This window comes from Silene latifolia, chromosome Y, assembly GCF_048544455.1.
Source record: "Silene latifolia isolate original U9 population chromosome Y, ASM4854445v1, whole genome shotgun sequence".
Taxonomy (NCBI): Eukaryota; Viridiplantae; Streptophyta; class Magnoliopsida; order Caryophyllales; family Caryophyllaceae; genus Silene; species Silene latifolia.
The window spans coordinates 415364331-415436419 of NC_133538.1; the positions used below are offsets into that span (position 1 = coordinate 415364331).

General features: G+C 39.4%; 1 protein-coding gene across 1 annotated transcript; it reads left to right on the forward strand.

The window, feature by feature from the left end:
* Positions 1–24914: 24914 nt before the first annotated feature.
* Positions 24915–42909, forward strand: LOC141632394 (uncharacterized). Its single transcript, XM_074444945.1, has 8 exons — positions 24915–25134; positions 25291–25731; positions 25938–26864; positions 26921–27994; positions 35171–35418; positions 42190–42468; positions 42523–42611; positions 42723–42909. The coding sequence occupies exons 1-8, from the start codon at positions 24915–24917 to the stop codon at positions 42907–42909; spliced, it is 3465 nt and encodes a 1154-aa protein (XP_074301046.1).
* The last annotated feature ends 29180 nt before the right edge of the window (positions 42910–72089 follow it).

Below are 72089 nucleotides of genomic sequence, written 5' to 3' on the forward strand. Positions count from 1 at the left end.
AAGGATTGGCAGCTGACCCCTGGTTGTTGTTAGCCACCGGTTTTTAATAAGAATTACCGCCATTGCAGTTGAACCCATCGTTGTTGTTACTCTGCCCTCCTTGATTATTTCATGACCCAGCTGGTCGGTTGTTAGCATAGCTTTATGTCGGACCCTACGAAAAGTTCCCCTGTGATGGCCTCTAGAAACCTCTCACCCCGGCACTAGTGCACTCATGCCTCTTGTGGCCCACACCACCATAGTTGAAACACGAGATTCCCCAACAATTGTTACTACCTCGACCACGTCCATAAAAAGATCCACCACTAAAACCCGATCCCGAGGAATAAGCCCTTGCCTGGTTGTGATTACCCCTCTTGTAACTAGACTGACCACTACCCTCACTCTCAGCCTTAAACTTTTTCGGACCCCTCTCTTCGTTTTCCATAGCCATCTCGATAAATCTCTCATCTCGTCTTGCACTCTCAGAAACTTCCTTAACATCAGTAAGGACCCCAACCGGTAGCTTCTCCATGATCTGATAGGTTAACCCCTTCTCAAACCGAAGTGCTAAATTCTCCTGACTCAACCCTATATCCTCAGCATATCTCGATTTCTCATTGAACTTATGATAATACTCCGCCACTGTCATATCTGAGGTCATCTTAAAACAATCGAACTCCTCTCGCATATTACTGCGAACATGCTCCGGAATGAACTCTTTTCCCACAGCTCTTTTGAACTCGGTCCATGGAATAACAGACTTACCCTACTTTAGATAAAGTTCTAGGGCACTCTCTCTCACTTTGTCCCAACACTCCCCTGCTGCATCTCTCAGGTAGAACGCAGCTTGTTCTACCTAAAACTCTTCGGGATAATAAACCACCCCAAGGATATTCTCCATCTCATAGTGCCAATTTTCGAGCAAAATTGGCGCAGCTGTACCCATAAAATTCGTTGGGTTGAAGCGGGATATCGTAGTGCTCATCTTGGCAAAGTCTATCCCGGCATCCTTATCTTGTCCAAACCTCTTAAGAGCTTCAGTAAGCGCATCCTTATGCTCAAGAACCTTGACAATCTCATCAACACTCATCTCCTGAGCCCTAGCATACATGGCTAACCTCTTTGGCGGCATATATTTGAGCTATAAGAGGAGAGATAAACATAAGCACATAGCCTACGACTCAAAGCAAATATGACCCGCACAGAACCTACTCGATCAAGTAGAGGTCACTCGATCGAGTTACCCACTTACTCGATCGAGTACCCCAACTCCAAAACCTGAACATAACTGACATATAACACAGTCGATCGAGTCACATACGTACTTGATCGAGTAGCCAACACTCAATCGTGTACTCCCCTTACTCGATCGAATTGCAAAAAACAGTAGCTACTGCCCAACGTATGCACATACCCATTCGATCGAGCTCAGCCCACTCGATCGAGTCCACCCTACTCGATCGAGTTACCCACACTCGATCAAGTCATGCTGACGATTCTAACTACCCGCATGCCTTTAACTTTATAACTTTTCATAAAAATAAAACATACATATACAACAACTCCTATTCACATGTTACTAATATCACCAACAACATTAGTATCCACTTTAAGCACATAATCATGCTCAAACCACCAATCACATTATCATGTAACAATTACTTCTTATCCTTTCCTCCACATCCTCCATTCAACCATATATCCATCAAACATATTCATATGAATAATAGTAAACACATAACGATCCCCATGACACCCCATAGTGACCGGTTCAAAGTTTTAGAGCGAGTTCGCGACTTTAGGACGTCTCCCAAGTAGGGATGTCAATGGATCGGGTTCGGGTCGGATGGAGCCTCATCCGTCATCCATCCGTCTTTTTAAAATCTCATCCAACCCGTCCGTCATCCGTGAAACCTATCATCCGTCATCCATCCCTCCATCATCCATGGATGAAACGGGTGGATCGGGTGATAAATGGATGGTGTGTATTTATAGGTTTCAAGTTACAAAAAGTGATGATTTTTTGTTCTATACAAAAAAATGTTAGATAATTATTTTAGTTTAACTTTCTAATGGCACAAAATATATATTTTGAGAGTAGAAAAATTTGAATATTTGAATATTTGAATATTTTGAATCTTAATAATGTATTATATGTTAAAAAAATTAAATAAAAATAATTAAATCGGGTGATGGATGGATGGCGGGTGAAATTTCTTCATCCAACCCATCCGTCATCCGTCATCCATTCCATCCGTCATCCATCCATCATCCATTTAAGTCGGGTTTTCACCCGTCTTTTAAAATCGGATAGATCGGTTTTTGATCGGGTGCGGGTGAAGTTGACATCCCTACTCCCAAGTCTTTGCAATAGCTCCTAACAAGTCCTACCCGGGTTCATTTTAATTTGACTCTCTAAGTTCATTAGATTCATTAGTTACAGGTTCCAAAATCGTCGCTCTGATACCACTTTGTAACACCCTCATAAACCAAGGTGTCTTAGCAATACCACCTAATGTATGAGAACGCTACCATCTCGGTTGTTCGAGGCAAAGTATATCAAATATACCATCAAAGAACGTACTTTAAATAAATAAGTTTAAAGTGATTACATGCAATCCAAAACTGAAATATACAAAACAACTGTTCCAAACCGAATTCCAACTAAATAAATAAAAATGTCTCAACACAACAGCGGAAGACTACTAGCTGACTCGTGGTAAGTCATCCCCAGCTAACCCTCGTGGATCCAAGTCATACCTGCTCAATAACTACTCACCATCCCGAATGGATCACCACAGTTTTTAAAACAATTAAACGGGGTCAATTACTGCATACACAATATAAGATAATACAACAACAAGTACACAATCACAATCCTCCAACACCATCACATCACCAATCATCTGGCTAGCCTGAAGGTCTAGCCCTGCCAGATTACCAGTCGCAACCAGTAATCCACACCGCTAGTGGGGGACCGCAGCCTTTCCCACCTAAGTCCCGCTCATCTCCATCGAGCAAACAACCCATGTTACTTAATGTTCACATCCCCCTTGTGACGGGAACCATAAGGGGCGAATCAAGGGCGTGAAGCCACTCCCGAAAGTGACTTCACTCAGCCGAGGGTGCACCTCGCTAACCACAAGCAATCAACAATAACCAATTACAATATCAACAATACCAAAATCAATTACGATATAATCACATGCCAACAACCAACAACCATCTTAACATCATGCATACGATAACTGAGTAGGGAAACCTTACCTGGAATGCAAAAATCAAAATAAGCAGTGGATCAAAAGAGTTCCTCTATGAAATCACCTCCTATCAACATATAATCATACAATTACAAACCATCATCAAGAATACTCCCAAACACCTCCAAATCACCCAATTAGGGTTTAACCAAAACTAACGAATTAACATAAAAACTGTAAGCCTTACTCAATTGAGTACCCAACAACTCATAAATCTGAGGTATTACAGGGAGTAAATGTAAAAATTGGGAATTTAAAACAGGAAAACGAGCATAATATGCACATGAGTAGCATATGAGTAAAGAGAAGATATATGATAAAGAAAAACGTGTGAGCTTGTGTGTGCCTGGTGAGAAAGGTGAGAATTATATAGGCATAATCAGAGTGATGATGACAGTAAGAACCTCGATAGAGTACTTAAGAATCGATGATGAGACTTGAGGGGACTTGAGGAAAGGAGAGAGTATGGCAAACTTCGGGGACGAAGTTTATTTTAAGAGGGGAAGACTGTAATACCCCGTATTTTATTACCTTGGTCAAAGGTTACTCAACAATAAATTGGTAAAAATATTTTATGAAATTATATTATATTTCTACGAGTTATGTTATAAGACGGAATAATAATAATAATAATAATAATAATAATAATAATAATAATAATAATAATAATAATAATAATAATAATAATAATAATAATAATAATGATCATGATAATAATACATAATACGTATACATGGATATATATACCCTCACCTTCCACCTACCATTATATATAATCCACCTCACCTTATCCACTCATCTTATCAATTCACAATCTCACAAAATCCACCACACAAACATAGGAAGAGAGAAAACGAGGAAAAGAAGAAAATTTTTTCCCTCCGTCTCGAGATTGTAAGGTGAGACCATCTTATACTAGCTTATATATTAATTAATTTATAATGTTGACCCACCCTAGACCCGTCATTGACCACTTCATGACCACCGTTGACCGCCTAAAATAAGGTTTTACCGAGATTTATACAATGTTTATTGTTGTTGTTTTTATACCGTCTTAAAGCTGTGATTTCACCCTTGTTTCATGACCGACTTGGGCTGACCTTAAGTCGTTGTTATTGTTGGGAAATGTGTCCTCAACAATAGTGCGATCATATGATTTAAATATCATTATTAAATCTCATTTTAAAGAATACAATTGGGAAATAATATTGTTATTCTTGTCAAATCGGTCAACATATATCGGTAATGATTGGGTGACTAGAGTTTGACATTACTCGTCATTTGGTGGTGATCGATTGATCCCCTTAGGTCATACCTATAGGGAAATACTCTTAATTGATTATTTAATTAATCGTATACCGATACGAGTTAATTAAATTGCTTAAAATTGACGGATGATTTTGTGAGTATAATTTACGTATCAAATTGAAATGTAATTAAATGAGATACGGTCTGAGTAATCGAATTGTATCATTACTCGGATGAAATTATTGTTTAAAGAAACAATTAAATTTGAATGAATTATTATAAATACGATTTATAAATTGGTGAAATATTTTGGTACAAGTAATTACGAATTACTAGTCGATTTTGTAAATGACATATTTTATGAGTATGTTGATTTTTAATATGATAAAAATACATTGCATAGTAACATGTCATGTAACATGTTACATGTGACAAATTTGACAAATGACAAAATAAAATGGATTCTCCATTTTATACTTAAAACCGAAATATGGGTGAGTGTTTAGTAAATATTGTGTTATTTATTTTTAAATAAAAACACAATCATGACACTAGGTAGTAGGCTTGCATGCCTAGTCTCTTGTGAAGAGCAAAAACAAAAGGCATTGGGCATACTACCCAATGCCCCTTTTTCGGCCACCAACAAGAAAAGAGAGGAAAGCTCTTCTCTTTTACATCATTCATTCCTCCCATCTTATTTTTCCTAGTGTAAGAAAATCCTTGAAAACTCTCTACAATTTATGATAATTCTAGAGAAATAAACTCACAAATATTACCACCTCTTGACCGAAATTTCAAGAGTGAAAATACAATTTATATTGTCTCAATTTTATTGTAAAACCATTATTATTACTAGATCTAAATAGTATTGGTTTATTAAGATGTATTCCTTGGGTATATGCTTTTGGGAGGGATTCTACACTTGAATCCTTGTTCTTCCATTTGGAAAGCTCAACAACAAAAGAAAAGGAGATTTCTTTTGTGCCCATTTGAACCGAAATTTCAATGTAAGGATATGATTTCTTCTCTTTTATTATATTGTTTGCATGCATAAAATCCATGTTTAATTTTATGACAAATTAATTTTGACATATAAGAGTATGTTAGTATGTATATGAATCTACATTTCCTTCAATTGGTATCAGAGCCACGGTTGTTTGCATGCAAATTGGTTAAAAGTTTTTCCGAGTTATAAGAATAACAAATAAAACTTGTAAAATTTGTGTTATTATGATATATCACGAAATTATTACATGCATGTTAATATTTCTGGTCCTAAAGTTTTTTGGGATATTTTGGTTATTTTTCGGATTTTTATTGTTCATAATTTACAATAATGGCATTTAAATGTGATTTTATGAGTAAAAATGTCATTTTTGGTCTAAAATTAGCTATACTTCGAATTTTGACTTGGTTTTTGGATATGTTGTCACATATATTATTTTGAGATAACCTGTAAAGTTTCATAATTTTTGGACTTGTTATGCTCGAAAAATGAATTTTTCATTATTAAATTCGGATTTAAGTGAAAAATAGGTTAATATGAGTTAAATTTCGAATCTGGTCATAGAAAATTTATATGTTGTCACATGCAATTTTACAAGATGTGTGTAGAATAATTGGCTATAAAGAAGTCTTTTTGCATGAATTATGGATTTTTGAAGAAAAATAGCATAAATAGTGACATTATTAGTAGAAAATTAATAAAACATAATCTATGACTTAGGAAAAACGTCTAATGTTGCATTTTATTATCTTTTTCAGATCTAAAATTGAAAAGTTAGTGAAAATAATTTTTCCATGTTTTTATGATTATTTTATTAAAAATCGATAAACCGCAACATTGTTTTTCCGGAAAATTTTCGAAATTTTTAACCTAAGATTTTGAACATTATGAGTGTCATGGAATTTTTCCAGAATGTTCATGAGTTTAAATTTCAAATTTTGAATTTATTTGAAATTTTGTGATTTATTTGAAGTTTAATAGCTTATTTTTGTAATTTTTGTCCATTTATGAACAATTTTATAAGATATGGGTTAATTATGGTCAAATTATTAGTGAAGACTAAATTTTGAGTCCTAAGAGGTTAGGGTAATTAACTTATGCATAAATATGAGTTTATGTATTTTTGTGATTATAAAATGTTGAAATCACGCAAATCCGTAAAAACCGAGTAATATACGATATTGGCTAATTAAAAGGCGATTTAGCATAAAAATTGAGCATGTTCATACATATTATAATGCTGCATTTTTCTTTATGATTGTCATAATTTTAATTTATGTAATTTTGAATTATGTAATTTTACTTAGTATGGCCTTAGATTTAATTGGTATTTCCCGAAATGTATGGGAATATCGATTCGGTTGTAATTTTATTGTGATCTCGTATCACCGTTTTGTAATTTAATAGATTTATTTTATTTTAGTTACAAATGTATAATAGGAAATTATGTAATTTATTATGTAATTTTATTCATTCCGGAGTTCCCAAAGACGGATTTCTTCAAGAATGGCGATACATAAAGACGGTGTTACCTCGAGATGCGTGCCACAACCGAAGTTCAAGGGACCAATGGAGTTGGTTTCCGAATATGTAATAGTTAAAGAGTTTTTCTATTTTAGGAAAGGCCATACTAGGATTTATTTATCTTTATGCTTGCATTTTATTTTATGTCACATTCATCGCTAAATCGCCATAACTAAACATGCATTGTCTTTTATCGAGTTTATCGACCGTGTCAATTAGAATTATCGTAGTTCACCGCTTTAGTTCACTTAAAACGTGATAGATAATAAATTGACATGACCTCTCGCTAAAACAATCAATTGAGACATAGCCTTACCAAATAGTAGAAACCATGAAAACCTATTTCGCGAGGGAGTGCGCTCGGCCCCACCGGGTACAAACCTTGTTACGTAGGGGAAGTGGGTGATGAATGTTAATCCACCGAATTCATGTTGATAAGGGATGTATCGGCCACACCGTGCCCAAGTTAACGTGGGTTTGGATCATGGACACATTTATTCGAAATTTGGATTGAACTCAACAAAAGTATTTGATAAGGGATGTATCGGCCCCACCGTGCCCTTGTCGATGTGTTTTGGGCTAAAGATAATTGTTAATGTAATATTATCGACCAAGAGTTCTAAAAGTAGAATCGATTAAAGAGTTAATCCACCGAGTTATATTGATAAGGGATGTATCGGCCCCACCGTGCCCAAGTTAATATGAATTTGGATCTTGGAATCATTTATCATAGTTGGGTAGAGGTCACTATGTAAATGCTATACTTGTTTTTCCAAGTATTAATAAAACGATAAATGTTAAGTTTTCCTCTATTCCGTTATTATTGTTCTATTTCTTTACCACAATTTATATACGATATCATTTTGATTTTTGATTCAAATCTCCTTAAAACATCGTAACTAAAGACAAATATGAATTTGCTTCTAAAACCTCAAATGAACCATTGATAAGGATCTCTTGTAAAGAGTATAGATTAAAGTTATTCATTATCAAACAAGTTTTTGATTCATGACTAACACTTCTACTTACAATGGATTATTTTTCATGTACTTAAATGAATTAAGTACCTTGAAGCGATAAATTGTTTTGGTAATTAGTTTTGTCAAGAATTCATAATTGACCAAAATAACGCAACCACTTCAATGAAAATTTTAAGACTAAAACGAACAAATGAAGAGTAATCTTCATGAATTCAATTTTGCTTCTCAAAGCAAAGACTCATTGAAATGAGTGGGAGCATTCTCTTAAACCGTTAAGATGAGGACGAGGTTAAAGAAGTAAAATTAGAATGGAATTGATACAAGGTTATGTTAAAGGTAAAGTTGTTGAGAATGACGATACTAAACCTATCAATCCCGACCGATAAAGTTTCCATTGTCTTAAATGTTGGACACGAGAAAGGAAACTACCCCAAATTATTGAAGAATCAACAAGTTAGTTGTGGGACATCTAATGGGACCTTCTTCTTTAAATGTTTATTTGATTAAACATAAATTTTTGCTAGTCCTACTTAAATCAATATTAGAAACCGGTGGTGGTTTTCATCATTATGTTTGATACATGGGATGATAAGAATATGACGACTAGCGACAATAATGTCGAGAGATAGAGTAATTGTGTACTCAATCTAGTTTTTGTGACTATTAAGTGCATAAACTCTAAATAAGAATATAAACTTGTTAAGATACAAAAGAGGTTTTCACTTTTGTGACCCTATACACCACGATTTGATGTATGGCTAGCCCATCATCAAGGTGAGTATATTCTAAACCAAACTAGAACGATATATCATGAAGATGATGCAAGACTCAAATTGGTAACACAAGATTAAACCTTAAAATTTTGGAATGATGAACGCAAAGAATTATCGAGTACTCTTGAAACCATTAGATTGTTAATGGTATGTGCGTATCTTGTATTCAAAGCAAGATGTCTCGTGCCTTTAGGTTGAAAAGGAGATCGAGATTGTAAATCATTGATCCAAAATAGGTTGATCATTTTCTTTTACCAACGATTTAAGTTGACACTAATATGTTCACTTAATAAGGTAAATAGAGAAATCTTTGAAGAGGTTCAAGAGTTCAAGAAATCACGATTTAGTCGTGATGGGATTATCAAAGTGAAGACTTTGATATAAGCCAATGGAAATGTGATCTAATATCACAAGTTAATCTCTCTTAGCACGCATTATGAAATAATGTGTGATTGGATAAGAAATCAAACGCTATTCGATATGGTTTGAACTTCAATCAAGTTACTTTGAGTTACTTGATCCTTTTGGGGATTTTATCATTTTGTCTAAAATTATTTTTCCACTAAATCGAATCATATGGGATATGAAATGGTAAGGGTACCATGGTTGTAAGTTTTTCACAAGAAACAAATGCTCATTTTTCCCTTGCAATTATCACGAGCACGACGGGTTTGCGGCTCATGAAGTTGTCTTTCTAAAATACAAGTTTATTTTTAGAAGACCGAGTGGGAGAAATTATTCAAGAGCCACAAAGAATGCCACAGAGAGAATGTTATGTCGCAAGAAACTGGTCTTTCTTGGCTACATGAGACGTTTTGTGTAAAATATTGTTTCTTTAAAACCTAGGAGGTTAAATTCGTCACTTGTTAAAAATGATGAATTCATGCTACTTTTAAGAAAGTAAAAAGCTTATAACTTACAAAAGAAATTGGTTGATTCAAGTTGATTACTTCTAGAAAGTAATGAACATATGACTTACATAAGAGTGTTTAAGTCACAACTCAATACAAGGCCTAGAGCCGTGAAAATCCGAAACGAAAGGGCTTGATTAGTGACAAAGGGTTTTGCACTAATAAAGAGATATTTCAAAGCAAGATTGGTTGCAAAGGGTTTTGCACTAGTTGAAATGCTTAAGTATATTTGGATCTTCTTAAGGATTGTGTTTCATTATGAGGTTATGAAATACGTAGCAAGTAAATCTAAAACCCGCTTCTTCAATAGAAGGAATGTATTCAATACATATCATGAGTTTAGTAGATTCTTGCAATCCTAAGATAATGTGAAACTTAAGAGAGGGCCTTAAGTAGGACATCAATGAGTTAGAATCAACATTTTGATCATGTGATAAAACATTTCTCGATAAGTCAAGAAGTTGTGTTTATACATGAAGTTTAGTGGGAGTTACGAAAATTTTAATTAGTCCGATATGTGGATGACATATTGATCATTGAGAATGATTTAAGACTTTTGGAGTATTATAATACATCTGGAATATCCGGATTTATGAAGATAAATCCACATGATATTAGCGTCGGTAAGAAGTCTTATGTTGATAAGATTCATGACTAGTTCAATTAATTGAACATATTTGATTGATTCCATTTGCTTCATTCTGGGATCAATTAAATGAGTTATGATGTATAACACTTCATATACTTTGAGTATGATGAATTGTTTTCAAAATCGAATTTAAGTAATCTTTACCAAGTAAGTCATAAAGATTACCCTTAAGTGCTTGTAGAAGCATTAAGGAAGTAAAGCAAAGTGTTTATGATGCAATATTGTGTAAGGGTGTTACACAAGTGACAATTGACAATTGAGATTGCGCATGGTTTCCGACAAAACCAAAATCAAAATACATTAGGATGGTTAAGATACCATTGTGGCAATGTTAATTAAGAAGTAGATTTTCTAGAATCGTTCTTGGCAATAAAGAACAATGAGTGATGTTTATAACGGAAATTGAGTACACTTGTGATCATGAGATGTGCAAGAAGGATGAGTCCCGCACACTTTGTGAAAACAAAGGTGGGAGCTATTCTAAGGCTAGAGGGCCTATGTCTTGATTGGATCTCGACACGTACTCGAAAAGTTTTGTAATGCAAATGTATAAGTTACAAAAGGAAAACGAGTATGTAGTGAGGTTGAGTAAGGTACAAGAAATTGATAAAACCTACTAACCAAAGCCTCCTTAAAGGCTAAACATGATGAGTCATGTTATTTCAATTGAATTGAAATGAACAACTACGTACAAGATCAAATTAGATTATAGAACATGAAATGGTAATCAGGCATTCACTATTCATGTGTGATAATCGCATTTGTCGTTCGAGTTTTATTTTAAAACTCTTTTATTATACTTTGTTACATCCAAACGGGTTGTGGAGACAATTGAACCCCGTTAAAGTGAACACGGATTAACATTGTATTCGCCCATAGTCACTTGTATGAGGTGACGTCTCGAAGTGACTAGAGTGTGATGCGATTGATGGCAAGTTCAAGTGCCATAGAGTCATGTGAGATGACTAGTCGATCACATAGGCAGACTGTTAGGAACGTTTTGTCGGGCCTTATGACCGCTTATAGAGTTATGGCAAATTTATATAGCCTGGTCGTGGCGAGAGCTGCTATAGTATTCTAATGAGTCGATTCTTTTGACTAAAGACTATTCACCTAAGATGGCACAGTTTCAGATTAACTTTGATTTGTGTTACTACGACCTTCGTAAATGGGGTCAAATGGGTATATTTTGGGTTATGATGGCTGTGGCTAGTCAAAGGGAATGAGTGCGATAGGAATTGTCCATCCCCTTGTCAGGGTTAAAACAATATCTCAGGGCCACTCGAGGAGTAATGAACTGGAAATGCGTGGCCACGCTCGGAAGGTATCTATGATAGATAAATCCGGTCAATCAGTTATTCTCCAGATCGAGGAAACCACTCTCGATATGATCACTTGCAAGTACGACCTGAAAGACACCTTGCATTGAGTGGGAGATAGTAATAGGACAAGAGAATTGGTGACGCACACTTGTCGAGGACAAGTGGGAGATTGTTGGGAAATGTGTCCTCAACAATAGTGCGATCATATGATTTAAATATCATTATTAAATCTCATTTTAAAGAATACAATTGGGAAGTAATATTGTTACTGTCAACTGGTCAACATATATCGGTAATGATTGGCTGACTAGAGTTTGACATTACTGTCGTGCGACGGTGGTGATCAGTTGATCCCCTTAGGTCATACCTATAGGGAAATACTCTTAATTGATTATTTAATTAATCGTATACCGATACGAGTTAATTAAATTTCTTAAAATTGACGGATGATTTTGTGAGTATAATTTACGTATCAAATTGAAATGTAATTAAATGAGATACGGTTTGAGTAATCGAATTGTATCATTACTCGGATGAAATTATTGTTTAAAGAAACAATTAAATTTGAATGAATTATTATAAATACGATTTATAAATTGGTGAAATATTTTGGTACAAGTAATTACGAATTACTAGTCGATTTTGTAAATGACATATTTTATGAGTATGTTGATTTTTAATATGATAAAAATACATTGCATAGTAACATGTCATGTAACATGTTACATGTGACAAATGACAAAATAAAATGGATTCTCCATTTTATACTTAAAACCGAAATATGGGTGAGTGTTTAGTAAATATTGTGTTATTTATTTTTAAATAAAAACACAATGATGACACTAGGTAGTAGGCTTGCATGCCTAGTCTCTTGTGAAGAGCAAAAACAAAAGGCATTGGGCATACTACCCAATGCCCCTTTTTCGGCCACCAACAAGAAAAGAGAGGAAAGCTCTTCTCTTTTACATCATTCATTCCTCCCATCTTATTTTTCCTAGTGTAAGAAAATCCTTGAAAACTTTCTACAATTTATGATAATTCTAGAGAAATAAACTCACAAATATTACCACCTCTTGACCGAAATTTCAAGAGTGAAAATACAATTTATATTGTATCAATTTTATTGTAAAACCATTATTATTACTAGATCTAAATAGTATTGGTTTATTAAGATGTATTCCTTGGGTATATGCTTTTGGGAGGGATTCTACACTTGAATCCTTGTTCTTCCATTTGGAAAGCTCAAGAACAAAAGAAAAGGAGATTTCTTTTGTGCCCATTTGAACCGAAATTTCAATGTAAGGATATGATTTCTTCTCTTTTATTATATTGTTTGCATGCATAAAATCCATGTTTAATTTTATGACAAATTAATTTTGACATATAAGAGTATGTTAGTATGTATATGAATCTACATTTCCTTCAGTTATCTTGGGTAGAGAGGAGATTCCCTTAGTGGTCGTGGGTGTTGGATTAGGTGGCAGTAAGTGGTAGTTTTAGGTCGATTTTGGAGGGGGTGGGAGTTGTGTCATTATTGTTGTTGGTTGTGTGTGGTGGTCGTGTTTTGGGTTATGGTTGGTGTCAAGGCTGGCGTCTGGGTCCACCGTGGTCAGGGGAGGCCATGGTGGTGGCTGTTTTGGTGGGTTCTAGTGTGTGTATGTCGGGTTGTGATGTTGTTATCGGGCTGTTTTTTGTTGTCGTTGTAGCTAATGTTTTTGGGGATTGTGTCGGGGTTGTTGTGACTGCTAACCACCGTCGTCAGGTGTGGGGTGAAGGTGGTCCATAGTGGTGGTAGTTGATGGTGGTTAGTTGTCGTTAAAGGGCTGTTTTGGGGGCTGTCTAACACGGGTCAAACTGTGTGTCCGTGGGTGTGTTGGGTAGTTTTTAAGACGGGTTTTAATTATTGTATAATGGGTACGAGTCAGGATTGGAAATTAATTATATTAAGTTATATAATCGTAATTTAATTAAATTACTTAGTAATTAGATTAATTAGTAATTATGTGTAATTGTCTTTTATTTAGGTGGCGGTTTTTGTAGAAGAATATTGTTGGATTGGATTGCTTACGGAGTATGCTAAAATATAGGATTATAATAAGAGGTGAGGTGAGATCATTCATTCTTATTTCGGTTACAATAAGAGGTGAGGTGAGATCATTTTTCTACCCTAATTTTTCTAACCTAAACCTGGCTCTGATACCACTTGTGGGATTTATCTGTATGCATCCCTTTAACTTTAAGGATTATAACGAAATTTATAATGATGAAAACTAGTCATAAAATAAATTGCATAAACAAAATCGTAAAGGATTAAGAAATAACCTTCTCCTATCAGTTGCACCCAAGACGATATGAGATATGCCCTTGCTTCTTGCTAGAGTCGATCCCTAAATTTTCTGTAAAATTGCTTAGGGTTTTTCGTTTTTGTGTTTTTAGATGAGAGGCAAGAATGAGTTAGAAAATTAGGTTAGAAAAATTCTCCCCTTCACTCCCTTTAAACCGTGTATAAGGAGTGATGAGGGTCGATTTTTCTTTTTTTATTTTTCCGGCTCATATGAACCGAAATTAGAGAGATTAATTTCTCTTTTTCGGTTTTCCTACTTACCCAAAATAAGGAGATTAAATCTTCTTATTTTGGTAGTATGCAAAATGTATAAAATGTATTAAATATAAATTGTCATTTATATTATTCCGCAATAACAAGTCTACACACAACAGCTTGCGGTTGATTTATTAATACGGGTCAATAATAATTATTATGACAATATCGTATAATTATCATTTGCTGATTAAATAAAACCGGTTACATTTAATTACGAATTAACATATTAATTCGTCCAAGCTAACATTATATATATTAATTAAATATAACTTATTATATTCAATTTACGAATTGACAGTTAATTCGTCTCAGCTAATATTATTTAATCGGCATTAAATAATTGTCTCATCAACACGGTGACTAATTGTTTAGTCATATAAGGCATCAATGTGATTACATTTCCATAATCACATCTCTCAAACACATCCTTTAGATGTGACATTTAGGGACCAGTTGATCACCGCCATCAGTATGATAATAATGTCAAACTTTCTAGCAAGCCAACCGTTATTAGGTAATCGTTAATCAACTGATAAAATACGAAGTATACCCTTGTGAACCTATAAGAGATTTATAAATGTTATCACACTAATTTGTGGAGGACACAAGCTCCAACACATGTGAATCGTGTTTTAGTGGTCATTGCATTATAACATGTTGTCGTAAATTCATATGTTACTAGAAATTCATTATAACATGGTTTTAGTTAAGACGACTTGATGAGTTTGTAATTGGCATATTGTGTGGTATCTGGCAATTATTGTGTTTGTCATGCATATTGGAGGACATGACAGTTTATGTTAGTTACTTGTTGTTGAGGAGACGTGAGGCGGTTGGGAGACCGTCTCATGCTCGGATTGCCTCTTGGAACTTCCCACTCCAAGAAAGATGTGCATATTAATGACTTGTTTACAGAGGGACTCGTGTGGTTGAGACACGACGTCTGGCTGGGGATTCGGCTGCCTTTTGGACTCGGTACGTCTAGGCGTGTCCCGGTACCTTATGGTGAGGTGTGGTGTCGTGGGTGTGTCCCTGACACCGATGGTCATGAGTACGTCTGGGCGTGTCCCGGTACCGACATGGTAATTGCATAATTGTATCTCGTTCATATTATTAGCATGTTGCATATTTAATTATCATGTCGTGTTTCATATTTATGTATTGAAACTGATGTGTTGTGTGTCTGTGTAATTGTCACCTATTTCCAGGGTGCCCTGTGTCGATCCATATAATATTTCTGATCATATGGGGAGCAGGTTGAGTACACGTTGAGTTGGTGTCACGTGGGAGACGGGACGAGCTTTGGACTTAAAGCCGAGTGTCATCTCACTAGAATAGTATATTAGTCATGAGTTGTATCATTTATTTCATTTATTCATTCATGGTTATATAATCCACTAAATACTTTAATTATATTAATTTTTTCTTAATTGCAACTCCGATTTCACCGCCCCGAGAAACCGAGATGGTAACATCTCCCATTTACCTTGGTCGGGTAAGAAGGGGGTGTTACAGTGACAATAGTTGACTCAGCCTCCGTGACAGCCCCGAGATTGTGATAAAATAGTGGTAAAGGAAATTTGTTGGTGGATAGGGGTACGACTTATGGGACAGCCCCCAGCTTATCGTAGAGTAGTTGAAAGGGGGTTTTGAGAGGGGTGTTGGTAATGTTAGGACCCAAGATAGACTCCGACTCTGACTTGTCATCAGACTCGGTTTCATACTCATCTCCACTTCCCTCCTTGAACATGAGGCCCTCTCCGATTGTGATCTTGAGAATGCGGCCTTGGCAATCAGTCCATTTGAAAATCTTCCTCCAGCCTTAGACAGTTTTCTCTGGGTTAGCATCAGAGATCAAGGCAATAGGGTCGAATTGGTTGTCTTTGAGGGCGATATCTATGATCTCCTCCTGGTTGAGGTGCTTGATGTTGTCTTCTCCGAAAAGGAGGCTTAGAGCCTGTCCGTCCAGGCTGGGGGTCGACTCAGTCTTGATTGATGTAGAATTGGCGTTGTTGTCGGGGATGAAGTAGTACTACTGAAAGAATTTTATACCCGGATGTTTGAACTTTAACATGGGGTCATAGATTGGCTCCGAAAAGCCGTTCTAGAGTTCAGATTATCCTTCAAGGACGAAATATCCGTTGAGGGTTAGATTCTCCTGAGAGGCTATCCTCTTTTCCATAACGGCTTTGATTGGGGATGTGAGAATGGTTATTGTCTTTCCGTTAAAGGAGACCCTAATCTTATGGTGAAGGTTAGAAGTGACAGCTTTGGTAGGGTGGATCCAAGGGCGTCCTAGGAGCATGTTAAAAGATGCGTCGATGTCGACTACTTGGAAACTAACTTGTCTTTCCAAGGGGCATGTTGAGATGGTTAGGATAATGAGACCTGCGACCTTGCGACGAGTGTCGTCGTAGGCATGAACCCTTTGATTGGTTGGGACGAGGCCAGCTTCCTTGATCCCTAGTTTATGAGCAATTTTAAGAGGAATGACATTCACAGCAGATCCGTCATCCACTAAGACCATTGGCACGTTCTTCTTCAGGCACTGTACGGTGATGTACAAACCCTGGTTGTGTTTAGCTCCAAAGAGACGGATATCCTTGTCATAGCAGATGATGGGATTGCTTAGGTCTAGGACATTCCTAGTCATGTGGACTACCACTTCTTCGGCCGAGGAGGTAAAAGGCACTGTTAAGTTTCCCAGAGCTTGAAGCAAAGCCTGTCGTTGTTCAAAGGACGTGGCGATTAGCTGCCAGATGGATATTTCAGCCTTGTCCTTCTAGAGTTGCTTAAGGATTGAATTCTCCGGAACCCTCGGTTGGCTGTCCATGTTCGGGATGACTTTAGTCGTACCAGACGGAGGTTGTTCACGAATTTCTCCACCAGGGTTGATTCACTCGGTTTGCTCACCAATTGGGTGCTCACCCTTCTCCAGCAGGTTAGGAATTCGGTGAACTCCTTGTCATTTCTGGTTAGGATCTCAAGGGTGCGGGTATTAGCTTGAATTTCAACATTGTCGGCGTATTGCTTAGCAAACTCAACGGCAACTTCGTCCTAGGTGGTGATGCTCTTTGGGTCAAGGGAATAGTACTATTGTCGGGGAAACGGTTCCAGAGATGACGGGAAGATCCGGGTGAAAAGTTCTTCTTTGACTCCCTCGATTGACATATAATCCTTGAAGGCAAGGATATGGTTGAGTGGGTCCTCCACTCCCTTGAATTTGGGTACATCGGTTATGGTAAAGTTGTCAGGTAGTTGGTCCCCGACGGGCTCGAATCTTCAATTGTTTTCAAGGTGGATGTGCTGTTCCCGCGGGCTAGGAGTTTCTTTTTCAAGAGCTTGAGCCTTTTCTCAGTTTCGGTTGAGGGAGGAGGGTTATGTTCTCCGGACTTCTTGCTCTCCAGAGTGTCGATACGAGTCTTGACACGGGCTGGGGTGACTTTGAGGGCGGTGAGCAGACTGGCTAGCTGAGCATTTGTGAGATCTATGTTATTATCATCATTGTTGTTGGATGAAGCTGAAGACGGGGCCATTGTCTAAGGCATAAAACGGCTCATATTACAACTCAATCTGAGACGGGTTAACGACTAAACACATGAATCATATGGGCGAAAAAACATCTCGAACTTAAAGAGACGAGGGCGATCATGTGTGGCACCTCGGTGCTGACTCGATTGATGATGCGACGGTGTTGACTAGACCTTGACTCGGGTTCATTATGATGGCGTGACGCTGTTGAACGGATCTCGACTATGAGATGACTCATAAGTAAGGACCCATAAGCACGTTTGCTTTGACTCGGTAGACACGACGCTGAATCGGAATGGTGGACTGATATTTTCGAAAATAGGTATTTTCAAAATTACATTCGTTGCTTTATAAATGGTTTCCGAAAATAGAAATCATTGAAAACCGTCTAGTTAGGATTGAAAAAGGTCGTCTTAGGTTTGTTTTTGAAAGACGGTTTGATATAGAGTTGTGACGACTTTGAAAACGGTGCATCGTTTCCGAAGACGGGTTTTTTAAATTCAAAAGGTAAATATCTTGAAAGTCGAGGTTTAAAAAGTTTGAAATTGTGGTGGTCTCGAAAATATAGACACCTCAAAATGTCTACCTAGCCTTACGGGTACCCGATGATAAGGCTAAAATTTAATGACTAAATGAAAATTGACAATGTTATTATTAGAGGCTCTTTACACTTATTTGCCGAGAATTTACTTAAAATGACATATAACCATCTTCGACAATCCTTTTGAGGCCACTTCCAAAACCCATTTTATCTGTGATGTCAAGCTACAAATTTTGTTTACGGAGATAAAGTGAATTCATATTATTTGAGTCCAATTCATATTGACGTTCAAGAATCACGTGCTTTGTTTTTTCATTTAAAAAGATTGACTTTCATCTAAAGTGTAGAAGACGTGACGAATCTTTCATCAAACAATAAGATTAAGTTTGTCATTATCAAGATAAGCAAGGTTTGTCACTTGATCAAGATAAGCTAAGAAAGATAGAATCATAGAAGAAAATAGGTACTTGTGGGTGGATTAATAATATGACGTTGGCAGGCATCCAAATTCTTGAGCACAAAGTTCTATCTTCCCGGTTTCCTAATCTATGTAGAGTGCAATCCTCAAATACTATAAATATATACTCATATTTCCAGCTCAAGGAGGACGGACAGAGGGAGCACAATAATAAATCAGAGACACAGACATTGAACGACCCAAATCTCATAAGTCCTATACTCTTATACTCCTCCTCAAATATATTACCATACCCCAGTTTCAAAATCACACATTCACATAAAAATTTTCCAAGTTCATATAAGCGCATAAGAGCCAATAATTTACGGCAAAGTCGATATTTATTAATAGTCAACTTCCAAATACGCCTGAGGATACCGAATCAAATAAGTTTTATTTACTCTTTCATTTCATCTTTTATTTATTTTCTCTATTTTATTGTCTTTTTTGTATAACTGTATTGACTAACCTAATAAACTTATCCTTGTAAATAATTGTATAAAGTTTCTTTGTCTTAATTTCGCCAAATATATAATATTACAAATAAATAGTAAAGGCCGTCAGTTTGATGGGCGGTCTAAGTGCCTAATACCTTCCTTGACCGTACCTTTACCCCCGAATCCGCAATCTTTGGTTTAGACCGGAGTGACGGATCAGTCACCATATCAGGGATCAAAAGAGGACTTTTCCGTTTAACTTATTTTTGATTGTTTTTTTATAAAACCTACGGGCGACTCCATATTATTTATTTATTTCAAAAAAGGAGATTTTTTCAGGGATCTCACAGTGGCAACTCCGCTAGGGACTTATTAAGAGGGTAAGACTCGAAATCTATTTGTAATATTATACTCCCTCATATTTATTATATTCTTCCCTATTTCCTTATTCGTGTTTTCTTCCCTATTTCCTTTATTGGATTGATTTGTGTGGTCCAAATTCAATTGTATATTGGGCAGTGTGTTTTGTGTGGTCCAAATTCACTTGCTTATTTCTTGTGCAAAAAGGAAAGGGGAAGAATATAGTGAAGAGGAGGGAGTATATTTGTTTTTTTTTTCTAAAGTAGTTTATTATAGAACTACGCCTAATTTAAGCTCGTTACAATAAGATCTGTTAATTAGCGTACTAATTTGCATATGAAAATAATCTGCCCGACAGAGAATGTGATAAAGTCAAAAAGGAGTTATACGTACGCGTCCTAGATTTTGCATGCAATGATTCACGGAACTCAAAATTTGACTATTTACTTTTCTCATTGTATTTCTGCCGTTTATTTTGTGATTGTACATTAGTATGGTATATAGTTTTATTTTATTTTTATATTTTGTATATACAAAAAGGGGGTAGGCTCTTCTTTAGCAAATATTACGCCATTTAAGCTACCCTATTCACCCTCGATAAAGTATGTTGTATACTTAGAAGGTCCATTCGACTGACTAGGCCTTACACATATTTTCGACCTCATGACGTCGCGTTTTGGCAACTCGTCTGGTCCATATGAGTGGGGGAGCACAAAAGCGAGAGATGCCCTCGTGGTATTTTAATGTCGTGAATACCCAATTTCCAATCCGTAAACCTAACCAAAGATCCCGTAGAACCTTTGATTAGGTTAATATATGATTGATCTGTATCAAGTTTTGTACTATGGATATATTTTTCGCTTTTTATAAACATGCAATGAGTCTAACGTTAAAATAAAAATTTGTGATAGTATGCTTTGTATGTACGTATAAAGTAAAAAAGGACACTAACTTAGCTAAGCTAGTAAATCATGCATTAGTTTGTTTTGTGTATATAGCATCCAGTATAGTCCAATTGGGCAAGATAACCACGTGTATAGGCTACACTGCATTAATAATTGATATCATACGTTTGCCACAGTTACATACTCATTCCTTAGCATATATATATAATTTTATCTTAGTACATCATCATCAGATACGTTGCGTCGTTTAGTCTAGAAAACCATTTAGACATCCATTGTAATTAGCCATCTTTTGTATCATATTGATCATTGGGTATATAACATTTTCAAATTCTCTTATCTTCGTTTTTCTTTTTTAACAAAATAGGGATCATAATTTTTTCTTCGTTTTTAAGAAAAGAATTTGTTTTTTGTTTTTAAAATAAATTTCCAGTCTCATTATCTGAGAGGTCTCTCAATAACGCTATTGAGAGACCATTTCTCCGTAGTTTTTGTGTTATAGAAATGAGTAAAGTCTTATTAACTTCGGGTCCTTCCATTAGTTTCAGTACAACCCAGATTTCTACTTTTGAAACCATATCAACCGGTCTGAAAAAAATAAAGCACAAACATGACAATAAAACCAGAAAAATCACTCTTACAGTCATATAATCTCATAACTCTGTTGCTAGTTTTATCAAATAACATGTCATCATTTACATCAAGTGTCTAATTATATAGGACCATCTTAGTCCTCTTTGAGTTACATAAATAATAAAATAAAAGAGCATATGTCATTTTTATTAGTCACTTGTTCTACTTTTTACCCTTAACTAGTAGAATAGACTTGAAATACATTAGGGCGTATCTTTTTAGTGTAGATCAACCGACCTCTTAGAGTCAGCCTGGATGAGGGTGTGCATTTAACCATCTTTTCCATCTCTGTGGTGTGATAATTCATTGATCGTCGTGTCTCTAGGTGACCTCTAGGTTTGGAGACTACATCTTTCTACCTGATTCGTCAATTTTCCATATGATTAGCAATATAAATGAGCAAAACTCTATCTACCAGATTCGTCAATTTTTCATATTTCAAATGACTACTAGATTCGTAAATTTCCCCAAATGAACACAAATTGCTTTCTAGCAGTTTCATAACTTCTCATACCTCAAATGACTACTAGATGAGCATAATCTCATATGATCGACCATTTTATTAAATATTATATTGTCATCCATTCCCATTGGTGTTAGAAAACTAGCTCAAACATATTCAAACCAGATTTTTAGTACAGTCGTGTCCAAACATACCAAATAAGACACGAGAGAGCTCACTCCATGCTCTTAAAAAAAGATAGGTGACCACTAGTCTCTTAGAATGAACTTAAGATGTGAGTCCAAGTACCAATACAAGCTCAAAAATACTCATACCAAAGACTCTAAGTCAACAAAAATTCCAGTCAAAGTGGCAATCAACTCTAGTGACAGAAGTCTCAAAAAGTCAAAGAAAAAAGTTATGATCTCAAATAGATACAATATCAAAAGTCTCAACGCTCTCCAAATTTCACATGAAAAAAATACCAGTCAAAATTTGCAATTCATATTTCAGAGTAGTCATTTTTCATTCCTCAGACGAGTCAATTCATAGTTACTTTGTCTCCATTTCTTTTGGGATGATACTTTCATTCATTTAGGTCACTGAGAGAGGCACACAGGTCTCCAATGTCTTCTAACACCATAGAACCTTCTACTCCATTCCATTTATCACCCTCGTTTAGCATCTAAGACTTCGGGGGATGTACACTAAATTTATACAGTCACATAAGTATTTTGTTTCTATGGTATTAGTTTTGCTTAATTAATATAGCTTGTTACTTTAAAGAGGGCAAAACCGTCAATATAACTCAAATTCACAAGTCAAGTAAAAATGATACACATTCTCCACATCAGAGAAATTGTGAGCTACTTGTAGAGTAAAAATGTCCAGATAGTGTCCAGTCATTCTACTTAGATCACATTTGGGTTAGGCCCCATCATTTTTAAAATATTTTCAAAAAAAAGAATTTCTTTCAATACTCATTTGAAATGTTTTAAAAAAAAATTCCAGTTTTTGCGTTCATCATACATGCACTAGATCTAGGACATGCATTTGCAATTTATGTGTCATATATTTGTCACTAAGTACTAACCTCCAATTGGAATCACTCGATTATATGCTCTAGAACTCGAGATATAGCCATCTGAATGAGGCTGCAATATCGTGAAATGCTTCTTTGCTTGTTAAACTCGTACGCACCCTTGCTTTTGCTATCTTTAGGCCTTGAAACGCGCACCAAGCTCATTCCTCGAGTCAATACTCCATGTCAAATGCAATGCTAAGAACTTAGGGACGGATTTGGCTTATTTTCCGCTGAAATCTTCATATTCCTACAAAATCACAAGAAAAGGAAGAAATACACGAAACAAGGGAAATAGTAGCATAAACTAATCAATTGAGCTCTGAAATGCGTGTAAAATAGGGTGTAAAACATCATATATTAGACACGCATCAAACTTCCCCAAACCAAACCCTCAAAGCAAGTTAATTCATGACTTTTTCTGGAAAAGGATTATGAATAGAGCAAGATATTCGCCTTATTTACACTTTGAAGTGTATGGTCGAATACAATTTCAATCAGAGAAGGTTATTACTTCTTCTCTTTTACTGACGAACTAGGTAGATACTTGGTATCCACTTAATGAGGTGAGAAAAGAAATTCTTTGAATAAGTTCAATCAATTCTTCTTATGAAGATTCAACAAGACTTGTAAGAATTATTAGAAAAGTAAGTAAGATGAGAGAGATTCTAGAGAGAGGAAAACCTCAATAATTAACAAAAAGGGGATTTAATTACAAGCAATGGCTGGGATTAAGAACCCTAATAAATCTAATACTTCGATTAACATCTCTAAATCAAAATCACGTATTATTCACTCAATTATACCGTTAGTTTCATCAAAATCAAAATCCAAAAAACATGTTGATTTCAATTCCGCTAGTACTAGTAAAACTAAAAGACAATCGACGGTCCCGAATCGTAATCAAACGTTCTTTCCTCTAACTACAGAGGAACTGGATGTGATCATGGAGGACGAACAGGAGGATGAGGAGGTTACTGAGGATGTTAGCGAGCAGCCGGTACCACTTCTCAAGTTATCCACTGAAGATGTCGCAGGTGAGATTAACTACTGGTCATCTGCTGTTTTCTTTTATATCCTGGGTGCGAAACCTCCGAGTAGTGTAATTACAGGTTTTGTTAAGAGGGTTTGGCAGTCTTATGGGGTTGACCGTATTTCTTTCCTTCCGAATGGTATTTTTTTGGTTCGTTTTAAATCAAAAGACAAACAGATGGAAGTTGTTAGGAATGGGCACCTTATGTTTGATAGCAAACCAGTGATTGTCAAGGAGTGGACTCCTGATGTTGAATTGATCAAACATGATGTCCAATTGATTCCAATTTGGATGAAATTATATGGACTTGATATTAAGGTTTGGGGTTCAGGCTGTTTAACTAAAATTAGTGGCTTAGTTGGGAAATTTCTGCGTTGCGATGAGGCTACTGCTAACCGAGCATTCCTTGGGTATGCTAGGCTTTTGGTGGAGGTGAAAATAGGATAGGAATTCCCAACTGAACTAACTTTTGAGGATGAGATGGGGAAAACCCAGAAGATTAAAGTGGTATATGATTGGTTACCCCTTTCATGTACCAAATGCAAAGGAATTGGGCATGTTGCTGATCAATGCAGGAGGGAGGTTATGAAAGTGCAGAAGGTATGGAGACCAAAACCTGTAGCTGGTGTCCAACTGGCACAGAAACCTCAAACACCCACTGCTAGACCTACTGCCAAGCCTAGGACTCCTGAAACGTCCATGGTCACTGCTGTTGTGGAGCCCATTACACCAACAGTCACTTCTGAAGTTGGCCAGGGCAAGGTGGTGAATCAGGAGTCTCTGCCTAGGAGGTTCATTACCAGACTGCTAAGACATGATACTGGGGAGCCTAGACTGTTTACTCCACGGGGTATCACCTTCATGGATGCATTAAATCTTTCTATGCATAAGGCAAGAGCTGAGAGTAAGAAGAAATTGGGGTTCCTAACCACAAACTCTGAGAATGGGTAGTTTGGGGTTTTGTAATGTACGTGGAAGGAATAACCTAAATAAACAGCAGGCAATAAAGTGGTTCATCCATCAAATTAATGTAGGGTTATTTGGTATTTTGGAAACTAAAATAAAGGGGAGTAAGTGGACGCAAGTTAGGAACAATTTGTGTTGTGACTGGTCAATCTGCACTAACAAAAGTCTTCACCAGGGAGGAAGAGTATGGTTGCTGTGGGATCCTAAGCTTTATCAGGTGGATGTGCTGGACATTACTGCTCAGTGCATACACTCTAGGATTTTTGATAAAATGAAGAAGGTTTACTTCTGGGTCACTATGGTTTATGGCTTCAATAAGTTGCAGGAGAGGGAAAGTCTCTGGGAGAAACACAGGAGTTATGCTCTGCAATGTGATGGCTCTTGGGCAGTTTGTGGGGACTTTAACAGTATTGTGGTTATGGATGAGAGAATTGGAGGGACTGGGGTTACTTGGGCTGAGATGGCTCCTATGAGGAATATGATGTCTGACTGTAATTTGTTTGAACTTAAAATGAAAGGGTCTTATTACACATGGAACAATAAACATGAGGCGGCTACAAGGGTGTACAGCAGGCTGAACAGGGTTATAGTGAATGATGATTGACTCCTCTCCTTTCCTGAGTCAGTTGCTCATTTTATTCCTGAAGGTCTGTTTGACCATTGCCCGTGTATCATCACCATGGTTGATACTTATGTGAGGAAAAAACCTTCATTCAAGTATTACAACATGTGGTCCCTTGCTCTTAACTACCTTACTGTGGTCCAATCTGGGTGGCATGTTGAGGTTCAGGGCACCCCAATGTTTAGGATTGTTGAGAAATTGAAAGGACTAAAGCAGAAGTTGAAAGAGCTGGACAGGGAACAGTTCAGTGATATTGAGAACCTAACCCATGTTGCTGAACTGTCTCTTAAGTACTTACAAGAACAGGTGATGAGCAATCCTTTGAATCCTGACTTCTGCAATGCTGAGAAGGAATGTGCCCAGGAACTTATACAATTAAAGAAAGCTAGGGATTCTTTCCTGGCTCAGAAAGCTAAAGAGGATTGGGCAAAAAATGGTGATGATAATACCTCATTTTTTCATGCAAGTATTAAAAGAAGGAGGGCACATAATCGAGTGTATCAAGTTAAAGATAAGGATGGGGTTTTATGATCTAAACCTCATGAAATTAAGAATGCATTTGAGGAGTATTATTGTGGTCTATTGGGCTCATCCAAAGGGGTGCATCCTGTGCATAAGGGGATTGTACAATCTGGTAATTGCCTGACTGCTGAGCACCCGAATTTACTCAAGTTGTCACGGATGATGAGATCAAGCAGGCCATGTTCTCAATACCTGGCACTAAAGCTCCAGGGCCTGATGGCTATAGTAGTCAATTTTTTAAAGACTCCTGGGCTATAGTAGGCAAGGATATATGTGCTTCTGTAAGGAATATGATAAGTACTGGAAATATTTTGAAGGAAGCCAACAATACTATCCTTACTCTGTTACCTAAAGTGGATGTGCCTGATACTGTCACGCAGTTCAGGCCAATTGCCTGCTGCAACACAGTTTATAAATGTATGGCTAAAGTAGTGTGTTCCAGACTTAGTAGCATTCTCCCTGATATTATCCACCCTTCTCAGAGTGCATTTATTGCTGGCAGAGACATAGTGGGTAATATTTTAATTTGCCAAGACCTCATTAAGCTGTACAAAAGGAAGAAATGTTCTCCTAGGCTCATGATGAAGATTGATTTCCAAAAAGCGTATGACTCCATTGAATGGAGTTATTTGAATGAAATGTTAAGGTATCTTAAGTTCCCTGACATTACCATTAAGCTTCTTATGCAGTGTGTGTCCTCTCCCTCTTATTCTCTGTCCCTGAATGGTGAAGTATTTGGGTTTTTCAAGGGCAAAAGGGGATTAAGGCTAGGGGACCCATTATCCCCCTTGCTTTTTACGATTTGCTTGGAGTATTTGAGTAGGTTGCTTGGATCCATTCCTAAATGTCATGGCTTCAAATTTCATCCTTTGTATGCTAGACTTAGCATAAACCATTTGTGCTTTGCTGATGACCTGCTAATGTTTAGCAGGGGGGACCTGGAGTCTGTTACATTAATGCTTAGAGCCTTTAGCACCTTTTCTCTTGCCTCCGGTCTTCAAATGAATAAGGATAAGTCCAATTTTTATTGCAATGGGGTTACTGATAGTGTGGTGCAGGCTATTGAGAATGCTTCAGGTATGAGAAAGGCTGCCATTCCTTTTAAGTATTTTGGGGTAAAAATTATGCATAAGAGGTTGGGAGTTTTGGACCCGCCAAATATGCCGTGGATAGGGTAACGGAGAGGATACAAAGATTAGGGGCTAGGAAACTCTCCTATGCTGGGAGAGTAGTCCTTATCTCTTCAGTTCTCAGTACTTTAAATAGCCATTGGGCAAGGGTGTTCATTATTCCAAAGACTGTGATGAAGAAAATTGAATCAATTTGCGGAGCGTTCTTGTGGTATGGGAATGATAGCTGTGAGAGACCTAACCTGGTGTCTTGGAAACAAATCTGTCAACCCAGAAGGAAAGGGGGTCTTGGCTTCAAAAATTTGCACACCTGGAACCTAGCTCTTATTGCTAAGTATGTTTGGTGGGTGGAAAAGAAGGCTGACCATTTATGGGTTAAGTGGGTGCATGCCATTTATATCAAGGACAGAATCTGGAAGGATTATGAGCCTTTTAGCTGTTCCAGTTGGGCCTGGAAGCGTATTTGTCAGGTCAAGAATAGACTCAAACCTCTACTCTTTGATGTTACTTGGAGAGATCTTGATCAGGACTACTCTACTCAGATGGGATACTCCTGGTTGGTTTATGAGGTAGATGATGTTCCCTGGTTTCCATGGATTCAGAATAGAATGTTGCTTCCAAAACATTCTTTTCATGTGTGGCTGATTGCTCAGAATAGATTACTCACCCAAGATAGGCTCTTCAGGATGCAGATCATACAAGCTAACTGTTGTTTCTTGTGTGGTAATGCAGAGGAGTCCATTGATCATTTGTTTTTCATTTGCCCTTATAGTCAGAAATGCAAGCAGCTTCTGGTAGCATGGCTTGACTGCTTCATTCCTGATCAGGGATTTATTCAGAGGTGGATAGAATACAGGTGCAGATCCTTATTCATGAAGCAGTGTATTGCAGCCGGTATAGTAAGTCTTATGTATGGAATCTGGTTTGCTAGAAATAGATGTCAAATTGAACATGTGGTACCTCTCCCTGCTGTTATTATAAAGCAGGTGAAGGGGTCTTTTAGTATGCAGTTGAAGAGTCGTAGACTAGAGCATAGGGATTGGAGGGTTCATGCCTGGGTAACTCGGCTAGAACAAAGTATGTAACAAACTAGGGATGCATATCTCTAGTGACAAATTGTTTGGTTGGGCTTATAATATAACACTTACATTTCCCCAAATAAAAAACAAAAAAAAAAATTCTTCTTATGAAGTATAAAAACCAAAGTATCAGTACTTTGTTAAAATGGGGAACAATAAAGTGAAGACTTTTATCTGCACCAAAAAGAATGTGATATGGTATCACAAGTTCACTTTCATTACGATATGATTGAATCTTTACATTGTAGTTGGAGGTAGTTTCTGTTATAAAAATTTTCTGGCATTTAAATTTTCCACTAAAATAAAACATGGTTCAAGCAATCATCTACTTTTCATATGAGATATAGTTAGGCATGGTACCTAAATTGTAGCTTGTTTCGATAGTAAACATGTGCTCTACATGATCACGAGAACAAAGGGTTTATGGCTCGTGATGCTGTCTATTAAAGAAAAGAGGATTATTTCTTAAAGACAGAGTGGAAGAAAATGTTCAAGAGCCACAAACCGAGAATAAGACGTAGGAAGATGTTCCTCCTTGGTCAAAATCAGTAATTATTTCTTCGAAACCTAAAGTGGACAGGAGTTATGTTATTTTTGAAAGTAACAAACCTGTAACTTATTATGATGCTTTATCTAATCTCAACTCCACAAAAGTCCGAAGTGAGCATAAACAAGAAGATGTTTATTTAGCTTGGTTAATTTATAGCAAAGAGTTTTGCACGCTACAACAACGCTTTGCTAAATTCAGATTTGTAATAGTTGGCTTTTAAAATCATCTTGCATGAGTTTTGAAAATCGCAACTATCCTTGAAAACTTAAGAAGAAGTCTTAAGTAGCTGTTAAGGTGTTAAATTGCATGTTTTGATCATGTGATAAATTTTTCTCGAATTGTCGAGTAGTTTTGTCTATACATGAAGTTTAGTGGGAGTAGGGTGGTATTATTAGTCTTATATATGTGAATGACATATTGATCACTGTGAGTGATGAAAGAATTAGGAGAAGAATAATACATCTCTAAGATATCTAGTTAGATGGATATTAGCATAAAAGTTAATATTCTTATGTTAATAAGAATCTTGACAAGTTCAAAAGTATTGAACATCAAGAAATTGAAACCATTTGCTTCCGCTGCGGGATTAATTCATTACACTTAGATGTATTACCATTCTTAAACCTCGTATACTTGGAGTATGACGAGATGTTACAAATCGAATCTTTGAGAGAAGTCTCTATATAGCCACATAGTTCATTATTTAGTACTCAGGAAGTACTAAAGATATGAAGCTAACCATTTATAAATGAGATGGATTTATGTGCAAGGAGTTACACAAAAACCATATTCTAAACTCATAAAGATGGTTAGAAAACCATCTTGGCTATATTATTTAAGGAGGATATCTGCTAGAAACGTCTTAGGCAGTTGAACAATGAGATATACTCAACGGAAATTAAGTACACTTGCAATAATGAGATATGCAAGAAGGAAGGGATAATATTTGGATTCGGTTTTGTGAATTGGAGGAACTATGGTAGTTCGTTCCAATAACCGAAGGTCCTATCCCTACTCACTGTGAGGACAGTGGGAGCTATTCTAAGGCAAGATTGCCTATGTCTAGATTGGATCTAGACACATATACTCAATAGAGTTTTTATAATAAAGACTATACATAACAAAGGGAAATAGTATATAGTAAGGTTAGTAAAGTGCAAAGTGTTGCTAAGACTTACTAATCAAGGCCTTCTCATAGGCTTAGCATGATGTGTCATACCATTTCAACAGAATTGAGATGATCCACTATATACGAGATTCAAAAGGAATTATAGATTATGTAGTAATTGATATTGTATCAATTTTACATATGTGATAATGCACTCATCGTTTGAGTTTTATTCAAAACTCTTTTCTTTAATGCTTTGTTTTTCCAAATAAGTTTTCGAGACAATGTTGAACCCTTTTACAGTGAACTGGATTAACATAGTATTCACCCCTAGTCACTTATATGAGGTGACATCTCCTAGTGATTAGAGTGTGAGTCGATTGATGGCAAGTTCAAGTGCCATAGAGTCATAAGAGATGAATAATCGATCACATAGGCAGACTGTATGGGACACTCTGTCGGGCAGTGACCGCTTAGAGTTCTGGCAATTTTATGTAGCCTGGTCATGGCGAGAGCTACTATAATATTCTTTTGAGTCGATTCTTTAACTAGAGACTGTTCGCCCAAGACGACACAGTTTCTGATTGACTTTGATTTTTGCCCCAAGCCATCCTGTCAAAAGGGGTGAGTGTGCATCTTTTGGGTCATGATGAACTGTGGGTGTACGAAGGGAATAGTGCGATAGGAATTGACCACCCCTTGCCAGGGTTATTTGAAATCTAAAGGCCACTCGAGGAGCAGTAAACTGAAAATGCGTGGCCACGCTCGGAAAATATCTTCGGTAGATAATTCCGGTCAGACAGTTACTCTCCAGATCGAGAAAACCACTCTTGATATGATCACATGCAAGTACGACCTGCAAGACACCTTGCATTGATTGGGAGATTGTAATAGGATAAGAGAATTGGTGACGCACACTTGTCTCGGACAAGTGGGAGATTGTTGGAGTATGTGTCCTCAACAATGGTGCGATCACATTATTGAAACTCATGATAAGAATACGTATGGGATGATTCATTTATATATGTCAACTGATCAACATTAATCGGTAATGATTAGCTGACTAGAGTTTGACATTACTGTCCTTTAACGGTGGTGATCAGTTGATCCCTAAAGGTCACACCTAAAGGACGATTCCCTCAATTATAAAGTTAATCGATTGTATGACAATACAGATTGATTAAATCCTTAAATTGAATAAATTGATATATAAGAGAGAATATTATATCTTATTGTAATATGATTAAATAAGATTCAATTTAGTAATTAAAATGTTATATTACCAAAATTGATTATTGTTTATGAAACAATTGAGATAAGAATGAATAGTTAATTAAAATTACAAAATATTGTGAATTATATTAACTTGACCAATTTTATACACAAGTAATTATGAATTACTAGGAAATTTGTTATTTGTAATTTAATTAATTTATATAATGATATTTAATTGTTAAATATGCATTAAATTGATTAATGACATGTTACATGTCACATGTCACACCATATTACAAATGACAAATGACAAAAATAAAATGGAGTCCACATTATATGAGTCCACTGGTTTTAAGGGGTGTTTAAGGGTTAATTGTAATTGTTAATTTTATATTAAGGACATTATGATTACCCCTAAAACCCTGAATGCTACCCTAAATATTTAGATAAGAGCAAAATGTAAGATGAGCATGCATTGGCTCCTTTTGGCCACTCCACCAAACCGGCACCCCCTCTCATGGACAATAAGAAAGTTATTCTTATTTTTCCCATTCAATCAATTATTATCATTCATTTTTCATGGATATCTCTCTAACTCTCTAAAATAGTTTTAGTACATAAAATTGTTCAAAAATCTAATATCAAAAATAAGATTACTAAAGTAGTAATAGTATCAATATTAGATTTATTTAAGGTAACTAATATTGTTATCTAGTTAGTAATAATATTAGTATTGAGGGATAGTCTTGGTGTAATCAAGAGGAGGATCTCTACTTTCGGATCTTGTTGGAGTATCATCCTAACATCTTATTTAGCTCAAGATCTAGATTTGGAAGGAGTCCAAATATAGTGCCCATAAATCCGTCTCTCCAATGTAAAAAAATCGTTTTTCTCCATATTTTTTTGATTAAAACATCCTGCATGCACTTAGATCCATATGAGTATAAATTATGAGTAATTTATAAAATCTATGAAATAAGTTTAATAGGGGTTTATGAAACTTTCACTATGTAGAGCATATAACCACTGCCTATATGTCTAAGACCTGTCCAGACTCTCGGTGTAATAACTGTACACCGAACGACACTCGGGGAATAGAGCGTATAACAACTACCTCCATTACCCCCTCCCCCCAGACCAAATATCATACACCAGACCCCGAAGGGTTGCGTTAGTTCATTCCGTTCGGTATGTAACTGATACCTCACGTCATCTATACAACTAGCCGACAAACAATGCACAGTATAACTGACCATACATACATGTGAATAACATCATTATCAAACCGTAGGATAATATAACTGGCTATTCTACAATCATATGAACAAGAGTAACCAAAGACATATGCAACACCAGGACATAACACGTTGAACACAATACAACATATAAAACAAGTATACGCAACCAATGTTATTGTAACTTCAACTATAGCATTAACAATAATCTTACCTCGTAACCCAATGTTATATTAGCTTTAGCTATAACAGTGACTTCATTAGCCTAAAGTTACATTAGCATTAGCTATAACATCGATATGTGACTTAAGTTATAGTAGCCCAGCTATAAGATTGAGCTATAATCTCAAAGTTATGCGCCTTCACCTATAACTTTATCACAACCTCAGAGTTGTACCAACCCAGCCATAACATTGAGCCATAATCTCAAGGTTATACTAGTTTAGCTATAACTCTAGGTCTTCTCCCATACCACCACCAAGCCGCCACTAGGGTTTCCATAGGGAACCCTAGTCGCACGCCCAAACACCTAAAACGGAGCATATGCAAGATACGTTATGTAATTTAAACAATAAAACACATACGTAAACACACAAACACAATTAAACATGATAATAAATAATCAAACACATACAAATTACACAAATCAATTATTAAATCATGTAAATTACATCAATTGGCATAAACATAATTAAAGGAAAACACCTAGTTACCTTTTTAAGCAAATACTCCTAGAGATCGTCTTCAACGATATAAACGTCTTCTCCAGGTGCGGTCTCCAACGGATCATCCACGGTCCAAAGATAACGAATCTAATATATATATATATATATATATATATATATATATATATATATATATATATATATATATATATATATATATATATATAAACTATGAAACTATAAAAACTACGCGAAAACATAAAACATACAAAGAAGATAGATAGATCCAAGACGTAGGATCGATCTAAGCATGAAAGATGTTGAAGAGAGGAGGAAGAAGGCGCGGCACAAAACCCTAGAGGGGTGGAGGCTTATGGCACAAGGGGGGAGAAGAGAGGAGTGAATTAGGTTTAGGGTTTTGTGAGAAATATGAGAAAAGAAAAGTAAGGATTTTGTTTCCCTTCATATTTATAGAAGAACTCATGGGTTTATTTCAAGCTTAGGCCCAAAACTTACCCATCTACACCAAGAATGACGTGAGACCCAAGAAAGGAACGGGTCTTCACCGTTTTCAAACCTAACAAGATAAGAAGACAAGAGACGGATATTTTCCCGGAAAATAAAATATGAAAAATAGGATAATAAAATTAGATAATTAAATTATAGAAATTAGGGATGTTTCATCGGTGATAGAATATGAATGCGTAACTGTTTGTATAGTTGAGTATATGTAAGTATGTGGATGGGTGATGGGATGTAATGCAAGTATACATAAGGTTATGTGGTGACATGCAAGTGATAATTGATTTACAGGTTTTAATGTTGATAAAAATTTATGGGCATGTTGTCTGGTAGAATATGATATGCATATGTATGAGTAGAATACCATTATCGATATGAATGACTATGTGAATTAAGGTACGTGGTAGTAAGATCGAATGTTGTATGGTATGTAATAAAGTAGAATTATATTGTTTTGATTGCGGTAACTGTGTTATATGCAAGGTAATGTGAATTAATACTAATAGTATAGAAATAATTAGTCACGAGTTCTAAGTATGCCTTAGACTACGAACGATTTATTATTTTGCGACAACGCCTAACCAGATTCTTAATCTTTCGTTGAGTATTTTGACTTACTCGACCGAATACGAGGGACTACTCAACAGATTAGGCCTTACTCGACCGAGTGGGAGGGTCACTCGATCGAGTTTGACAGAAAACAGAATCAATCTTAATTCTGCCAACATCAAAACTCGACCGAGCAACCTCAAATCGATCGAGTAGAGGCTACACGATCGAGTATCTCAGATACTCGATCGAGTATCGTTGCTACAGTAACACGGGTTCTTAAAATTTTTCGAGGCTTATAACCTCAACTCCTTCATTCTTTTACACCTTATTATTCTTTCAAAACCTAATTTCTCTACTAAACCCTCTTGTCTCACAAAATCTTTGGTGATTTTGTGCTTGATTCCTTCCGCATCTTCCTAAGTTCATCCACTTAATCCGTTTTCACACGTATTCAAGGTAAATTTATACTCTTTTCTTTGATTTTAAATCAATTTGAAGCATGTATTTGTGACTATGTTCAACCCGGATTTTTCTAGGGTTTGCCCCAAATTTCGATTTTTGTTCATCAAATTCATCTTAAAGTGTTGAAAAAGGATAAGGGATGTTAGTAGTATCGTATTTGGTGCTTATTTTGGTTATTTTCATCAAAAATTTTGTCTTAAAACTCCGTCTTAAAAGTGCACAAGGCTAAAATTTTGCCCCAATTTCACTACAATAACCGACTTATTAAGCTTGTTTTTGGTGACGTTCAGTCCGGTTGCTTCTATAACCTGTTTAAACTTCATATATTGGAATTTTAAACCATCTTTTATGAATTGCAAAGAGTAAGGGAATTGGCAAAATCGTGTTTTGTCTCAAAATTTTACATACTTTGACAAGAAATTTATCTGAAGCATTGTCTTTTCCGTATAAATCAGTTGAAAATTTCTACTTTGAATTTGTAAAAACCCGATGTGTGGCTAAACTATGTTGAAACAGATGCCGAGAACTACAGCTACACGACAAAGCAAGAGGACACGCGCCACCGAGGTAGAGGTGGGGGAAGGAAGCAAAGGACCCGTTATCTCACCAGTACCTGGATACCCAATGGTAATCTTTGCCGACTTTAAATACAGAGATGCTTTTCGTAGAGTAGTTGAGTCGCACCTTGAGACCCACAAGGTGCATAGATACCAGTGTTGGAGGATTTGAAAATAGAAGTAGATGTCTGACATATCTTTAAGGTGCTGGTTTTGGAGGGGTTGTACCACTTGAGGAAACACTCATGAATTTTTGACCCTAGAGTTCATGAGTTCTTTTACTTATGATGTGGCTGAGAAAATGGTAGGTTTCCGATTGATGAACACTAGCTTCTACCTCACCCTTGATCAGTTTGCCGATCACCTAAGACTTACACGGGCCAAGAAGGGATATCTTAGGGATGTCCTGACTGATTTTGGAGCCAGTGGCTACATGCCCTTGTTCACTGGTAGACCTGCCCCTACTTCATGTGCCATGTTGATCAATGATATTCAGCATGTGACCTTGAAGATCTTTCTCTGGGCCATTACCTGTTTGCTCTACGGAAGGAAGGATGTGAGTAATCTTAACTTACATGAGGTGATGTTGTTGGTCTCTTACCTGAACGCCACCCGATAGGAGCGCTTTGCTTACAGTGCCCCAGCCCTAGTATATGTCAGTTTGGCCTTGATGGCCAAGTCTTCGACCCGTTACCTTAGTTGTGGTGCTATCGCCACTCGCTTAGCAAAGAGGTTGACAAGTTTTGAGGCTTCTTCGGCCCTCAAACCTTTGGTCCCGGTTGTTCTGACTATGGACAGGGCCTAATTCATCTCTCAGAAGTGGTTGAGAGTGTTGGGTGATGGTGGTTTATATTGGAGGGTGAGAGGTAGGAGTTGGATAAAAGTGCCCGACCCGGATCATCTTCCAGTGACTGAGCTGTTGGCTGAGTCTGACCTCCACGACTAGACCTACCTGATTATAGACGACTTTCTCGAGGAGATACCTAAGCCGGTCGGGGGAGACCACACTAGGAGGGAGGACCACGTGCCCAGGGAGGGGAGAGGCCCCTGGAGAGTGAGAGAGGTGGTAGGGAAGTGTCAGTTTGTGCAGCCTGGACCACACCAGTACCAGTACCACATCTACCCGTCTTCTTTCGGCCCTCGGACGCAGGTTAGCGAGCTTACAAAGAGAGTGTCCAAAACATTGGTGCTTCGGAACCTCCACGAGATGGCCTATGTGCAGGGTATTGGGAGCAACCTGGCCCATCCGGTTTGGTGGTGTGGCGTGGGGAATGATAGTGGTGTCTTTCTCTCCTATGGAGTAGATTCGACTACATGGGGAGCCCCTACGAGCTACCCCTATGGGTGCCTTGCACCATGGAGGACAGAAGTAGACCCCGGCACAGGAGCTACTACCGGAGGAGGCATGTCGGGAGCTGCCACCTCAGGAGTAGGAGGAGATGACGATATGGAGGAGGAGCGAACTGGTGACCTTGAGTGACCGTTGGTTATTTTCTTGTGCTTGTTTTAGCGGACTTACGTTGGTTTGTTACATTTGTTTGTTGGTACATGTATTATTAATCGGTTTGTATTTGGCCATAAGGCCGTATTTTGTCGGATTTTCTAAACTTGTTATGTAGGTACGTGATGTTGGGGATGAAACCCCAGAGATTGGTATATTTTCCTTCCTTAACATCGCATTTCGGAACATTCTGACATGCAGTTACTCAATCGAGTGCCCTCAACTCAATCGAGTACCTGCGTATGACATCTTAAGGAGCATTCTGATCTATACATACTCGACCGAGTATGCTTAACTCGATCGAGTAACCTGACCTGAAATTGATCGAGTAAATCTAACTCAATCTAGTACCCCTGCTTGTGTTTATTAACCGCTTTCTTGTGTTACTTGGCATTATGGGAGTACCTTGTTGATATTATATATCGTTCTCATGGTTGTTGGTCATTTTCTTATGCTTTATATTTAAATACATGTGGTATCAAGAAGGTATGCAATAGTTTTCATTCCATGTGATTACTAATTTTCTTTAAGTATCGTTCTAAGCGGTTGTTAAGTTTATATAATTGTTGGTAATAATTTTGAGATATTTATGTTGGGTAATTTTGTTTTTCATAATGTTACATGGACAAATTATTTTAATTTCTATATATATATATATATATATATATATATATATATATATATATATATATATATATATATTTCTAAATATATATATATCGGATGGTATTATTGAACATGACAAGTCTAATTATTGTGTTGTTATTTCCATATTTTATGTTAACATAAATCCAAGATTAGTTGGCAATGTCAAAGAATTGGTTGTGAGTTTCGCTTTATCAAGATATTGCCTTTTTAAAGGTGAACTTCGGGGACGAAGTTCCTTTTAAGAGAACAAGAGTAATGTTGCGCATGAAAAAATGCCTAAAATGTCGTCTTTTAAGTACTTCATTGGTAATTTATTTTTGATTTTTGTTGCATAATTTAATTGTTGTTCAAGTAATTTAATCATTTTTTAAATAATGTAATTGTTGTGTAAACGATTGAAATGATTATAGAATAATGTAGTCGCATTTGATGTTTAATGGATTAAGTGTTGGTTGAGTAAATAAGTTGATTGTATCGAATTTATATGCTGTTAAATTCGTCTGGTAAAAATGAAAGTAATAGTTTGTGACTGTGTACCTTTTAAATTCTTAACATGTTGATGATGAATCATAAGGGAGTGGTGTTTGATCGTCCTATTCCTAGAAGTAGATGATGATGATTAGTCGGCATGGGAAGTTGGGTGATATGTTGTGTATGGCTATAATAGTTATTGTCGGGTTTAGTTGTTGTTAGTTGTCTTGACTTAGATTACATTCTCGGGTGGTGGGAGGTGATGAGTTGAACTTCGAGGACGAAGTTCTTTTTAAGGGGGGAAGACTGTAATACCTGCCCCGTTAGGGACCGGTTGACTAGTCGTTGACTGACCTTGGCACTTGGTAGACCCTTGAGAACCTTTCGTACAATCGGACTTAATACTTGGTGACCTTTAAAAGTGGAGAACTCGATCTAGCCTAGGCTATTCGGTCGAGTAGTATAGTAACTCGATCGAGTAGAGGCCACTCGATCGAGTAAGTCCCATACTCGATCGAGTATGTCGGTTTCAACGATGATTTATAAATCGTGAAGTCGTAAACCCCAAATCAGTTTTTCATTTCTTCTATTCCTAAACCAAATCGATGACACTTCTTCTCCTTCACCAGCTTTAAACCCTTGAGATCCCATTACACTGGGAGACACCATAGGGATGGAGACTTGAGTCAGGTAGCGGTCTTGTCGCCGAAATGCCGAGCATAGGTAAGTCATCATCATCATCATACTTAGGTTTCCTTGTGGTTATATTTGTTAGTAATAGGGTTCTCCCTACTGGTTGTGATAGGCGTTGATGGAGGTTGTCTAGTCATTATGTGGATGCATACGGTGTCGTTGCTAATTGCTAAAGGTAGGTTTTCCTAGTCAGTACTATTGATTGATTGTCATGTGTGGTGTATCATATTGTTGACTGTGTGATAACAATGCTGTATTTGTGTACGGGGTGCGTCCCTGGCTAAGTGGAGTCATCATCGGGAATGGCTTCACGCTCTTGATTCGCCCTTTGTGGTTCCCGTCACAAGGGGGATGTGCACATTAATGGATATGGGTTATTCGCTCGATGGAGATGAGCAGGGCTTAGGTGGGAAAGGCTGCAGTCCCCCACTGGCGGTGTGGAATATCCGTTGCGATGGATATTCTGGCAGAACCTTACCTTCGGGTTAGTAAGATGATTTATGAATTTTTGGAAGTTGGAGTTGGTTGTAATACCACGGTTTTCTAAGTCTGTTACTCGGCCGAGTAAGTGTGTCGTGTGTTTCTAGACAGTTTACTGCCCAGGAATACTCGGCCGTGTATGGGAATATTCGATCGAGTAGAGGATACTCGGCCGAGTATACTCGATACTCGACCGAGTATCCGGTCTGACGGGTTTTATTTCCGCGGTTTTATTTAGAAAGGATTAGATTAATATAAGACGCGATTTAGAGTTCTTAATATATTTTACAAAACCTAAGTAATAGAACGTAACTCTAATCCTCTCCAAATATCTCTCAAGTGCATGGATCGTTCGTGTGTCTAGTTCATCTTTCCTTGCGTCGATTGTGTCGGTAAGCTTCTGATTTCATAATTTCCATTGATTTATCTTTTAGGGTTTTGCCCTAGTTTGTGATTTGGGGAAAAGTGATTTTAGCATATGGTAATTGGAATTATGTGATTGTTATTAGGTGGAGATTTCGTAGAGGAGCCTTTCTAGCTTGCTTGATTGTCTCATTGCAGTTTGTGCTAAGGTAGGGTTTCCCTATTCAGTTTACAGTTTAATTGATTTGAGATTATTTGGTAATTATTGTACGATTGATATTGTGTTTATCTGCTGTTGCTGGATTTGAGTTGGGTGTTGGTGTTGTGATGGTTAATGGTGATGTTCGCGAGGTGCATCCTCGGCTGAGTGGAGTCACTTGTGGGAGTGGCTTCACGACCTAGTTTCGCCCTCTGTGGAACCCGCTACAGGAGGGGATGTGCACATTAATGAACAGGGTTATCGTTCGTTGATGAGCGGGGCTTAGGTCTGTACGGCTGCGGTCCCCAACTGGCAGGGCTACACACTTTAGTGTGTAGTCATTTACATGTTGTGATTGGGAATCGACGTGGATGTAATCAACTTCTACCTTATCGTACTTGTCTTATGTTTATTATGCAGTAAACTGACCCTGTTATTGTTTTATAAATCTATGGTGATCCATTCGGGGATGGTGAGCAGATTGTGATAGGTGATGATGATCATTAGCTTTGTGACGAGATGGGGAGTCATCACTCCATTCTAGCTTCCACAGTCATGAGTTTTACCTTTCAGTTTTAGTTGTTAAACATTAGTAACTTTTACTTTGGTTTTGGTATTGGATCATGTAATCATTAACTATTTATACTTTAATAAATGTTGTTTTGTATTGGTAACTTTGATATACTAAACTCGGGCAACCAAGATGGTGACGGTCTCTCATGCTAGGGTGGTCCTGGTAAGGCACCTTGGTATGTAGGGGTGTCACAAAGTTGTATCAGAGCGACGATTCTGGAACCTAAAATTAATGAACCTAATGAACATAGGGAGTCTAAATAAAATGAACCCGGGGAGAGTTTTTTGGAGCTAGCGCAAATACTTGGGAGACATCCCGAAGTCGCATTAAGGCCCTTACGATCTCGAGCCGGTCACATGGGGAAGTCATGGGAACTGTGTGTACTTCGAGTCATGTGTGTAGTACTTGTAGCTTGAATCTTGTGAATTTGTTGGATGAAATGATGAAAGAATTGGAACATGGTAGTATATGAAATGTGAATTGCGAATTTGTATATGATAGATCTTGAGCATGAAGTATGTTGAGCATGTTATATGTTTAATACGTGGCTTTTAAAAGGGTAGTGGTGTATATGTGTATATTCTTATAAAAAGGCATGGTTACGTATATTTACGATAGTTTACAGCTCGTTTTTGGAATGACTCGGCCGAGCAGGGCGGGTACTCGACCGAGTAGGGGGTACTCGGCCGAGTAACCAAGCACTCGACCGAGTGTTGTTTGGGATATAAGTAGCAGTAGCTACTATAATACTACAGTTTTCTATGTCTTTGGGTACTCTATCGAGTGGGGCTTACTCTGTCGAGTAAGAATGTTTGGTTTACAAAACAGTGTTGTGCTGAAGGGTACTCGATCGAGTAAGGGTCACTCGATCGAGTAAGTTACTTACTCGATCGAGTAAGTTGGTTTTACAGGTTGTTTTTGACGGGTTTTGATAGCAACGTGAGGAAGATATATAAACCTAATCCTTCAGTTTATTTTCATTTTTACACTTTTCTAAACTTCACAAAGATAAAACAAAGTTACGTTGCTTCTATCTCTCTCTCTCTCTCTCTCTCTCTCATTGCTAACAAATCCTAAAGGCTAGAGTCGTCGGATCGTTGTGTTCTTTACGCCGTTGAGACCGTCGTATTGTGGGTAACATCCTAGTATAGTTTTTATGTTGTTTCATTGATTTTGGTTGAAACCCTAGTTGGGTAAATTGGGGGTTTTGGGAGTATTGTGTTTATTAGATGGTGATTGTATGATTGTATGTTTGATAGGAGGTGAATTCGTAGAAGAACGTTTTTGATTCACTTCTTGTGATTGTTGATCGGTGACTTCATCTCAGGTAGGGTTTCCCTACTCAGTTATTGTATAAATGATTATAAGATGGTTGTTTGGTTGTTTGGTATGATGATTATATCGTAATTGTTATTGACATTGTTTTACATTGATATTGTGATTGGCTATTGTTCATTGTCTGTGGTTATCGAGGTGTGCCCTCGACTGAGTGGAGTCACTTGCGGGAGTGGCTTCACACCCTTGGTTCGCCCCTTGTGGTTCCCATCACAAGGGGATGTGCACATTAAGGAACATAGGTTATTCGCTCGATGGAGATGAGCGGGGCTTAAGTGGGAACGGCAGCGGTCCTCCACTGGCGGTGAGGAATATCTGTTGCGATGGATATTCTGGCAGGGCTACACCCTTTAGTGTGTAGTCAGATGATTGTTGATGTTACGGTGTTGGAGATTGTGATTGTGTATCTGTTGTTGTTTATCTTATATTGTTTATGCAGTAACTGGCCCCGTTTAAATGTTTTAAAAACTGTGGTGATCCACTCGGGGGTGGTGAGCAGTTCATTTAGCAGGTATATCTTGGATACGCGCGGGATGTAGCTTGGGGATGGAGTCATCACATATCAGAGTCTTCAGTCTTCCGTTGTGTTTGGTAAGGCAGTTTCACTTAGTTATTTTACAATTTTGAGAACAGTTGTATTTTATTTTACCGTTTTGGGTTTTGGATATGTAATCAGTTAAACTTATTTATCTAAAGTATGTTTCTTTATGGTCAATTTGATATACATTGCCTCAGGTAACCGAGATGGTATCACTTCCATGCATTAGGTGGTCCTGGTAAGGCACCTTAGTGTATGGGGGTGTTACATCTACTGGTTGTGATCACTCGACCGAGTAGTATGGCATACTCGACCGAGTATCATCCATACTCGACCGAGTATGTTTTCTGTGTTTTTAACGTTGGCTACTTGAGTGGAACACTCGACCGAGTAATAGTAGTACTCGACCGAGTAGTCCATACTCCACCGAGTATCTCACCATACTCGGCCGAGTACTTCTTTGGCGGAGGGTCATATTTATTTTGAGCCATAGGCTATGTGCTTACGTTTCCTTGCTTCTATCAGCTTAAATTGCCGCCAAAGAGGTCAGCAGCGTATATCCAAGCATCTGAGATGACCATAGATAAGGTAGCTCGTATGATTGAGCAGCAGGATGCACTCCTTGAGGCTCTTAAAAATGTGGGTAAGGGGGCTGAGAAACTGGTGGACGCAACCCACCTGAGCACCATCATTATCTGCTTCAACCCATCGACTTACGAGGGCACTGGAGAACCTAAGCTGCTTGATAACTGGCACCGAGAGATGGAGAGTCTTCTTGAGGTTGTAGAGTGTCCGGCGGAGTTGGTTGTTGAGTAGGTAGTGTACTACCTGAGAGGTGAGGCTGCAGTTTGGTGGCAGAATGTGAAAGAAGATGCAAGGGCATACTATAAGGACGAGGGGCTTGATGATATACCATGGGCAGGTCTGAAGAGTGCTATGAGGGAACAGTTTGTGCCATAGCACATCCACCACAAGTTGAGAGCCGAGTTTGATTCCTTCACCATGTCTAACGATATGAATGTCACAGAGTACTATCACCGGTACCTTGAATAGTCCAGATATGCAGAAGATATGCAGCTGGGTCAGCGAGGTTTAGCTCTTTGGTTTGAGAAGGGGTTGGATCCTAAGATCATGAACAGGTTACCAGCTAGAGTTCTTAGCGATCTAAAGGAGGTCTATGCACGGGCTGGACACGCTGAGAGGCTAGTAGACTTGGCCAAGGAGGCTAACGAAAAAACTACATAAAAGAGGAAAGCAGAGAGTGAAAGTGGCAATCAGTCAGGCCATAAGAAGAGCAACTATGGGCAGTCTAGGGCTTTTTCTGGAGGATCTGGGTTTTCAGGGGGATCTCGAGCATGAGGGAGAGGTGGTGGTCGGAGTGTTAGTGACAACTCCAACCTTACTTGCTTCAATTGTGGTGGAGTGCGTCACAAGAGACACGATTGTACCAGTGCCAAAGTTGGATTATTTTCAGGAGCTTATCAGGGGAGTTTCTCTCAGGCTCTGAGCCAGAGTTTTGCTAGCAACAGGCCATCTGGGTCTTGGGGTAACTGTGGAGGGAAGAACAACAATAATGGCGGCATCAACCGCAATAGTGGAAGATCCTATTAGTGCCCAAACAACAGTGTGACTCAGAAGTTGGCAGCTAAGCCGACTACTTCAAATACCTCGGTCCAAGGAGGAGGATAGAAAAACAGCGGGATGCTCTTTATGATGGGGAAACAGGAAACTGAGAACGATGCTCATGTGGTTACCGGTGCCTTTCTTGTTCATAATACACCGTCTTTCGTTTTGTTTGACTCTGGGGCAACCCATTCCTTTGTGTCTAAGGGTCATGCTTTATCTAAGGGTTTGGGGGAGTATAAGCTTGTAAAAGATAGTGTGTTTATACCTTCGGGAGAGTCGGCGTCTTGTGTTAAGTTGTATAGATATGTATTCATGTTGGTAGGGGAGGTAGATCTACCGATCAACTTGTTAGAGTTTCCTATGGATGTGTTGGAGGTCATTGTCGGGATAGATTGGTTGGGTAAGTATGATTCTAAGATAGATTGCCAACAAAAGAAAGCGTCTTTGAGGGGTTCCAAGCGTGTTAAAGTGTCTTATAAGGGGTTTGGTGTGAGGCCCAAGTGTAATTTAATCGCTGTAATAACCTTAAAGTCATGTTTGAGGAAGAAGTGTACCTTGATTCTTTGCCAAGTGAGAGATCGGTGTGCAGAGTAGCTGACAGCATCTGATATACATATGGTTGGAGAGTTTAGTGATGCCTTTCCAGATGAGATACAGGGGTTACTACCTAAGAGAGACATCGACTTCAATGTGGAGCTTAAACCGGGGACAGGTCCTATATCTAAAGCACCATACTGTACGGCACCCAAAGAACTGGAAGAGTTGAAGAAACAGCTACATGATCTGTTAGACAAGGGTTATATCCGGCCTAGTGTGTCACCGTGGGGAGCACCGGTGTTGTTTGTGAAAAAGAAAGATGGGAGCATAAGGCTATGCATTGACTATAGAGAGCTGAATCATGTCACGGTGAAGAACAGGTATCCTTTGCAAAGGATTGATGATCTTTTTGACCAGCTGAGTGGCGCAGGGGTGTTCTCTAAGATCGATTTAAGGTCGGGTAATCACCAGTTAAGGATAGCAGATGAGGATATTCCTAAGACAACCTTCCGGTCGCGTTATGGTCACTATCATTTTGTCGTGATGCCTTTTGGTTTGACGAATGCACCAGTAGCTTTCATGGATCTTATGAAATGGATTTTTAGTCCGTTCTTGGACAAGTTTGTGGTTCTCTTCATTGATGACATCTTAGTCTTCTCTAAGACTAAGAAGGAGCATGAGGAGCATCTGAGATTAGTTTTGCAGACTTTGTGAGATAATTAGTTATATGCCAAGCTAGCCAAGTGCGAGTTCTGGCTAGAGGAGGTGGCTTTTCTGGGTCATATGATATCTAAAGAGGGTGTGCCGATGGATCCTAGCAAGATTGAGGCAGTGACTAAGTGGGAATCACCGAAGAATGTTGCTATGATTAAGAGTTTCTTGGGTTAAGCTGGTTACTACAAGAGGTTCGTGAAAGAGTTTTCTACAATTGCGAGGCCTATGAAAGCTTTGATGAGGAAAGAGACCAGTTTTCGGTGGGATGCGAGTTGTGAGATGGTGTTCAAGACCTTAAAGGAGATTTTGACCACAGCTCCTATCCTAGCTTTGCCTGAGGGTTGTGAGAAGTTTGAAGTATACACCGATGCTTCAAAGAATTGTTTGGGATGTGTTTTGATGCAAAATGGGACAGTTATAGCTTATGCGTCGAGGCAGCTGAAGCCGTATGTGGAGAACTATCCTACTCATGATTTAGAGCTGGGTGCGGTTGTTTTTGCTCTTAAGATTTGGAGGCACTGTCTTTATGGGTCAACTTTTAAGGTGTACTCAGATCATAAGAGTTTGAAGTATATATACACGCAGAAGGAGCTTAACATGCGACAGAGACGATGAATGGAGCTGATTGGGGACTACGACATGGAGATCATCTCTCACGAGGGTAAGGCTAATGTTGTTGCAGATGCTTGGAGTAAGAAGAGTGTTCATTTGTTGTGTACAGCTATGTCTTTGCTGAAGCTGAGGGATGAGATGTCACAAGATGGGGATCCGTATGATTCGGAAAGGGGATACCGTCGGGGATTTGAGGATCGAGCCAGATTTGTATGAGGATATCAAGAGAAAACAAGAGCTTGATCCAAAGATCCAAGAATGGAGGTCAATCGTGGAGAGTGGAATGGTTTCCAGGTTTTCTATCCACACAGATGGGAGTGTTCATTTTGATGGGAGATGGCGTGTCCCTGATGATGCTGAGTTGAGGAGAGTAATCATGACAGATGCTCATTGCAATCCTTATTCAGTTCACCCAGGAGGTGACAAGCTTTATAAGGATCTCAAGAAAACGTTTTGGTGGCCTAATATGAAAAGGGATGTGGCTGAGTTCGTGGCTAAGTGTTTAACATGCCAGAGAGTAAAGGGTTAGCAATGAAGACCACAAGGTAAGATTCAGTCCCTTGAGGTACCTGAGTGGAAGTGGGAGTCGATCTCTATGGACTTTATAGTGGGGTTACCAAGAACACAGCAAGGTAACAATATAATTTGGGTGATCGTCGATCGTTTAACTAAGACAGCTCACTTCATTCCGATGAAGGATACTTGGACCAAGATACAGCTAGCTTTGGGTTACAGAAAGCATGTGGTTCAGTTACATGGTGTGCCTAAGGATATAGTGTCGGATCGAGATGCGCGGTTTATATCACGGTTTTGGCAGGAGTTGCAGGATTTGATGGGTAAGACCTTAAAGATGAGTAAAGCCTTTCATCCTTCCACAGATGGTCAGACTGAGAGGACTATCAAGACCTTGGAGGATATGTTGAGGGCTTGTGCCATGGACTTTGGTGGAAGTTGGGAAGATAGGCTGGATTTGATTGAGTTTTCTTACAACAACAGCTATCACACCAGTAGAGGAATGGCACCATTCGAGGCTTTGTATAGCAGGAAGTGCCGAAGTCCAGTTTATTGGGATGACAGTTCAGAGGCAGTGGTTTTAGGACCACAGATGGTGCAAGATATGATTGAGCAAGTTCGACTGATTCAACAAAAGACGAAAGCAGCTAAGGATCGCCAAAAGAGTTATACAGATTTGCACCGCAGGGACATCGAGTTTGAAGTGGCTGAAAAAGTCCTTTTGAAAGTGTCAACGATGTGAGGGGTGATGAGGTTTGGAAAGAAAGGTAAGTTAAGCCAAAAGTTTATCGGTCCGTACGAGATCTGGGATCGTGTAGGTGAAGTAGCCTACCGGCTAGCTTTACCACCAGCATTGGATCGAGTCCACAACGTGTTTCATGTTTCAAACCTCCAGAGGTATATGAGTGATCCATCACATATGCTTGAGGTTGAGAACATAGAGCTTGATGAGTCCTTATCTTATGCGGAGGTTCCTGAAGAGATCTTAGACCGCAAAGTACGCAAGATAAGGAATGGTGAGACCGTCTTACTTAAGGTGCTTTGGTCTAATCATAATGTGGAAAAGGCCACATGGTAACCAGAGGAGGCTATGAGAGAGCGTTTTCCCCAGCTTTTTGATCAGGTATGTATGATTACGGGGACGTAACCGTTGTCTTTTTAGGGGGGTGGGAGATGGTCGCATGCTTGCTTTGAGTTAGTCTAAGTTGGTTTAGCTATGTTTGTGTCATCTTGTCAGTTGTGTTGGGTGTTTCTAATGGGTTGTGTTGGGTGTTTTGTTTGATGTAGTAGGAGTTATTGGTTCTGGTAGTGGGAGTTATTGGTTCTGGTAGTAGTTGTTGAGGAGTTGTGTTTTAGTTGTTGGTCTTATTTTTTGTGTATAGTGTGAACTTCGGGGACGAAGTTCTTTTTAAGGAGGGAAGACTGTAATACCACGATTTTCTAAGTCTGTTACTCGGCTGAGTATGTGTGTCGTGTGTTTCTGGACAGTTTACTGCCCAGGAATACTCGGCCGACTAGAGGATACTCGGCCGAGTATACTTTATACTGGACCGAGTATTCGGTCTGATGGGTTTTATTTTCGCGGTTTGATTTAGAAAGAATTAGAGTTATATAAGACGCAAATTAGAGTTCCTAATCATTTTTACAAAACCTAAGCAATACAACATAACTCTAATCCGCTCCAAATCTCTCTTAAGTTCATGGAACGTTCGTGTGTCTAGTTCATCTTTCCTTGCGTCGATTGTGTCGGTAAGCTTCTGATTTCATAAGTTCCATTGATTTATCTTTTAGGGTTTACCCTAATTTGTGATTTGGGGAAAAGGGGTTTTGGCATATGGTAATTGGAATTATGTGATTGTTGTTAGGTGGAGATTTCGTAGAGGAGCCTTTCTAGCTTGCTTGATTATCTCATTGCAATTAGTGCTAAGGTAGGGTTTCCCTACTCGGTTTACTATTTAATTGATTTGAGATCATGTGGTAATTGTTGTACGATTGATATTGTGTTTATCTGCTGTTGTTGGATTAGAGTTGGGTGTTGGAGTTATGATGGTTGATGGTGATGTTCGCGAGGTGCGTCCTCGGCTGACTGGAGTCACTTGCCGGAGTAGCTTCACGCCCTAGTTTTGCCGTCTATGGAACCCGCCACAGGAGGGGATGTGCACATTAATGAACAGGGTTATCGCTCGTTTATGAGCGAGGCTTAGGTGGGCACGGTTGCGGTCCCCCACTGGCAGGGCTACACACTTTAGTGTGTAGTCAGTTACATGTTATGATTGGGAGTGGAGGTGGATGATGATCAACTTTTATCTTATCGTACTTGTCTTATGTTGATTGTGCAGTAAACTGACCCCATTGTTATTTACTAAATCTGTGGTGATCCATTCGGGGATGGTGAGGAGATTGTGACAGGTGATGATGGTCATTAGCTTTGGGACGAGAAGGGGAGTCATCACTCGAGTCTAGCTTCCGCTGTCATGAGATTTACCTTTCAGTTTTAGTTGTTAAACATTAGTGACTGTTACCGTGGTTTTGGTATTGTATCATGTAATCATTAACTATTTATACTTTAATAAATGTTGTTTTGGATTGGTAACTTTGATATACTAACATCGGGCAACCGAGATGGTGACGGTCTCTCATGCTAGGGTGGTCCTGGTAAGGCACCTTGGTATGTGGGGGTGTCACATTGGTTGTGTGTATGTTGTATCTTGTTTTTCTGCTTGTAACAACCACATACACCAAGGTGCCTTAGCAAGACCACGTAATGCATGGAAGTGCTACCATCTCGGTTACCAGAGGCACTGTATAAAAAATTGACCATAAAAGAGCATACTTAAATAAATGAGTTTAAGTGATTACATAACCAAAATCCCAAAACTGTAAAGTGAAATACATCTGTTCCAAAATATCAAAACGAACTAAAAAGAATTATATGTTCAACGACACAGCGGAAGACTCTAGTGACACGCGGTGACTCCATCCCAGCTATCCCTCGCGTAATCCACCTCATACCTGCTCAATAACTGCTCACCATCCCCGAATGGATCACCATAGTTTTTAAAACAATTAACGGGGTCAGTTACTGATTACATAATATAAGATAAGCAAACTAACAATATATACGATCACCCAACTCCGTCACATCTCCACACACTTGACTACACACTAAAGCGTGTAGTCATGCCTGAATATCCATCGCAACAGATATTACACACCAGCAATGGGGGACCGCAGCCGTTCTCACCTAATCCCCGCTCATCAACTTCGAGCGAAAACCCAAGTTCCTTAATGTGCACACCCCCTTGTGGCGGGAACCACAAGGGGAGAATCAAGGGCATGAAGCCACTCCCGCAAGTGACTCCACTCAGCTGAGGACGCGCGTCGCGAACCACAGACAAACACATCCAACCAACTAAACAACAACAATTACCAATTACAATACCAATATGATAAATATCAATAACATCACAACCATCACCAATCAACTATCAAATACAATGTAATCAATAACCGAGTATGGAAACCCAACCTGGAAAAGCAATCACCAAGATCGTCACAGTAAACTATTCAAAATCGCTCTTCTACGAAATCACCTCCTATAACCACACAATCATATAATTACTATCTAACAATCACAATACTCCCAAAACCGCCAAAATACCCAATTAGGGTTTCAACTAAAATCACTGAAACGATATAAAAAATCATACTAGAAGCTTACCCACGATGCGACGTCTCAACGGTGTAAAGAACTCAACGATACGGCGACTCTAGCCCTTAGGATTTGATAGTAGTGAGAAAAGGGGAAGATACATAACTTTTCTCTTGTGTAAATTGTTTAGAAACAGTGAAAAAGTAAAATGGAATTGATAAAATAACTTTATATAACATTCTCACGTTGCTATAAAAACCCGGCGAAATAACCATAAATCCGACTTACTCGATCGAGTAAGTCACTTACTCGATCGAGTAAGTTACATACTCGATCGAGTGCCCCTACTCGATCGAGTGACACCTACTCGATCGAGTTACCATCAGTTAGTACACTGGTTTAAAACCAAAACTCAGTTACTCGACAGAGTAAGCCTTACTCGATAGAGTACCTAACAGTACTGATAACCGTAGTATTACACTCTTCCCTCCTTAAAAAATGAACTTCGTCCCCGAAATTCAAACCCATACTCAAAAGCAAACATACTAACTCAACCAAGACAGAACAACCAAGAACTTAAAACAAAACCCCAACCACAACTCAAACCGACTCAAGGCAACTACTAACTGTACAAAAACTAATATAAAACCACACTAAAACTATATGCGATCATCTCCTACCCCCTAAAAGAAACATGGTTATGTCCCCGTAACCACACAATCCTGATCAAAAATAGACGGATACCGCTCCCTCATAGCCTCTTTCGTCTCCCTAGTAGCTTCCTCAACCTCAGGATTAGACCATAGAACCTTGAGCAACAACGTTTCCCCGGACCTAGTTTTCCGTACCTTGCGATCAAGAATCTGTTTTGGCACCTCAAGATAAGACAAGGATTCATCCAACTCGATGTTAACCACCTCTAACACATGGGAAGGATCACTCACATATTTCCATAACTGAGACACATGGAACACATTATGGACCCTATCCAAAGCTGGTGGTAAAGCTAACCGGTAAGCAACCTCTCCCACACGATCCAAAATCTCATACGGTCCTATGAACTTCTGGCTCAGTTTCCCCTTCTTACCAAACCTCATAACCCCACGCATAGGAGATACTTTCAGAAGAACCTTATCCCCAACCTGAAACTCTATGTCACGGCGATGTAAGTCTGCATAGCTCTTTTGTCGAACCTGGGCCGCTTTCATCTTTTGTCTAATCACCTTGACCTGTTCTATCATCTCTTATACCATCTGTTGTCCTAAAACCACTTCATCAGCTCTATCATCCCAGCAAATCGGACTCCTACACCTCCTCCCATACAAAGCCTCAAATGGTGCCATCCCAATACTCGTATGATAGCTGTTGTTGTAAGAAAACTCGATCAAATCCAACCTATCTTCCCAGCTACCACCAAACTCCATCACATAAGCTCGTAACATATCTTCTAGAGTCTTGATAGTTCTCTCTGTCTATCCATCTGTTGCAGGATGAAAAGCAATACTCATCTTCAAGGTAGTTCCCATCATCTCCTGCAACTCTTGCCAAAACCGAGAAATAAACCTCGCATCTCGATCTGACACAATGTCCTTAGGGACTCCATGTAACCTCACCACATGTTTCCTGTACCCATTAGCCAACTGAACCTCACTCCATGTATTTTTCATAGGAATAAAGTGAGCTGACTTAGTCAAGCAGTCAACTATCACCCATATCATGTTATTATCCCGCTGGCTCATCGGTAAACCCACTATAAAATCCATAGAGATAGATTTCTATTTCTACTCAGGTACGTCTAGAGACTGAATCTTACCTTGTGGTGGTCACTACTCTCCCTTAAGCCTCTGACATGTCAAACATCGAGCCATAAACTCAGCTGTTTCCCTTTTCATCAGAGGCCACCAGAAAGTCTTCTTCAAATCTCTATACAGGTTGTCGCTACCTGGATGTATTGAATACGGTGTGCAGTGAGCCTCTGTAATGATCACCTTTTTCAACTCCTTATCACTAGGCACACACCATCTCCCATAAAACCGAACACTCCCATCTAAATGAATAGAGAACCGAGACACTATCCTTTTCTCTACTCCAACTCTCCACTCCTGAATCTTGGAATCGAGAGCCTGCTTCCTGCGAATGTCATCATAAAGATCCGGCTCCACTGTCAGGTCTCCTCTAGCATCCCCTTTTTGTATCTCATGTATCCCCATCTTTCCCACCTCATCTCTCAACCTCATCAAAGACATAGCAATGCATAAGGAATGCACACTCTTCCTGCTCAACGCATCAGCCACAACCTTTGGTTTTCCTTCGTGGTATATGGTATCCATGTCATAGTCCCCTATAAGCTCCATCCACCTCCTCTATCTCATGTTCGCTCCTTTTGAGTAAATATGTACTTGTGACTCTTGTGATCTGAAAAAACCTTAAAGGACGCCCCATAAAGATAGTGACTTGAGACTTTTGAGAGCAAACATAACTGCACCCAACTCTAGATCATGTGTCGGATAGTTCTCCTCATAAGGCTTCAATTGCCTAGAAGCATAAGCAATGACTTTCCCATTCTGCATTAACACACAACCCAACCCGTTCTTTGAAGGATCTGTATATACCTTAAAGTTCTGACACCCTTTAGGTAAAGTTAAGACTGGATCTGTGGTCAAACGCTTCTTTAATGTTTGGAACGCCGTCACAAAACATTCATCCCATCGAAACATGTTCTCTTTCCACATCAACGTTGTCATAGGTCTGGCGATCTTTGAAAAGTCTTTCACGAACCGACGATAGTACCCTGCCAAACCCAAGAAACTCCTGATCTCCGCCACATTCTTCGCTGTTTCCTACTTAGACACTGCCTCTATCTTTGTTGGATCCACAGATACACCATCTTTAGAAATCACATGCCCCAGAAAGCCAACTTCCTCGATCTAGAACTCACACTTAGACAACTTGGCATACAGTTGATTGTCGTACAAAGTTTGTAACACCAACCTCAAGTGTTTCTCATGCTCCTACTTAGTCTTGGAATAGACTAAGATATCATCAATGAAAACCACCACAAACCTATCCAAAAACTGACTGAAGACCCGGTTCATCAAATCCATAAACAATGTCGGTGCATTAGACAACCCAAACGGCATCCCCACATATTCATAGTGACCATACCTCGATCGAAAAGCTGTCTTTGGTATGTCTCCATCCTAAATCCGCACCTGATGGTAACCTGATCTCAGATCAATCGTCGAAGAGACTCCTGCCCCACTCAACTTGTCAAACAGATCATCTATCCTTGGCAAAGGATACTTGTTCTTCACTGTAACCCTGTTCAGCTCCCTGTTGTCGATGCATAACCTCAAGCTCCCATCTTTCTTCTTCACAAACAGAACTGGTGCTCCCCACAGCGATACACTAGGTCTAATGTATCCCTTATCTATCAAATCATCAAACTGCTTCTTCAGCTCTTCCAACTCTTTAGGACCCATGCGGTACGGGGCCTTAGAGATTGGTCCCATCCCTGGTTTTAACTCCACACTGAAATCTATATCTCTCTTCGGTGGCAAACCTGGTATCTTCTCCGGAAAAACATCTGGGAACTCTCCCACCACTGGTATCTGATCAGCTGTCGAACCCACCGTACTATGGTCTTTCACATGGCATAGAATCAAAGGACACCCCATCCTCAAATAAGACTTCAATGTCACCGCTGCAATCACTTTGACTTTGAGTTTGACAACAAACCCACAATAAGACACACTAATTCCCTTTAGATCTCTCAAAGAGACTCTCTTTTGGTGACAATCTATTCTAGCCTTGTATTTACCCAGCCAATCCATACCAACTATCATCTCAAAACCATCCATAGGAAATTCTAATAAATCCACTAGAAGGTAAACCTGCCCAACTATCGTAGATACACCCTTATACAACCTCCCACAAGACACTAACTCAACTGATGGTATAAAAACCTCATCTTTTACAGACTCAAACTCTCTGAAACCCAAAAGCTTAGCTTGACTTGACGAAACAAAAGAGTGTGACGCCCCCGAATCAAACAAAACAAAGGTAGAAACATCATTTACAAGAAAAGTACCCGTGATCATGTGAGCATCATCCTTAGCAGCTTTCTTGTCAATCATGAATAACTTGCCACATCCATCTCCCTGGACAGTGCTAGCCAAAGTAGATGGCTTGGCAGCTGACCCATGATTGTTGTTAGCTGTCAGTTTCTGATAAGAGTTACCGCCATTGCGGTTAGATCCACCGTTGTTGTTACTCTGGCCTCCTTGGTTATTCCATGACCCGGCCGGTCTGTTGCTAGCACAACTATAAGACGGACCGTGTGAGAAACTCCCTTGCGATGGCCTCTGAAACCCTCTCCCTACGGCACTAGTACACTTGTGCCTCTTGTGGCCTATATCGCCACAGTTGTAGCAAGAGATATTCCAGCTACTACCACTACCACCACGACCACGCCCATACGCCCATACATGCTCAGGCACAAACTCTCGGCGCATACCTCTCTTAAACTCACTTCATGGTATAACTGACTTCCCCTGCTTTAGATACAAATCTAAGGCACTCTCCCTTGCCTTGTCCCACCACTCTCCTGCAGCATTTCTCAAGTAGAACGCAGCTTGTTCCACTTTAAAGTCCTCGGGACAATGTACCACATTCAAAATGTTCTCCGTCTCCCTATGCTAATTGTCGAGCAAAACTGGCGCACAGTTACACATATACTCTTTTGGGTTGAAGTGGGCTATCGTAATGCTCATCTTGGAAAAGTCTACCCTGGCATCTTTGTCTTTCCCAAATTTCCTTAGGGCCTCGGTGAGCGCCTCTTGATGCTCAAGCATCTTGGCTATCTCATCTACACTCATCTCCTGCGCACTAGTGTACAAAGCATATCTCTTTGGCGGCGTCTTTGAGCTATAATAGGAGAGACAAACGTAAGCACATAGCCTATGGCTCAAAGCATATACGACCTGTACAACCCACACTCGACCGAGTAACTACACCCACTCGATCAAGTAGAGGTCACTTTATCGAGTTGCCCACTTACTCAATCGAGTACCTCTACTCTAGAACCTGACCAGAACGTACAACAAAACACACTCGATCGAGCCCCAAACGTACTCGATCAAGTAGCCCCCACTCAATCGAGTACTCCACTTACTCGATCGAGTTTCCCAAAAAAGCAGCTCTTGCCCAACATTGTCATATACCCACTCAGCCGAGCTCAGCCCACTCGATCGAGTCCACCCTACTCGATCGAGTATCCCCCACTCGATCAAGCCATGCTGACTTCTCTAGCTACCCGCATGCTATTCACATGTTACTATAATGCCACATTATAAATGATCCATCATGCAACATCATTATTCACAACATATTATCATATGAACTACTTCACCTTTTTTCACCACATCCTCTATCCCTCCACAATCATTTATCAAAAAATTCCATACAACACATCATCCAACATATGCAATAGAACATTAGTAAACACATAGCGATCCCATGACACCCGATAGTGAACGGTTCAATGATGTAAGGCTATTTTGCGACTTTAGAACGTCTCCCAAGTCTTTGCATTAGCTCCTAACAATTCCTACCCGGGTTCATTTTACTTTCACTCCCTAGATTCATTAGGTTCATTAGTTACAGGTTCCAAAATCATCGCTCTGATACCACTTTATAACACCCCCATACACCAAGGTGCCTTACCAAGACCACCTAATGCATGGAAGTGATACCATCTCGGTTACCCGAGGCAATATATATCAAATTGACGTAAAAGAACATATTTAAATAAATGAGTTTAAGTGATTACATAACCAAATTTCCAAAACTGTAAAGTAAAATACATCTGTTCCAAAATATCAAAACCACCTAAAAAGAATTATAAGTTCAACGACACAGCGAAAGACTCTAGTGACACGCGGTGACTCCATCCCAGCTATCCCTCGCGTAATCCATCTCATACCCGCTCAATAACTCCTCACCATCCCCGAATGGATCACCACAGTTTTTAAAACAATTAACGGGGTCATTTACTGATTACATAATACAAGATAAGTAAGATAACAATATATAGGATCACCCAACTCCGTCACATCTCCACACGCCTGACAACACACTAAAGTGTGTAGTCCTACTAGAATATCCATCGTAACATATATTCCACACCGCCAGTAGGGGACCGCAGCCGTTCCCACCTAATCCCCGCTCATCAACTCCGAGCGAAAACCCACGTTCCTTAATGTGCACATCTCTCTGGTGACGGGAACCACAAGGGGCAAATCAAGGGCGTGAAGCCACTCCCACAAGTGACTCCACTGAGCCGAGCACGCGCCTCGCGAACCACAGATAAACACATCTAACCAACTAAACAACAACAATTACCAATTACAATACCAATATGATAAACATCAACAACATCACAACCATCACCATTCAACTATCAAATACAATATAATCAATAACCGAGTAGAGAAGCCCTACCTGGAAAAGAAATCACCAGGATCGTAACAATCAGCTCTTCAAAACTGCTCTTCTACGAAATCACCTCTTATAATCACACAATCATATAATTACTATCTAACAATCACAATACACCCAAAACCCCCAAAATACCCAATTAGGCTTTCAACTCAAATCATTTAAGCGACATAAAAAATCATACTAGAAGCTTACCCACGATGCGACGATCTCAACGGCGTAAAGAACTCAACGATCCGATGATTATAGCCCTTAGGATTTGATAGCAATGAGAGAAGGGGAAGTTACGTAACTTTTCTATTGTATAATTTTTTAGAAACATAGAAAAAGTAAAAAGGAATTGATAAAATAATTTTATATAACATTCTCACGTTGCTATCAAAATCCGGCAAAATAACCCGTAAAACCGACTTACTCGATCGAGTATATCGCTTACTCGATCGAGTGCCCCCTACTCGATCGAGTGTCACCTACTCAATTGAGTGTCCATCAAACAGTACACTGGTTTGAAACAAAAACTCAATTACTCGATAGAGTAAAACTTACTCGATAGAGTACCCAACAGTAAAGAAAACCGTAGTATTACACTGCTGCTCTTCAGTTACTGACCTGGTGTGGTGTTGTTTGTCTTTCTTTCATATTATGTGTCTGTCATGATCCATTATGGTGAGCAGTTAGTCTTAACAGGTGTTGATATAAGGAGCTTAGATGGGTGCGTCGGAGGGACGAGTCTTCCACCGAGTCTTGGCATGGAGTATTATCACCAAAGCTGATAGTTGTTGTTGTTCAATTTTATCTTTCCTTTTGTTAAGTTAACTTGTAATAAAATTTAAAATAGTTCTTTTATTGACGTTATGATATTTACTATTTCTCGGGCAACCGAGATGGTGCCCTTATCTACTAGGGAAGGTCTTGTTAAGGCTCCTTGGTAGATAGGGGGTGTTACAACCTATGATGTGGTGGTCCACTGCTCTCTCTCCGCTTTTCTCTTCTATCCTACTTTCTATCGTACCTCATTGGCCATAGTAACTAGCATGTCCGCTTGACCGGCCCTAGCACACACTTCCTTCTAGTCGGTTAGCACTACCGCTGACAACTTCTCTAGAATCTTCAAAGTTAAACTCTTCTCAAAGCGAACGATAAAGATTTGTTGACTCAAATACATGTCCTCCACATAAGTAAGCAATGCATTGAACTTCACATAGTACTCTTGGACGGTCATGTCCTCCTTAATGACAAAGCTATCAAACTCCGCTCTTAATTTGATCTTAATGTGTTCGGGAATGAATTCATCTCTCATCTCAACCATAAAGCTTGACTAAGGTATAACGGCCTCTCTAACATCCTTGTAGTACTCCTTCAAAGCTCTTCTCTCCCTATACCACCACAATCCCTCTTGGCCACTCAAGTAGAATGCGCTTTGTCAACCTTCAACTCTTCCGGGCAATTCACAACCTGAAACATATTTTTCATCTCCTTTATCGAATTGGTTAGAAATTTAGGTGATCTGGTACCCTCATAATTTATAGGTCGATGCCTAGCTATAGCCGGACTCACAGTAGATGTTATACTACTCGTTTATAAGTATAGGATACTCAGTCGAGTAGGTTGTACTCGACTGAGAGCGTTGTCGGGTGTTTTGAATATGGCTTCTGATGTAGTGGCACTCGATCTAGTTTAGGTGACACTCGGTCGAGTAGGTCGTACTCGGTCGAGTGGCTTTGGTACTCGACCGAGTGCCTGGTCTCACACGAGTTAATTCCGCGATTTTGATTAAAATGATTAGAGGAGTATAAATTTCACTTAATCAGTTTCTAAAACTTTTTTACAAAATCAAACTACGTTCCTTACTTCACTAATCATCTTCGTCAATTCCTAAGCCTAGATCAATCGATCATCAGTTTTCGCATCTCGTTTTTTGTTTCGATTACCTTGGTAAGTCTCTAGTATTTTCTTAATCAGTTTATGGTTATTGTTAGGGGTTAATGCAAACCCTAATCTGGGTTAGATTTGGGTAGAGATTGATTAATTATGGTTTGTGATTAGTATTGTTTGGTGACTCAACCACGAATATGCGGATTCCATGTAATCTGGGTTGTTACTAAAGTTTTGGTGTAATAATAATTTGGTATGGGATAATAATTCAACCTTTGGGTATTTTGTAAAATTTAGAGTTTGATCTAATTAAACCCTAGGACTTGTCTTTCCTTCCAGATTTGAGTCATATGCTTTGATGAAATATTACTTTGGGATGTGTTGTTGTCCGTATTGTCCTCAAAGAGAAAATTATAGTCGTATTAACTATATGTGCATTTTGATTATGTCAAAAGTAGACAATATGAAGTGATTTGATAATCCTAGGTCATATGGATAGTTGTTGATGTTGGAAAGATGGTAAATTATTGGCAAATTGATAAGGGTCAGTATGAGTAAAATGAAACATTTGTTGGACTATTTTTTTTTTTTGCGACGTGTTTGACATATAAGAAATGTTTATTGTAACGTGTGTTTTGTATTATATAAGACGAGATTTACTGAGAAATTCATGATAATGGAATTGTTGTAAATTATAAGAATAAATGCTATGTTAAATTGTATAAGTCTTATGATATTGTCTTGTGAACCTGGCCTTGTGTATATTGGCCATATCTGTAACACTACGGATCTTCTTTGGAGCCTACTCGACCGAGTAGAGCCTACTCGGCCGAGTAGTGCTCTTAGTGCGTGCTATTTCGGTTCTGCCAAGGAATACTCGGCCGAGTATAGCGAATACTCGACCGAGTATTGGACACTCGGCCGAGTGTTGTTGCACTCGACCGAGTGTCCGGTTTGGCGAAGTTATATTTCGACGGTTTGATTAAGGAGTGATTAGGGTATTTTATATTTCCGTCGCTTTCTAATATCACTTTTCACAGCGTTATCATTTCTACGTTACCCTAATCATACCCAAATCATTCCCTAATCATTCCTTTGAGCATTTCGTAGCATCTTTGTGTGGATAATTGCGGTGATTCTTGCGTATAAGTTCTTGTTGCACTGTTGGTAAGTACATCTTTGTAATTATTGCATCGTTTCGGGTTGCTATACATTTATATGGAAGGGGACGTTGGGAATTGTACAAAGTGTAATTGTGTTGTATGATCATTGTATAGGAGAAGACTTCGTAGAGGAGCCTTTTTGATTGTCCGTGTTGCTTGCTTCTTTGTGATTGCTAAGGTAGGGTTTCCCTACTCGTTCTTCGTGCTTTACATGACATGTTGTTGTAATTATCGTTGTCTGTTGATCATCGTAATATGGAGATTGTTGTGACAAGTTGGTGTGAGGGGATTGAGATGACGAATAATGTCATGTGATTGTGATTATGGTGGAGTCACTTGCGGGAGTGGCTTCACACCCTAGTTCGCCCTCCGTGGAACCCGCCACGGGAGGAGATGTGCACATTAAGGGACAGGGATCGTTGTCGCTCGTGAGGAGCCGGACTAGGTGGGATCGGCCGCGGTCACCCATCGGCGGCGAGGATTACCCGTTGCGATGGGTAATGGCGGGGCTACACACTTTAGTGTGTAGTCGATTCTGATGTGAGGCGGGGTGATTGGGAGTTGATGATGATCAGACGAGTATTGCATTTGTTTGTCTTGTTTGTTGCATAATACTGACCCCGTTGTTGTTGTGGAATCTGCGGTGATCCATTCGGGGATGGTGAGCAAGGACAGGTTTTGCTAGTGAGAGCTTGGGGATTATCTTGGGAGAATTGCCACCACGAGTCATAGCATCACCATGCGAGTTCTTAGCGAGTTTTCTTTTATTATTAAGACTTTGAAGTTGTAATTCATTAAACAGTATTTGGTTTCGGATATTGTAAACTTCGCTTTTTACATTACTTTAATAAATGTGCTCGATTCGACGCTCTTGATATGTACTAACCTCGGGCAACCGAGATGGTAACGCACTCTCATGGTAGGGTGGTCCTGGTAAGGCACCTTGGTATGAGGGGTGTTACAAAGTGGTATCGAGTAAGATTCCGGCACCTAAACAAATGAATTTAATGAATCTAGGGAGTCTAACTAAAATGAACCCGGGGAGAGTTGTTTGGAGCTACCGCAAAGACTCGGGAGACGTCCCGGAGTCGCACCTTGGCCCTTACTAACTCGAGCCGGTAACTTGGGGGAAAGTGTGATGAGGACTAGGCCTTGTATGTGCACGTATGTGAAGATACATGTTGGTAAAAGTCGATAGTTGTATATATGTGTGATGAAATTCTTAACTGTTGTGATGGGAGAAGTAATTGATGAAACGGGTTGTGATTTCAACGTTGGATCTAGCGTATGTGCAAATTGGATGTTGATATGGCTATAATATGGTGTTAAAGTTTTAATATATGCATTATGGTGCTAAAGTTTTAATATATGCATTACATGCTGACATGATTATAACATGGTTTTAAAATCCTTAAGTATTTCTTTGCGAATAGTGAGCATGATAGGGGAATCGTAATCTGTAAATCTTTTTATAGCGTAACTCGGCCGAGCAGGATAGACACTCGACCGAGTATGGTCTACTCGGCCGAGTGGACAAAACTCGACCGAGTGTTGTTTGATAAGAAGTAGCAGTTGCTACTGTTTTTGATTACTCGACCGAGTATGAGAGTGTACTCGACCGAGTATAGGCCACTCGGCCGAGTGTTGTTACACTCGACCGAGTGTTCTTTTTGGTGTTTTGACGTTTGTCTCTGGAGTCGATACTCGACCGAGTATCTGCAAAGGTACTAGACCGAGTTATCAATACTCGACCGAGTATGATGTACACTCGGCCGAGTGTTCTTATGGCGGAGGGATGTTAAATTTTGAGCATGTGTTTACGTTTCTTTCTTTCTTATCAGCTCAAAATGCCGCCCAAAAGAACTCCCGCACAGATCCAAGCTTCGGAGATGTCTATTGATGAGGTTGCTCGCATGATTGAGCAACAAGAGGCTCTCCTTGAAGCTCTCAAAAATGTGGGAAAAGGAAACGAGAAGACGATGGATGCAACCCAGCTTAGCATCAACATTGCTCGTTTCCACCCTCCCACATATGACGGGGTAGGCGAACCAAAGCTGCTCGAGAAGTGGCACCGTGAGATTGAAGCTCTCATGGAAATGGTTAAGTGCCCCGAGGATATGATTGTTGAACAGGTTGTATACTACCTAAGAGGAGAAGCTGCAGTTTGGTGGCAGAACGTCAAGGATGATGCTAGAGCTTACTACCAGGAGGAAGGGGCTATTCCGTGGTCTGGATTGAAGAGTGCTATGAGAGAGCAGTTTGTGCCGGAGCATATCCGACACAAGATGAGATCCGACTTTGAATCTTTCACTATGTCTGAGGAGATGACATCACGATTACTATCATCGATTTATGGAGCTATCTCGTTATGTGGAAGATTTACAGCTCGGACAAAGAGGTTTGGCTCTCCGTTTTGAGAGGGGTTTGTCTGCTAAGATCGTGAGTCGTATGCCGGCTGGGGTTGCTACTGACCTCAAGGAAGTGTATCTGAGAGCGGGTCAAGCTGAGAGAATGGTGGATCTCTCAAGGGAGATCGAGGAGAGGATCACTACCGAAAGAGGAAGGCCGATAGTGGGAACAACAATCGGCCCAACCAACAAGAAAGGGAATTTCAACCATGCTAAAGCTTTCTCTAGTGGAGCTGGTTTCTCTGGAGGTTCTCGTGGCTGGGGAAAGAATGGAGGTCGGGCTGTAAGTGACAACACCAACCTTACGTGCTTCAACTGTGGTGGTATAGGCCACAAAAGGCGGGAATGCACGAGCTACAAGCCCGAATGGTTCGGAGCTCGATCGGGAAATTTCTCTCGGGGGCCGACTTTTTTTGCTAGTAGCCGACCGGGAGGTTCATGGGGCAACAGAGGTGGACAGGGTAACCAAGGCGGTTACAACCGCGGTGGTGGTGGATCTTACCAGCGCCGAATAACGTGTCACCCGAGGATTCGGCGGCCTAAGCCTAGTACCTCCAATGCTTGATTGAGGGTGGAGGACAGAAGAATAGTGGAAAGCTCTTCATGATGGATAAGCAGGAAGCACAGGATGATGCTCATGTAGTTACCGGTACCTTTCTTGTTAATAATGTACCGTCCTTTGTTTTGTTTGATTCCGGGGCTACACATTCTTTTGTGTCTAAGAGTCATGCTGTGTCTATGGGTTTGGGCAAGTTTGAGGTTGTAAAAGATGATGTGTTCATACCTTCGGGGGAGTCTGTGTCGTGTCTCAAGTTATATAAGGGTATATCTATGGTGATTGGAGGGGTAGATTTACCAGTAGACTTGTTAGAGTTTCCTAAGGATGGGTTTGAGGTGATTGTTGGGATGGATTGGCTAGGTAGGTATGATGCCAGGATAGATTGTAGACAGAAGAGAGTGTCTTTAAAGAGTCCCAAGGGTGTTAAGGTGTCCTATAGATGGTTTGTGGTAAAGCCTAAGTGTAGGCTTATAGCGGTTATGACTTTAAAGTCATGTTTAAGGAAAAAGTGTCCCTTAATCCTTTGTCATGTGAGAGATCACCGAGTAGAGCCGCCGACAACTTCGAGATTTCCGTGGTGAAAGAATTTGAAGATGTATTTCTGAGGAAATACAGAGTTTGCCTCCCAAGAGGGATGTCGATTTCAGCGTGGAGCTTAAGCCGGGAACGGGTCCTATATCTAAAGCACCTTATCGTATGGCACCTAAAGAGTCGGTGAGTTGAAGAAGCGATTACATGAGTTGTTAGACAAGGGTTATATCAGGCCTAGCGTGTCACCGTGGGGAGCTCCAATTCTTTTTGTAAAGAAGAAAGATGGGAGTATGAGATTGTGCATTGACTACAGAGAGCTCAATCGGGTTACGGTGAAGAACAAGTATCCGTTGCGAGGATTGATGATTTGTTCGATCGCTTAAGTGGAGCTGTGTATTCTCTAAGATTGATCTCGAGGTCGGGGTATCATCACCGAGGATAGCGAGACGAAGATATTCCTAAAACAGCGTTTCGATCTCGTTATGGTCACTACGAGTATGTAGTGATGCCTTTTGGGTTGACCAATGCGCCAAAGCCTTTTATGGATTTGATGAACCGGATCTTCACACCGTTTTTGGATAAGTTTGTGGTTGTTTTCATCGACGATATCCTAGTTTATTCCAAGACCAAAGAAGAGCACGAAGAGCACTTGAGGATAGTTTTGCGACTTTGAGAGAAAATCGGCTCTATGCCAAATTATCCAAGTGTGAGTTCAGTTAGAGGAAGTGGCTTTTCTAGGCCATGTAATATCCAAGAAGGGGGTATCTGTGGATCCTAGTAAGACCGAGGCCGTTACCAAGTGGGAATCGCCGAAGAATGTTCTTTGAGATTCGGAGTTTCTTAGGCCTTGCACGGCCACTACTACCGGAGATTTGTGAAGGATTTCTCTACCATAGCACGGCCTATGACATCCTTGATGAGGAAAGAAGTCGATTTGTTTGGGATGAGAGTTGTGAAACGGCGTTTCGGACCTTAAAGGAACGCTTGACCACGCTCTCTATCCTAGCCTTGCCAGAGGGTTGTGAGAACTTTGAGGTCTATACCGACGCTTCAAAGAACGGTTTGGGTTGTGTCTTGATGCAGGGAGGGAGAGTGATAGCTTATGCTTCGAGGCAGCTGAAGCAATATGAGGAGAACTACCCTACTCATGATTTGGAGCTGGGTGCAGTTGTGTTCGCACTTAAGATTTGGAGGCACTACCTTTACGGCGCAACTTTTAAGGTGTTCTCGATCATAAGAGTCTAAAGTATATCTACACTCGAAGGAGCTTAACATGCGACGGGCGGTGGATGGAGCTGATTGGAGATTATGATATGGAGATCATCTATCACGAGGGTAAAGCTAATGTTGTCGCAGATGCTTTGAGTAGGAAGAGCGTTCATTCGCTATGTACAGACTATGTCCTTCTTTGAAGTTGAGAGATGAGATGTCCAGATTGGGGATCTTTATGATTCGAGAGGGGAATACCATCGGGGATTTGACGATCGAGCCCGAGTTGTATGAAAACATCAAAAGTAAGCAAGAGCTTGATCCTAAGATCCAGGAGTGGAAGTCAAAGGTAGAGAGTGGAGCGACTTCCGGGTAATCTATACATCCAGGATGGGAGTGTTCGTTTTGATGGAAGATGGTGTGTTCTGACGATGCGAGTTAAGGAGAATGATCTTGTCTCGAGGCTCATTGCACTCCTTATTCATTCACCGGGTGGTGACAAGCTTTGAGAGACCTTAAGAAGACTTTTTGGTGGCCGAACATGAAGAGAGACGTAGCTGAGTTTGTGGCTAGATTTTTGACCTCACAAAGGGTCAAAGGTGAACAAAGGAGACCTAAAGGTAAGATTCGGTCTGATGCACGAGTGGAAGTGGGAGTCGATCTCCATGGACTTCATTGTGGGGTTACCTAGGTCACAAAAAGGTAACAACATGATTTGGGTGATTGTGGATCGGCTAACCAAATCAGCCCATTTCATCCCCATGAAGGATACTTGGTCTAAGATGCGACTTGCATTGGGTTACCGAAAGCATGTGGTTCGGTTACATGGTATTCCGAAAGATATTGTTTCCGATCGTGATGCGAGGTTCATATCAAAGTTTTGGCAAGAACTGCAAGAGTTGATGGGTACAACATTGAAGATGAGTACACTTTTCATCCGCAAACCGATGGTCGATTGACAGAACGGACCATCAAGACCTTAGAAGACATGCTAAGGGCATGTGTTATGGACTTTGGAGGCGATTGGGAAGACAGACTTGATTTGATCGATTTTTCATACAATAATAGTTATCATACAAGTATTGGGATGGCACCATTTGAAGCTTTGTATGGCCGGAAATGCCGAAGTCCGGTTTGTTGGGATGATAGTTCCGAGACAGTGGTTTTAGGGCCACAATTGGTTCAGGATATGGTTGAGCAAATCCAGTTGATTCGCCAAAAGATGAGAAGCGCTCAAGATCGTCAAAAGAGCTACGCCGACTTACACCGCAGAGACATTGAGTTCGCGGTAGGTGACAAGGTGCTTTTGAAAGTGTCACCTATGCGAGGTGTTATGAGGTTTGGGAAAAAGGGTAAGCTAAGCCAAAAGTTTATAGGTCCTTATAAAATTACGGACCGTGTTGGCGAGGTAGCCTACAGGTTAGCTTTACCACCAGCTTTGGATAGAGTTCACAATGTTTTTCATGTGTCTCAACTCCGGAAATATGTGAGTGACCCGTCGCACATCCTCGAGATGGAGAACATCGAACTTGATGAATCCTTGTCCTATGCCGAGATTCCTAAGGAGATTCTTGATCGCAAGGTTCGTAAGACCCGGAATGGTGAGACGGTCTTACTCAAGGTCCTTTGGTCTAATCATAATGTGGAGGAAGCCACATGGGAACCCGAGGAAGCTATGCGAGACCGCTTTCCTAACCTTTTTGATCAGGTATGTTTGGTTACGGGGACGTAACCGTTGTCTTTTTAGGGGGGTAGGAGATGGTCGCGATAGTGTTTTGTGTTTTCTTTGCTTTGTTTGATTCGTGTCGGGAGATGCGTTTTGGGTAAATCGGTTGTGATGCTTGTGTAGTTCCTTGGAGTTGTCTCATGTGATTGTTAGAGTCTTGTGTCGTGGTGTTGTGCTTGTGTGTAGTAGAGTGTGAACTTCGGGACGAAGTTCTTTTTAGGGGGAAAGATTGTAACACTACGGATCTTCTTTGGAGCCTACTCGACCGAGTAGAGCCTACTCGGCCGAGTAGTGCTCTTAGTGCGTGCTATTTCGGTTCGCAAGGAATACTCGGCCGAGTATAGCGAATACTCGATGAGTATTGGACACTCGGCCGAGTGTTGTTGCACTCGACCGAGTGTCCGGTTTTAGCGATTATATTTCGACGGTTTGATTAAGGAGTGATTAGGGTATTTTATATTTCCGCGTCAATTTCTAATATCACTTTTCACAAATTATCATTTCTACGTTACCCTAATCATACCCAAATCATTCCCTAATCATTCCTTTGAGCATTTCGTAGCATCTTTGTGTGGATAATTGCGGTGATTCTTGCGTATAAGTTCTTGTTGCACTGTTGGTAAGTACATCTTTGTAATTATTGCATCGTTTCGGGTTGCTATACATTTATATGGAAGGGGACGTTGGGAATTGTACAAAGTGTAATTGTGTTGTATGATCATTGTATAGGAGAAGACTTCGTAGAGGAGCCTTTTTGATTGTCCGTGTTGCTTATTCTTTGTGATTGCTAAGGTAGGGTTTCCCTACTCGTTCTTCGTGCTTTACATGACATGTTGTTGTAATTATCGTTGTCTGTTGATCATCGTAATGTGGAGATTGTTGTGACAGTGTTGGTGTGAGGGGATTGAGATGACAGTAATGTCATGTGATTGTGATTATGGTGGAGTCACTTGCGGGAGTGGCTTCACACCCTAGTTCGCCCTCCGTGGAACCCGCCACGGGAGGGGATGTGCACATTAAGGGACAGGGATCGTTGTCGCTCGTGAGGAGCCGGACTAGGTGGGATCGGCTGCGGTCACCCATGGCGGCGAGGATTACCTGTTGCGATGGGTAATCTGGCGGGGCTACACACTTTAGTGTGTAGTCGGTTCTGATGTGAGCGGGGTGATTGGGAGTTGATGATGATCGGACGAGTATTGCATTTGTTTGTCTTGTTTGTTGCATAATACTGACCCCGTTGTTGTTATGGAATCTGCGGTGATCCATTCAGGGATGGTGAGCAGGCTTGACAGGTTTTGCTAGTGAGAGCTTGGGGATTATCTTGGGAGAATTGCCACCACGAGTCATAGCATCACTGTCTGAGTTCTTAGCGAGTTTTCTTTTATTATTAAGACTTTGAAGTTGTAATTCATTAAACAAGATTTTGGTTCGGATATTGTAAACTTCGCTTTTTACATTACTTTAATAAATGTGCTCAGTTCAGACGCTTTTGATATGTACTAACCTCGGGCAACCGAGATGGTAACGCACTCTCATGGTAGGGTGGTCCTGGTAAGGCACCTTGGTATGAGGGGGTGTTACATTATCTAAGAAGTTGTGCTAACTCTCTATTGACGTTGTTGTGTGTCGATCGACAAAGGGTAGGGTGTTGATCGACAAAGCTAGTGTTTGAATTGGGGTGTGAGGGCTATGTCGATTAACTTTGTTGTTGTTTTCGATCGACAGAGGGTTAGTATGTCGATCAACTAAGTCTGTGTCGGTCGACTAAGTCATTAGGCGCAGATCTGACGGGTTAATGATTTGTTTCCTAGTTTTCCTAATCAATTTCCTTTTTCACCTAAGCCTACCCTAAAACCTATAAATGCAACCTATCATCTATTTTATCACACTTTCACTCATCCTATCATACAAACATACAACCCTAAAATAAACTGAGAGAAGAGAGGTAGACAGAATCAAGAACGGAGTATTAACATTAATCACATCTAGACTACGTAAGTTAATCTTGAACCCTTATCTTTGTCAATTGATTATTTTACGACATGCAACTTGAGGCTGACTTTGGCCGCCTGCTTACCAGCCTTGATGATGTGACCATTATTTGAGCATATTTAGTCCCCTAATTGAGCCTATTTTGCATACAATTATAACATTCCATGGCCATTTTATCCGTCAAAACCTTCCTATTTGCTTTTCTATCGCATTTCGTATGTTTTGTAGAAAAGAAGATAATAAGGCACAAATTCCCGTCTTTAGTGCATATTTGGAAGCTTATTGATGATATTAGATGGACTAGTATGAAGAGGAGGCAAGAATGATGACCAAAGATGTAGGAATAAAGTGTATATAGAAGGATCAAAGGGTTAAAAGTAAGAATGACGAGAGGGAAGGCTTTACAAGAAGAAATCGCTCGAAAGCCGAATCAAAAGTTGCTCCTTTGGCTCTGAAAATATGCTAGATGGAACGGCGTCGAAAAATCAAGTGATCTAGGCTTTTGAATCACTCCAATAGGAGTCCGGATGAGAAAATGACGTCCGTTTTACAATCCGAGCTCAAGATACAGCTCAACCCGCTCAGGTCAAATTCAACCCGCTCGGGTTGAAGCCCAGGACGCCCATATTTCGCTCGGGACGGGCGTATTCCTGGACAGGAAACTTTTCCTTGCTACGTGAACCACAAGACGCCCGTCTTGCTCCAAATCCGCCCGTCTTCCCCTGCTCCAATCCGCCCGTCTTCACCCCAAGACGCCCGGGCAGAATCTCCAGAATCCGCCCGTCTTCTCTCAAACACGCCCGGGCCCAGATCACCGAATCCGCCCGTCCCGTGCCTAAGACGCACGGATTCCAAGGCAGTCAAAATTTGTTTCTTCAACCTTCAAAGAAAGAAGCCCTTCCTTCGAAAAATACCGGCGTCTCCCTGCTCAAATCTCAAAAGTGTAATTACTAGTTTAGCCCTTAGTTAACCCTAATGCATCCACCTAATTTCCACTATATATACCCCATTTGTAATAATCAAACCATGAAGTTTTATTAGACTATAAACACATATTTTTAGCTAGAAAATCCTTCCTTAGATTAGATTAGGAGTAGATTAGAATAGATTACTCTTTAATCTTTCCACAAATTACACATTAAACTCTCCTTAATTATTGTTCAAGTTTATTATTCAAGTTTATTGATGGGTAATTGAAGATTATTGGGTTATTATTGGGAGATTGACAACCTCCCATCAATCATCAAGTTCTTCTATTATTCTTTGCTTTATTATTTGGAATCATCTTAAGTTAGTATAATTCCTTTACCCTTTAATCTTAATTGTTCATTTCTTCATTCCATTATCATGTTTATACTTGTTGTGATGATTGACACCATTAATGACTTGTTTCCCATGATAATGAGTGAGTAGTTTCTTTAGCTAGGATTAGTGGGTAATTAGGGGAAACCAACATGGGATTGATTCATGCTTAATTTAATATGTTCACATGATTAAATTGTTTGCTTGTGGTGATGTCAACTTTATGCACATGTTATGTTTGATGAAATGCTAAGCCTATGAATCCTTGCATTTACAACCATCTCTCATCTACTCAACTTGACTTGTAAGATATAAACCAACTCGAGTCTTGTCAGACCATGCATAGAAGTTGAATAGGAGGAAAGTAAGTCGACTTGTAGGTGTTGTACAATCTAATCGATTCGGCACCGGGACCCAACTCTTCCTATGAACCATAAGACATAAACCAACTCGGTTCCTCTACAACACTAATTGCTTGCAACTTTGTAAACATGTTTGTATGATCAAAACCATGAGCCCCCTATGTCCCCATGATATCCTAGCATCTTTAATTAATTGTTTACATCCTTCTTTTATTGCTTGGTTTATTATATTGCTTGCATCAGTCTAGATACAACTACAAACCCAAACAAATTGTGACACTAGCATAAATTGAGATAGGTAGACTTAGAACCCAAAGCACACCGTCCCATGGATCGACCTCGACTTACCTCTAACTAGTTGTTTGTTGAGTATTATAAATGTGTTTGATTGGATGTGACCCGACGACATAACTTTACATCAAAATGGCGCCGTTGCCGGGGACGGTGCTATGTGATTAAGTTCTTACTTGTTTGTCTATTTTGATTTTGCTTTCACCTTGAGGAACTTGTTCCTCTAAGATTGTTCTTACCGTTTTTGTGTAGTTTCCATGCTTGTAGTTGTTTCTTTGTCTTAGTGATGATGACTCAAGACTTGACATATGGAGTATGTGGTACATCTTTGGAGTATGACTATGGGTATGGGAAGTTTGAGGAGCAAGTCAACACAAACCTACCTTACAACTCATACAATGAAAATCCTAACTACTACCCCAACTTTCCCCACCAAAATCACCACATCTAATACCCACAACAACCAACCACCCAAAGCTCACTTTACAACCAATTCCAAATGCCACAATACAACCACTTTCACACCTACCCACAACAAGAAGATGAACCCATTCAAAATGTGATTCTCCAAATGATGGGAGATCAACAAAACTTCTTCAAACAAATGCTAGAAGAGAGCCAAAGAAGGGACATTGTTCTTCAAGGCATTGTTACTCAAGGTGAGGAGTTGGAAATTCAAATTGCCCAAATAAAAGAAGCCCAACTAACTACCCCTCACCACTCTTTAGACATTGACCATGAATGTGAGTTTGAAGGAGTTACCTTTGATGAGAAGTGGGAAGAGCCAACCTCATTGAGCTCTTGTGAGTATGAAAGTGTGGTGTTTGATGAGGAAGATATGAAGTTGAGTAAGCCAAATACTCTTAACCTTTGTGAGTATGAGGGTGTATTATTTGATGTGAAGGTTGAGGTGTTGGAGAAAGAGTTGGTGAAGAAGAGTGAAGCCCCCATTTATGATTCTTATGGAGATAGCGATGATGACGAGCCTAAGGGATGGACTTGTAATATCACCTTCCTTGAGGAACCTATCCTTGAGACCTTTGAGATATCCTATCATGAAGGTGAATGTCCTTTCCCTATATCCCATGAAGACTACTTGACACCTACCATAGAGCCAATGATTGTTGAAGAGGATATGGTGGACCTTCTTCAAAAAGTCAAAGCATCATACAAAAGCTACTTGGTGGAAAAGCTCAAAGAGAAACTTGCACGTGAAGCTACTTGTGGAAATTTGGCATCCACAATGCCAACTTCTAAGGAGCTCGGTCATCAATGTTATGAAAATTCTCCTTCTACCTTGGAAGGATTGATAAATCCAAATGTTATCATCACCATAAAAATTGAAGGAGAAGGTGGTAAGTGGAAGTCTCCGGACGAATATGAACCACACTTCATACCTTATGTTGACAAGAATCATGGGCTTGTTGGTTTTAAGCATTTCAAAGGCTCAAGTGCTAAGGGCAAGGTGAATGAGAGAGTAAGTGGCAAGCTACCTTGGCCAAGCTTTATTTTGAAGTGGAACAAACCATATTTATGCTTATTTGAGGATTGTGCCCAAGCATTTGACCGGTTATTGAGAGCATTGAGCAACATGGACAATATCAATAACCATGGCAATAAGGGATGAGTTTGGTGCAGTCCTCCCTCAAACCACCATTTGTAAGATATCATTTCCTTTGACTTTGCATTACATTTACACTTGCATTTAGTTATATACATATACATTTAGCTTGCATTTGTATCATATTTCATATTGCATTTACATGAGTTAGTTCATATAGTATAGTTTGCATTGTAATATATCTCACATGATTCATGTTGATAGTTGCATATAGATTAGAATTCATGCATAGTTACAAATGGTCAAACCTATTCATTTCTACACTAGAAATAGTGTTTAAATCGGTTTGGGGAGGTTTGATCATAGGTGACCATAATTTACTAGAAATCATGCATCATATAATATAGTGTAGATTGCATTCATTTGTTATATATGTCATATAGAATTGCATTTAGTTAGAGCATACATTCATTCATATCATGTTACATTTGTAATTTATTTCAAAAATCAAAAATCCAAAAACATGTATTTCCTTTTTATTCCTACTCCTACATGTACATTGAGGACAATGTCCAAAATAAAGTGGGGGATGGGAATTTATATTCCAAAAATGCATAAAAATTGAAAATTTTCAAAAAATCACAAAAATATGTCTTTTAATTTCATAAAATCAAAAACCATAAAAATTTGAAAATTTGAAAAACCAAAAACTTGTTCATTTCCTTTATAGTGTAGTCATGTATATATTGTTGTATATATTGTGTTTGTTTTATCCTTGTTCACATTGATTGACTACGCCACATCCGAGACATGAGGATATTGAAGACCGCATGGTATGATCTTTCTAATCTCCTTTTTTCCTCTTTATGTTAATGACTATGTGGCTTTATTTTGATTGATGCAGTATAACAATGTGAACTTAGGACTTGCATTTAGTTTATATGGCATATTAGTTGGTAGAATCATATGCATTAGGATGTATAAATGTTAGTTGCATCATGGCATGTAGTTTGCATGTTAGAAAAATTTTGAGAAACCGTCTATTTGGGAAGCTTGACAAGTGTATATAGGCCCTAGTAGATGCTTTTTCTTCTTAAGACATTGCTTGTTATAATACTTGTAAAACACCCTAGGATGTGTCATGCTAGTATCCTTTGACCCATGGTTTAAGGCCTAGTCAAGAGTACCTTGTAGTGTGATAACTCCTTGGCTACCGTTTATTCCAAGGTGACGCTTGAAACCATGCATCCATCCATCATCCATGTTCTACCACATTTTTGTCATCAAAGGGAAT

What these genes read in the sequence shown, in the direction of transcription:
- LOC141632394 (XM_074444945.1), top strand. Translation starts at nt 24,915, where the DNA reads ATGAAGAAGGTTTACTTCTGGGTCACTATGGTTTATGGCTTCAATAAG. An exon ending in TAGAGTGTCCGGCGGAGTTG is followed by an intron (nt 42,469 to 42,522) that starts GTTGTTGAGTAG and finishes GTTTGGTGGCAG; the next exon opens with AATGTGAAAGAAGATGCAAG. An exon ending in AAGAGTGCTATGAGGGAACA is followed by an intron (nt 42,612 to 42,722) that starts GTTTGTGCCATA and finishes TGAATAGTCCAG; the next exon opens with ATATGCAGAAGATATGCAGC.